Here is a 61,713-nt window from a genome sequence, read left to right as displayed (position 1 = left end):
ATGTCCTGGTGCAGGAAGGGCTGTCCCTCCTTGGTCCCTCCTGCTGGCTCTGTGGTGCTTACTGAGGGATGTGGCTGCTGCATCCAGGCCCCTCTGTTCCCAAGGACTCTGCTTTTTACCTGGCAGTTTCTCCAGACATCTTCATGTGTGCTAGACTTGGCTCTCTAGGGCAGAGAGGTCCAAAATCAGAGTGACTTCTGTGAGTAGAGGTTTTTAGGTTCCAATGACACATAGTGTGCCTCCAGATGTTTCCTCATCCCAGTGCACACGTGTGTACAGCATTCCCAGGACACAGTGTTTCACAGTGGCTTTTGCTCTCACTGACATACAGGGACACAGTGCACACGTGTGTACAGCATTCCCAGGACAGTGTTTCACAGTGGCTTCTGCTCTCACTGACATACAGGGACTGGCATGCTGGCCTGGCACTGTAGGTAGAAACCACAATAAATCTGTCCTGGCAAAGGTGTTTGCATAAAACTGGCACTTTTGCCCTCAGAGTCCAGACACATGTGGTCATACTGTGATCTATCAGGGCTCTCGTTGTGCCATTTCAGATCCCTTCCAGGGCTGGGTCTGCTCCCCATGGCTCATTTAGCTCTGAAGACTTTTGCTTCATTTCTAACAGGAAGATTATTCTCTTTTTCTCATGACTCTGTTTTGACTTCCTACCCTTTCCTCTCCTTGGATAACCTTGTAGCTTTTAAAATATGGAATTATTGCCTCTCTTCATGGCATGGAGCTCAGGGATCACAGCAGTGCCTGCTTTTTGTTTTCATGTGACACATCATTACGTGTTCTGCACTTTTTATGTTTATTTGGGGAGTTGTCCCCATGGATGTTACAGTGGCTCAATCCAGCTGCCTCTGGTGCAAATAACTCAGAGCATCCCTTTAGCATCAACACCCCTTTAAAGTATTTGTCACTGGAGAGTTAAGAGAACTCTCAGAACTGTGATACCTCTTGTCAGTCTCACATGAGAGGCCAGGACATTGAACTTCAGCACAAGGTGCTGGGACTTAAAATTAATTTTTGTAGCACATTGGTGCCTGCAGTGCCCCTGATAAAGCTGGAGCCAGCAGACACCATCAGCAATTTGCTGGGGTGCAGCTCATTGATCTCTCTCCAGATGGAGCCACAGTGGTCATTCCTCCTTTGGTACAAGGAGCAATTGCAAACTTCTAAAGACTGAGCACTGATCACTGCACACTGCTTCACCCTTTTGTATGCCTAGGCAATTTGCATGGATTCTGAAGGATAAATCCTGGAGTGGCTCCCTTGGGTATCGAGGTATGGATGGGACTAACCTGTATCAGTTGTGCTGCCTGGCACACAGCTGCAGTGGGTATTTCCATGCTCTTACCAGAGCCTCTGTGCTTTGGTCTGCAAATTCACAAGTGGCAGAAACCAGCCCTTAAGCTACAGAGTGCTTTACTTGTGCTCCTTCCTCAGCCAGTTCTGTAGTGTTGTTCTTCATTTGTCTAGGATGGAGTTTTTAATTTTAATCACTGGTCACACAGTGGAGCCTGAAGGGACTGTTGTGTAGGGTTAAATGGAAAAGCTTCTCCATAATTACAGTGAAATTGCTAATATGAGGGTCAGTTTTAACACAAGCTTTAATTTTAACCGCAATTGGTTTGAAGACTGACAGACACAAAAGGGATCCAAGCCCGTTTGAATTCAGATGTGAATTCTGCCCTGTGGTAGGACACACAAATGGCAGAGCTCCGCATCTCCAGGTCTAATGAAGTTTGATTTTCTTGATACCACAGCTGAAAATCTGACTCTGGTCTTTGCAGCACAGGTGTTGCTGACCCTGGGAATGTTTGCCTGGGTGTAGCTGTGTGGAATGGGTCTGGGTGAGGCTGTCAGCATAGTCTCAGTGTGGTTTGCAGCATTGCATAAGGTTTGCAACACAGGTTACAAGGCCAGGAGCAACTGACCTCATGTATGGCTCCCTTCTCAGCCAGTTCTGTAGTGTTGTTTTCTATTTGTCTAGATGGACTTCAATTTAATCACTACTGTATGGTTCCACGTGTCTCCTCTAAGCAGAGATGGGGGAGATTTATAACTCCATCAAAATAATTACACCAGAGTAAAGATCTCCAGACCCAAGCATACTTCTAGGGATGTATGGGATAGTTGTTTTCTTCCAACATCCTCTCTCCTTGCTGCTTCCACTTTTCCTCTCATGCCAGTAGAGTTAGTAGGTTTAAGCAGATGCACAACCTGAAAAACTAATCCCACAAGGAAAAGGAGAATATCTATTTGGTTCCTCCACATACCTGGAGAAACCCCAGTGCCTCATTGTAGGTGAGGGGAGGTGGGACCACAATTTTCAGCTCTGCAATCAGCTTAGTTGTATTGTCCTCGTGCTTTCCTTCACTTTTCATTGCTTTCCCCCCTCCCAGGGACAGTCCTGTCATTTTGTATGTGCCACCAAAATACAGAGAGGCAGTTTCCAGCAGGCAAAAGACAGGTAGCATCAAATGGCTTGAGAAAACAGACTAGGATTTTTAGAGCATGTGCTGTGATAGGAATCTTCTTCACCTGCTATTGGGAAGAAGATACTTCAGCAGCTGTGGATATAAATAGCGCTTATCAGGCAGTGAAAGGGAAACAAAGGCTTGGGTAATTACAAGAAGAAATGTCTAGGGGAAGATGGTTTTTTAAAGAGCAATTAAATCAGCTCCCTTGCAGCTGGTGAAGGTGGGAGATGTTTGGCAGCATGGTACAGAACAGCCAGGCCTAAGAAAGGTCTTTCAGTAAAGGTCAGATAAGAGCAGGGCCGGGAGCTGGTGCATATATTGGACAAAAAAATCAGAAGTAAAGAAAGATGATTGTGAGTTTAATAACTAGGCTGGGATTTCTCTGACTGAGGAACAGGAGCCTGAACTTCTTTCAGCTAAGGGCTATTTTTTTCCACAAACAGCATTTTTATTGTACCTTCTCCTTCTAAAGATGGGCAGCAGATAATAGAAAAGCATAATTTCTCTGATGATTTTATGTCCTCCTGATTTCTTAATTTAAAAGAAAGATCTTGGGAGTGACTTGAATGTCAGCAAGCCTCTGCAGTGTGCAAAGACCCTTGGCATCAGCAGACTTGTGCTCAGGATGAGGCTGGGAACAGGGCAGGGGCAGGTGCAGTGGTGGCAGAGATGTGCTGCTGCATGCTTTCAACAAAGGGGTCTTGAGTGGGCCAAAAAGAAAGTTCACATAAAAAGGCAAGTGAAACCAGTGGAGCTACAACCATGAAATCAGTGAAGGCCCAGGTTATTAATTAGCACAAACCACATGGCCAGGCATTTGTCTGACTGTGTTCAGATTGACTGCGCTTACCTCGGCTCTGCCGACTTACCGGTTTTGCCCCTGTTGAAAAAGGGGACAGGAAGTATTTTCCTAGAAAAAGGACAACCTGCAGACACACAGCTCTCACTCAGGCAGCTGTGGCTCAGTTTATCATACGTGGGATTACATTTGGCTCACACAGTGCTCAGATAAATGGTCTATGTTGCTTGAAATGTCAGCAAGGTCGCCCAAGGTGCTGGATGTGACGGGGAGCAGAGCTGATAGTGCAAAGCCAGGCTGTTACCTCTGCTGCTCCTGCTGCCTGCAGCGATGCTCTTTGGCTGTGCCAGTGATTTGTTGCAGTGCACATGCTGCTCTTCAGAGAACAAAATGGTAACGTGGCTGCACAGATTACTTATCTGCTAATAAACCTCTCGTGATGAAAATTCGGGGAGTGGAACACTGCTGATCATGTGAGAGTGAGCGAGCAAATGCAAATATCTCAGCCTGTATCAATCTCTGGAAAAAAAAATACACTCAGGGTCAACATAGTAGCAGAATTGTTGGCCACTTAGCTCTGCCCTAGAACAGTTTACTCCCAGCTCTTTTTGGTTTTAGTGACAATGAAGGACAGATTGCAGCTGCATCATGTGAGAAGGAATTACTTAATGTTGCTACAGTGTGTTTTGCATTAACTGTTGGGAGGCTGATGCTTGGTGGCCAAGACTCTGGTGCATTTTGAAGTCCCACAGTAGGAGCAACATAAGGGAAATAAAGTTTCCCTGAGATCCAGTGTGAAGGCTTAACTCCTTAACAAAACTTTACCCCTCCTCTCTGGCCCTGCCACACTTAATGTAACAGGGCCAAGACAAAAGCAGCAAATAAAAATGAAACTTTTCTCAGTTCCTAAAAGTGGATTTTTCAGAAGTGATGCTAGTACCTGGCTCGGGTCCTTGCTTGCTTCTTTGGAAAGCCAATCCAATAATCCTGTTCCTCCTAGACAAAGGACCCTGCCTGTTTTCTGTTGCCCATAGAGATGGACTTTTCTTGAGCTAGGGGCAATTCCATCTGCAATGCCAAGCCCTCAGCCTCAGCTCCCTGTGACTGGTCTGATGTGCACTGTGGAAAATTATGGGAATCTTAGGGTTAAAACAAGTTAGGATTGCTATTTTTTTTTAGTAAGGCAAACAATTCCAGGGCTGCAGTGCCTAGGAGAAGCTCTGCCTCTTTCCATTCTGAGTGCTAAGGCAGCACTCAGGCCTGCCAGGCATTTTTTCCCTTTCAGAACTAGACACCAGTCTGCAGAAGTAAACTTAAAGAGCAGAAGAAAACTCTGCATTTCTTGGTATAATATTCCGTGGTAAAAGTTCTTACTGGTCTCACTGCATCTTGGGGTCTGCTATGAACTGGGCTTTTGAAGCCTCAATTCTCCTTGCAGGAGGCTGGACCCTCAGTAGTGTAAAGGCTTCAAGCCAGAGAGCTTGGTCACTCACTCTTGCCCTCTGCTAACAGCCAGAGGCAGCTGATGTTGGAGACATCCTGGTTTCCTTCTTTGGTTCCTGACTCCCAGGCCTGTGGGGAGGGGTCAAGTGTTGCTATATTTAGTGATATTTTTATGTGTGTTTGATTTTGATCAGTACTGGTCCTTTTGGAGTACTAACAGCTTCCACAAGCCCAGTCTGTAGGCATGGTGTTTGTTGGTACCAGGCTGGTCCCAGCAGATACAAACCAGATGACAAGTTAACAATCCACCTCCATTCCCAGCTAATTTTTTCTGCAGCTGTGAGATACAACTCTTCTCTTCTCTTCTCTTCTCTCTCTTCTCTTCTCTTCTCTTCTCTTCTCTTCTCTTCTCTTCTCTTCTCTCTCTTCTCTTTTTCACTTTTTTGTGTGTGGTTTGCACATCTGAGATTCCAAGGGAAGGCTCGTCCAACCCAATCTAAGCACACAGCAATGGGCAATGTATTTCTGTTCCTGGGGAGAGCACTGGGATCCAATGGGATGTGCTGATGCCTTGAGCCCCCTGCAAGCTGACCTGCTCAGGCCTCATGCAAGGAGGATGCTTACCAAGAGCACCAGGAGAATTTCCTGCTCACAAGATAACATTATGGATCATACCCTGGATACTTTAAAGCCTTTAATTGCTCTTCTCACTGCTCATCAATGATATCAGGAAAGATTTTCTAAAGCTTCCAGCTTCCCCCATGCACATATCCACATACTTTCCTCAAAAATATGGGGCCAGCCAACACCCACCATTACTGAGAGCAAGGACCTCACACAGACCACTGACTTTGCATCCCATTGTTCAGCCTAACACCTGTTCTGAACACAAGTGGAAACTGGAAGGCAAAAAAGGAAAGTATATCAAGGATAATCAGAAATACCAGGAAAGCCTCAGGGGCTTTATCGAGGAGTTCAGTTCCAATTTAGTATAAAATTCACAGGGCTGGATCACAGTAACACCAGAGTGACGGACTGTGATTTTCCTGGGTCTGTTCATCTGCCACCTCCTCTGGGCACAACCAAGTGAGAGGAGCTAATGAGGTCCAGACGGATCCAAGCTGGAAGAACACACAGTCTGCTTCTCAGAAGGATTAGGAATTAAAGAGCCACTGTCAGGTCCCATAAGTGTAAGCACGAGGCACAAAACCCAGCAGCCCTGAGCTGCTGAAGCTGAAAAAGCTCCTTGCATTCTTCACGGCAGGACGCAAAGGGCATCAGTCCAACAGCGCCTGCAGAACAAGGGCTGGCACTGTGTCAGGAGGAGGGGCTCTGCCAGGCAGGTTCTTGCAACAGGTTGGAAATGCAGAGATTGCCAGAGGTGGATCAGCACCTGTTTACCCAGGGGACAACTTCAGCCTGAATGTCCTGGTGCCACACTTCTCTGAACGTACAGAGAAGTTGTACAGACCTGGTCCAAAGTGCATCTTGGAGCAGCTCAAGCCAGGTGCCCAGGTGGCAGCATGTCCCCCAGTAGGTAGCAGAGGAGCAGAGGTGTTTTTGGAGAAGTTGTCCCACCTGTGGTCCATGTGTGTCCTGGGTCACCCTGCTCTGAACCTGGAAATCTGAGTCATGGTCCCACTTCCCTGCTGGGCCAGGAGGGTTTGAATCAGATCACAGCAGCGTGAATCAGGACTGGAATGAGCCCTGAGTGTCAGGAGGCTCTGAATCAGGTCCTGAATGAGTCCTTTCCTTCCAGACATGGAGAACCTGAGTCAGGGTCTAGGCTGATGCTCCTGCTCCAGAGCAGAGGGCATTTACAGAGCATGATGGTGAGAGTCCCTGTCTGGCAGAACAAGAAGGAAAACCATTGCATGGTTTGATTAAAAACTGCCTGAATGCTCTCATTCTCTGCCAATTTGCTGCAATATCACAAGGCCCTCTGAAGTGGAGAAAAGAGAGTGGAATACAAAGACCAGTAATGAATACTGGACCAGTAATGATGATTGTGTTGGAGAAAGGGTACTAAATAGAACACTTGCAGTCTCCTCACAGGGTTGTCCTGATTCCAGAGGGACATCTAGCAGTCTTCAGCCCCCTACAGAGCCTCTTGCCCCACTGCCTCTCTGTGCAATGCAGCCAAGCACAGTTTGTGAGGATTTTACTTAGGTTTTTAGGATTCTTGTCTAAATGTGGGAGCTCCTGTGTGCTGGGCAGAGAATGGTCACCTACCAGGGGAACTTGGAAAAAGACCAAATCCAGATGAGTACCAGTGCAGCAAAGGAGGCACCATCCATATTTTGTAGAACGACCATAGACATTATCCAAAGTAACCCAAGGGCACAGGGTTGTCAGCACAGCTTCAGGCTCAACTTTCCATACTGCTTTTGAAACTTTGTTTTGCTGAAAAAGGCGTTCTCCCTCCCTGTCAGGGAATAAGGGATGCTTTCTTCAGCTCTACACATTTTTGCATGCATTCACTTTCATGCTTTGATTCATTGACTTGTTAGTGATGGGAGTAATGAAAGTGGGCTGCATGTGCTCTTCTGCACTCCTTATCTTCTTTATTACTGCCCTTGACACTGTGCTCTTGGGCTGGGATGGGGGTGATTCATGTGACACATTTTATCATCTGAGGATGGAGTTTACAAGGTGTTTTTTTTTCTTCTAAGCAGTCCTGTGGTAGCATCTCTCACACTTTTGTTGTTCATAAGACAAAAGTCTTATGCTCTTACGCTGCATAAGAGCTGCTGCAGTGGAGTATTGCTGTCGTGTGATCCATCAGGGAGATGGTTTGTTACAGAGAAGATGGAGGAAGAAGGAAAAAAAATTGTTAAAGGTGTGGGCCAGGTCCATTTGTGCATGCAGCTCTCTGGTTTCAGAGAATGCATGGGACAGGACCACATGGACAGCCAGTCACTGCTGACAGCTGGGCACTGGCAGGCATGGGGGCATCAGCCAGGATTTTGTCTCCATCTTGGCAGCTGCAAATGGGACAGCTGGTGCCTGCTCCCCACTTCCAGTGTCAAGGCAGGAGACATTGGATCACATTTGGAGAAGGAGGATAGAGAATGGTGTTTCTTTGGGAGAAGACATGTTATGGTTGGAGACAAAACTGACTAATACCTGGCAGGAATGAAAGGATATTTTGAGGTATCTGTGTAACCTTCTGTTTCCTTTACTCTTTTCCTACAATATTCTCCCCTTCTCTTACTTACAGCTGCTTTATGTTATATCTACTTCTGATCTACTTTAGCACCCCTGGGAATCCCTCTGCTGACTTGGAAGGAACTTTTCATCTAACTGACTCGAGTTTTGCAGGAGAATTGTCATGCTGTGTTTGGACCAACAGCAATGGTCACAGCCTAAGTGTTGAATTAAAAATAAAAAACTGACTCGAGTTTTGCAGGAGAATTGTCATGCTGTGTTTGGACCAACAGCGATGATCAGAGCCTGTGTTGAATTAAAAATAAATAATAACTAAGTGGCATCTGCCCCTAGATGGGTTTCCCAGGTCCCATCACTGAGCAGAGAAACCAGTTTGGTCTTGCAGTTAAGTGTGTACATAACTAAGTGGCATCTGCCCCTAGATGGGTTTCCCAGGTCCCATCACTGAGCACAGAAACAAGTTTGGTTTTGCAGTTAAGTCTGTACACCCAGGGACAAAGTGGCTGTGCTATGGCCCTTTTATGCCACATTTGGCATGTCCCAGAGCATGCAGCTCCTCCAGCCCTGGCTCTTCAGAAGCCCCAGAAGGGATAGCTTATGTCCCTTTTGCTCACCTAATGCCAGGTTTATGCCTTATGATGTTCATCATGGTGGCATTAAATGACATGGAAACATTTGCTCAGGAGCTGAGGCCAGGCTGGAGTGTGGTGACCCAGACACTGACTGATGGGAGCTTTGGCAGGGACTGAGCCATCTAAAAGGGTTCCATCATGGCAGAATAAAATAAAACTGATTTCTACCACATTTTTCACCCACCAACCCTTTTCCAAACAGTTACTGGTTGTGCCAGCAGTGGAATTAACAGCTCCTATTTAGGTTGCCCTTTAAAGACCCACTTGGTACAGCTACTTAACTGCCAAGTTACAACAGGAGGCAGCTTCGCAGTCTGGACCACAACTTTGAATTTAACTGCAGTAGCCAACACTCAGGATTGATTAAAAAATTGATTGACCATTAAAAGCTGACAGACTTGGATTCCAGGAAGACTGGGTAGAGAAAGGGATGCAAACTAATTTTTGGAAACAGCAACATAAAGGCTCATAGAAAACTTTGGTGTTTTTAAGAATCAAACTCATTCAGTTCTTAAATACTATACTGTAGGAACCATCCAACCTTTGAGCCTCAATGAAGACCTCTGTCACTGTTCTTGCTTTTTTTTCCTACTCTTGACCACTGTCTGGAAAGTATTATTTGGATTTAATTGCAAAGCCTGCTTTTGACTTTTGGCTCCGTTTTCCAACATTTTATGTGTGCAAGTTAAAGCATTATCAAAGCCTCAGAAAGGATGATCTTGTTAAATGATAGTGTGAAGGTCCTATGTCTTTTCCTAGGTAAACATAAAACAACCAAACAACCAAACACACAAAAAAACCCCAAAAAAAAACAAAACAAAAAAAAACAAATGACCCCAACCAAACAAAAAAAACAACAAAAACAAACAAACAAACAAACAAAAAAACCCCCCAAACCCAAAACCCCCAATGAAAGACCAAAAACACAAAACCCCCAATCTCCACCCCCTGCCAAGTGGTTCTTCATATCCCAGGCAGAACTGTCTCTTCACCACCTTTTTATATCTGACAAATGTCAGTATAAAGTTGACATTACCTTGGCATTTATTTTGAAACCCAGCCATTTCCTGATTTTCTACCTTGTATTTGCCTATAGCTTTCACTTTACAGGTACAAAAATCTGAAAATGGAAATTGAAAGGAAAAATACCAATTTCCTGGAAATATCTGTCTATGTAAGAAAAGCTTTACAGAGATAATAATCTTTTACCTATGCCTCTATTTCAATCTTACCTTCACAAGATGCAAAATATTAGAGAAACATTGTCCTGTTGTTCACTAGTTACTACATGATTAAGTCACCTATGCCCATGTAGCTTTGCTGTAGTCTTGTGGTATTGTCCAAGTGCAAAATGCTGGTAAGAGGAGTAAGAATCCCTCTAGTTTCCAAAGGGATGGCTGGCAGGAGCGACACAACGTTAGTTTGCATCCAAAGGATCCTGACACAGGAGGCTGGGAGGGCAGGAGAAAGGGGATGCTGCTTGCATCTGAGCAATGTTTGCAGCTCTGACAATAGCTGTGGGGCTGGAGGCTTTGGGGTGCTGCTCAAGGCCAGAAAGACATTCCTGGCTCCTGCTGATGAGCTGCACAGCAGGCAACAGGTGGGAAGGATGGAGCAACGTGGCACCAGCTGTCATGATGGAGAGGAGACCAGCTCCTCCCCCCTTCTGAAGGGGCAGCAGCTCCAACCTGCAGGTGCAAGGGCTACCAGCTGTGGCTGTGGTCACCTTGGGTTGGGTTCACTTTGGTGTCTTGGCTTGCAGAGCACCACGCCAGTGTGCTGCTCCGTGCCACGGCCCTTCCCTGGAGTGTGGCCTGCCCGTGGGATGCTGTGGGGCTGGGACGTGCCAGCCTGTGCCAGACCCTCCCAGGTGCTGGGAGTGGGGACAGGCACGCAGCCCTCCCCAGGGAGAGGTGTCCAGCCAGGGAGGAGATGGCTCAGCCACGGGAGCAGTGGCGGTTCTGTGTGGGGTTTGCTCTCTCTCCTCTCACAACCCCTTTGCTTTGGGAGGCAGAGCGTGTGTGCTGATGGCAAGCTGACAAGTGAATCAGTGCATATGTGCAATCAGCAGTGCCAGAGGAAGGAAACAGGGATTTATCCTCCCCCCATTGCTTTAGACAATGTTTCCGCTTGCAGCCTGAGCTCCGGTTAAGGACATTTATTGATTGCTTCTCTGGTTTACTACTGGCTGCCCAGGGAGCAAATAACAACATTTTAAATGAACAGGCTGAAATATGGCAAGGCAGGAGCTGACAGGCAGTGATTAAGCAGCTCTCTGATCTGGAGGAGGGTGAGAAACAAATGACAGTATATATAGATGTATGACGGCTAATATAGCAGGGGAGAGAATTAACTCATTGTAGGAAGGTGGAAAATCTTTCTGCTACTCTTATTCCTGTCTGATGATTAAGCTGCTAAACTCGAGGTTGCCAGAGGGAGAAATTATCCCAAATACATTTTTAAGAGGCTGCTGCCGGAGCACTGTGCATCCGTGTTCCCACAGCACCCACAGAAACGAGGGGCTGATTCAAAGGCTGCTGAAGTCAATGGAAGGGTTGCCAGTGATGTCTGTGGGTGTAGGTCTGACCTCCAAATTCTGAGAATGGCTTCATTGAGAAAAACACTTCATGCATGGCACCCTTAAAAACTGGTCCACAAATTATTGTCATGAGAAGAAAGGAAGCATTGCTGGTGACTTTCTGGGGGCCACAGCAGCAAGCACCTTGGATCACAGACATGTAATTTGGATCACACACATTTACATTATTTTGCTCATCTCAAGAGTTTAAGGGAGTAAAGCCACATTTTCCCCTCTCCCCACTTCTGAACTGGCACATTTAGGCTATGTTGGAGGGTCCACTGAGTGGTGGTCTGTAAAGCATTTTACTCACTGGGTCATTTGTGCTTAATGCTTCATTCCTTATAGTTAGAAGAAATAACTTTTTAGGTGGAAGGAGTCCAGCTGCTGTTCTGCATGGTACCATGAGCTACCACTGTGTCACCTCGAGCCCAGGTTCCCTAATCACATATGTCTGGTGCTGCAAGTGCATTATCTGCTGATAAGAAATATTTGCATAAGGCAGATTGAATTTTTTAAAAATATATCTATAACTTATATAAGAGGAAGTAAGTTCCTGGAAAATATTGGCAGAGAACTGGAGAGATAGCACAGTTCCTCTGAGACCTGCCATCAGCCTTTAATCTCCCTCTATCACCATTTTTATATTGCCATTTGCAATGGGGCTGAAAGGCATTTCAAAGGGCTCAGGTGGTAAAAGAGCTGACTACAAGCTCCAAATCCATGGCTGAAGGTTACAGGCAGAGGTGGGGCCAGCAGTGGCAGGTCTGATGAATGGGTTGAAAGTCAGGTGCTCACTGTGCCATTGCTTTGCTAGACATGAACTCAAAAGCCCTTGAAGGTCACTGGGTGAGTTTCATAGTGGGCTGATGGGAAAAGACTGTCTGCAAATCAGGTTTTCACCAAACGCAATGTTACTGTAGAATCAAAGTCCTCTTTGTTTGACAAGGACATCAGGTTTATAAAGATCTTATCATTGCCAGATATTACTGTTGCTCTGCAAAACAGCAGGGTGCCTGAGAACACAGGAGGGACATTATATCATCTTAACACCTGTAATTAAAAAATAATTATTGTTTGGGGAAAAAAATTAACAAGAGAATGTAAATCCTTCAATATTTTTGCAGGCAGGCAGAATTGAGAGATGTCATGCAAGATGTCCATGCTATGTTGTGTCAGGCTGGACTTTAAGAGAAAGCTCAAGAAAGGTGCATGTGTGACTCAGCTTCTCTGAGCATGTGTTCTGGGTGTCCCACAGAACTAAGAGGTTTCCACTTACAACACAACCTAGCTTTGACTTTTGTCTCTGGGCATTTTCTTTTCTTCTCATTAAAATTAACTTTCCCCACTGACACTTTCTCCTTGTTGCCATTTTGTGAGTTGTTGGACTTTCCTCAGGCAGAAGCAGCTGCAAGACCATATCATGCATACTCCATAACATGGACTTTGGAGGAAAGTGGGAGGAAAAAGAGTTGCAGATTTGGAGAGATGCAAAGACACATTTAAAGCTGTTAAGGAAATGGCAAGCTTTTAAAAACAAGGCATTTTTATGAATAAGAAAAGCTCATTAAGGCTTTTTAAACATTGCCAGCTCCAAGGAAGGGGCATTTTCATTTACCTTTGTGTGTGAGGGAGAACTTTTTGAGATTCTTGATATTTACATTGAGAACAGGCTATGTCTTGTGACGATCTGGAGAAAAATGACAGAACACTTTCTCTGCTAAAGGGAAGCGTTGCCCCTGTGTACCCAGGCCTGTGGGATGCAGGTGAGAGGAGACGCCCCAGGGCTGCATCACATGAATCCCTTCATGGTATGTGCTACCACAAGCTCATCTGGCTCCCTGATGGTGTGTGTTAAAGCTGAATTTGGCTACTGCAACTCTACTCCAGAGACCTCCGAACGCTTTGTTCTCTTATTAGATGAACAGCACAGACTCCTTATTTTGTGCAGAGATGGGGCTGAATTATATTGGAACTTCCCCTGGCTTTCAGATCTATAAACTGTAGACCTGAATGATGTAATTACTAGGCATCTTTGTTTCTGTGTACATAAGCATTCTAAAAGACATACATTTACTGAATAAACCCCTAATAAGCTGACTTTATAAAGCACCCTTCACTATGCTTTTAGCATATAATTGATCATCATGTCCATACGGCCTTCGCAGAGTAGAAAGTAATATTATAAACAAGCATGTTAGAAGGCTTTATATGAATAATAAAAGAACAGTAGAACACTAAGGGCAGAGCCAGCAGCAGTGCCTGGCCCTGTGCTGGCTGACTGCAGAGCCCTTGCCTGTGACAGGGCTGTGCAGGACCCAAGTGACCCATCCAAGGTCGGACACAGTCACAGGGACACTGGCCCCACTCCATCAGCTGAAGCTTTCCTGTAGGTAATCACTTTTTCCTTGATTTCTTTGTTTTGAATTTGCAATAAACTGCCCTGCTAATGCAGGGATTCATTCCCCAGAGAGAGGCAGGAGCAGTCTCCCTGCCTGTGCACCAAATCCGCACCGGCGTTCCTGGAGTTAGCATTTCCCCAGTGACAGGCCTGACTGGGAGGAGGAGGACTGGCAGAGAAGTGGAAAGACTAATTTCAGCAAGGAACATGGAAAAAGCCTTCCCAGTTCTGGGGTGTGAGTTTCTGAAATTGCCTCCTCCCTCCTCGTGAGCTCCTGGTGAGAGATGTGGAGGCAGCATGGTTCCTCCAGAGGGATAACATCCGTTCCCTGCAGTGTCCCACGAGGTGACAGGGACATATGGACACGGCGCACATGTGATCCTCCTGCTCTTGCAGCTCACAGCAGCTTTGCCCCTGGGGAACATCCACCTCAGGGGGGGAATTTCTGTTGCTTTGCCTGTGCAGACTGATGGCTGAGTGGGATTGTTTGTGGTGCAGGTACAACTGATTTGTTTTCCCCAAATAAAAGTTTTAATGCTAGAAAACCCCACCCATAACTGATGTCTGACTTTGCAGCACAGGACTTAGGCAGGTGAAGCTGTACAGGTGATTCTGGAGCTAAAGCAAAGGCTGCATGGCCTTGGCACATGCTGAAGTGCCAGTGTGCCTTTTGGGGCATAAACCAGACTTTCCTGTGCCTTCCAAGATGTGCAATGCCATGAAATGAGAAAGTGCTGCTGCTGTGAGAACACTTTGCACAGTTCCTGCTCTCAGGCATCAGCCCCAACGCCACCGCACAGCCTGAGAGCTGCCTGAGGAAGGGGAAGAGATTTAAACTGACACATTAAAGAGACCAAAATGAAAAGTTGTGGGTGCAATTGGGAATAAATGCTTCAGAGCTGCTAGAGCTTGTGCTCGAAAATAGCACAGAGGAGGGGGGTTTAAGCCCTGCACAGTATTTCCAAGTAGCCCTTTGGATAAATTGACACAAATTCCAGAGGGATTTTAACTACTAGGACAAGGATCCAGAGCCTCTGCTCTGCCTGTGCACAGGCTTTAACCTTGTAATGGAAAAAGCGTGATTTCAGTTCCATGGGGCAGGAACAGGAATTTGGGAAGGGTGCATGCTTAGAGAGTGTGCATGCTTGCACAAGCTTTATTAGGATTACTTTTAGGAGTATTTATTGTACCTGGCCAAAAGAGTATGAGCTACACAAGCTGCCTTCAAATACAAGACTACATAATTTTGTGAGAAAGGACAAAATAAATATGCACCTAATGAAAGGCTGAGGAACAGGGTTAAGTTTTATTTTGTCTTTGGCTTGTTAAATAAATAATACTGCAGTTAAAGCTCCATTTGCACAGAAATGTGGTTTTATTTTGAAACCAACTTTAAGCTGCATCATGGGGAAAGCATCTCTTGGACTTCCCAAATGCTTCTCTTTTTGTGAGGTGGTGGTGGGGGACGAGCTAGGAAAGTGAAGCAGATGTTATTAGGATTCAGTTTATTCCTGCTGACTTTGCCCAGCTCCTGTGCTGGAGCACAAAGCTGCTCTGAACTGTGGGAAGGCACAAAGCCTCGCTGAGCAGGTTTACTCCAAGGTCCCCAGGAGGTGAAAGAGGAATTTGTCCTTTTGGTGGCAAAACCCACTGCTTACTCTGTTGCCCCAACAGTTCCCTGTCTGTAGCTAAATTCCTTACAAGGCTGTCCCATCACCCACAGCCTGTGCCCCTCAGCCCAGCACTCCCTGGGTGCTCGTGCAGTCCTGGAATTCAGACTCCAGCACTGTCACATTTGTCATATGGTTTTGAGGCTGTCTTGCTTCTTTTATCTGTGTTTCAAAGATAATGAGCAAAACACATTTCTGATGTCATTGGTTTAAACTTCCTCATTAACTCTAATTGCACCGCATAGGGCAACAGGCTCTAATTGCATTGAGCACGGGAATGGGGGCTCTGGGCAGAGACATGGCAGCTTCCTGCTCTTGGAAGCCAGGCAAGGGAGGCTTTAGATGGTGATGACAAGGGGAAATCATCAGAGCCAACTTATGTACAGGTATCTCCCAAGTAAGCTCAGAAGGTGACACAGACTGGAGTGTTTATCAGATCAGAGCAAAGAGCAGAGCCTGCCCAGCCCATTCAACCCCCATGGGCAGTTTAATAAGCTCAGTGCCAAGAAATGCAGCTGAGAGACCTGCCATAAACCTGGTGGACATTCTGATTGTGTGTGACTAACCAAGCAGGAAAGAAAAACCACCTCCTTAAGGCACGTAGGAAATTAACAATGTCAATTTACACATGACAGGTTTAATCCCAGAGAGACCTTTCTGAGTTTGTCTGTGTTATCCCATCAAGCCTGGGAAGGGAGCATCCTTCCTCCAGACCAGCACTGAACCACTTTTCCAGTGCCTCTTTGTAGGCTCTTGCCTGTCAGTGGCAGTTTTTGGGCAGGGCTTGAATTATGGGGCCATTCCTGTCCCCTCATTGCGTGAACGCTGCTGCCACAGGCAGACAGCTGGTTTTACCTCTTCTGTGAAATTCTGTGAATTCTGGACCCTGTTCAAGACTGAACAAATCAACGGGGACTTTCCATTGTTTGCAGTGAGCTTTGGAGCAGCTGTTATTGTTCTTCATCATCTGCTGGAACATTTCTAATCGAGTTATTGTTGTCTCCTGAGGAAACTTTTAGAAGACTTTCAGAAACCTTCATATATTGGCAAAGCAAGTTTTTGGTTTCATTCCCAGGGCAATAGTCAGGCTTTTTCCTTTTTACTGACGTCATGGCTTTTGGATGTGCTCAGACTAACTCGTGGGTGAATTCAATATTCATCTTCGCAGCTTCTGCTACTTTTTCCTTTTTATCCCACGGTGGTTTATGGCCTCTAGTTCTTACAGAACCATGTTTCATTTCCACAAAAAAGTGAACTAAAGACAGAAAAAGCAGAGACGTGAATTTATTATTGAAATATTTCGGAAAAAACCCCCAAAATGCTGTTGCTTATTATCCCAATATCCTTTTGTTATTGTTTTTGGTTTTGTTTTTAAATCCTTTTCCTTTGCAAAGATTTCTGACACATATGTCCATCTGTAGCCATTTTTCTTGTACGTCTGGGTTTTGCCTCTCTCTTGTTGTGTGAAGACTGATGGGCATTGTCAGCTTTTTCCAAAACTGTGGATTTAGAAATCCAGAAATCTACTAATTAGTTCATGTTTAATCTGCATGATCTGCAAGAGCAGTTCTGGAGTCTTGTAGATTTGTTCCAGCACAGTCAAATTATGTTGATTAAATTGGTAAAAAGCCAAAAAAATAAAAAAAAAAGGGCATAAATAGCAATTATTTTAAATAAATTCCAAGCACATAAAGACTGATTTTAGCCTGGGTGTTGAAATTTTTTGTGCAAATTGTAATGTGTGTTTATTGCTTTTTTTTTTTTTCCAAAAGAAGTGGAAGAGTTGGACCTATAGTTGTCATAAATACACTGAAATATGATGGGCAGCTGTGGTCAGGATCAGTGGAGCAGATAAATCCCACAGCTGCGTGGTGCCTGGCAGGGCAGAGCACCGTCACCAGTGTTTGCTGTGTCACCTGTTCCCAGAGCTGCCTCTTAAAAGTCCTTGTAAAATCCCACTGCCTGCAAACAAGCTGCTGCTCTTGAGCCGTGCTGCCTCCCAAGGACACTGCAGCTGCCAGGTGGGAATGGGGCTGTTCCCTGCTGCAGCCATGGATCCCAGCCCCTGGAGCAGGCAATGGGCTGGGGGGCAGTGGCAGCACAGGGATGGGTGCCCAGCTCTCCACCAGCCACTGCAAACCAAGCTGCCACCTGGCAGTGCCCTTGGCAGTGCCTTCCTGGCACTCCAGTGGCTGCTGCCCTTGTTTTTGGCATGCAATGGTGCTCAAATAAGTAATTTAAAAGGCTTACTCTCTGGTCCATCCCAGATTCAAGCATGGAGCCAGGAGGTTTAGCTGCCCAGGCTGCAGTGCAGGTAGGAGGCTTCTTCTGTCATCAGTCTCTGAAGATTGCTGCATTGCTAAACAGCAACACGCACACACAGAGGATAAATACAGGGTAGAAAATAAGTCAAGTATAATTTGAATGTTTATGGACACAGCTGAGCAAGCCCTCTGCTTTTCAAAGGCCTTCAGATGTTTAGGAAACAAAGTCATAATGATCTTACAAGTGGGCAAATGTACTGTTAAGAGCCACTAAAGTTTTGCAAGATAAATCTTATGTGGTTGAAAACACAACTGGAACTTGACTCTGACTTGCAGCAAGCAGCCATTACATCTTAGGGAAGTGTCACGGAGCTTTAGCCCATCACTGGCAGGAAAGTACAATGGGACATTGGAGTAAATGGGAATGATCTCCTAGAGCTGCTCCCCTTAGTCACGCGCTGCAAGGAGGTTTCAGACAGCTCCTGTGAGAAGGAACAAGCCTGTACTTCCCTCAGAGCATGGCAGTGCTCCTCTCACAGTGCTGCTCCTCTGGGGCAGCCAGCTGAGCACAGAGCTCCTCTGCCCTGGTGCTGCAGCCCCAGCACCATCAGCTCCCAGTTCCCCACAGGCTGCCCCTGGTAACCCTTTGCATTTTTCTGGGTGAGTTCCACCTGCGCTTTATTGCCCAGCCTGTCACTAGGCAGGACTCACCAATAAAGTCCTTCCATAGTTCCTTATGACCTGTCCCCATCCTCAGTGCCATAAATAACTGTGCACCATCAGCAGACTCCCCTGACAAAGTGCTCAGCCCTTTTTCCAGGTCATTTATAACAACACTGAGCTGCACAAGTACCAGCACAGGCGCCAAGACGCCACTGGTGACCTCCAGACTCCTGTGAGACCCAGCTAGAACCTCAACCCTCCATCCCTTATCCCTCAACTCACTACTCAGCCTTATTTATCCTACAACTAATGGCTTCAGAAAGTGCCTTAATTCTATTAGATTCCCTAGCTTTTTGCATGGGTTGCTCTGCAGCCTTACTCATGATCTTTTAATATTATTTTGGGCTGTATAATTGAATTCAACCACTCTTAGGTTTTCTACAACAACGTGGGGCAGGCATGGAGGAAAACACTGACTGTGTTTTGAGCAATTAGCATCCTTTGTGGTGTTGCTGCTTTGTTGATTTTTACTTGAGAAAGTATTCTGTAAAAGTGCAACAAAATGTGACTGTTTTCTGCCAGTGCGATTACTTTGGATCCAGACTATACAAAACCAGTGCCATGTTTCAGCTGGTGGGGGAAGAGCATAGGATCTATCTATAGTCACTGATCCTTCTAATTCACAGGGAATTTGGGAGGTTTTTTTCAGCTCTGATAAAACTAATGCAGCACATAAGCCTCTTTGAGTCACCCTCTCTGCTATAAGAACTACCATAAACAGCTGATTTCTATGAGGCAGATGTATTTATAGGCTTGGGATAGAATGTAGATTTTAAAATGCCACTTTTCTACTTCAAAGAGATTGACTTACATTTTTAATCTGTATAAAATTAATGCAGCTAATTAATGAAAATGGCTACAGAGTAAAATGAATTAAAGTTTCAGAAGATCATTAAGCATTGATATGGCTGCATGCTCTGATTTGGTAATGAGTTGTGACATGAGTCAAGACATTATCTAACTGTATTTGCATCCAGGTACTGTAAGAACTTGTGGGCACTGGGATGCTGCCGTGTGAGAGTTTTGCTCTGGAGGAGATTCTTGCTGAGCATTGGGAGAGCACTGTTGTCTAAGAAAGAGCTGTGAGAAGATCTGGGGTGTCAGGTCCTGTTTTTCATTCTGCCACTGCACAATCCCCTCGTGCATCAGCCTTTGACAGGAGCACGGTGCTGTGCGATTCCCAAAGAAGCCTACACAACCAGGGCCCAGGTGATCGAGGCAGTTGTGCTGAAATCCCACTGAAATAAATAAGAAAAGTCAGTAGGAGCTGGGTCATGAAATCCTTTTACCTTCTTAGAGAAGGAAGAGCTGCTGCTCTTCCTTCAGGCAGCCAGCAGCTCCCTAACCTGGAGGTGCCACCACGCTCTCACAACAGCCGCGGGTATTTCCAATCTCCTGCCACAGCCCTTTTGCAAATCCCTTCCCCTCTCTTAGTAAATGTTTGCAGGATCAAAGTCAAATTGCATGATAAATGAGGAACTGTTTCCTTATGAAGCAGAAATCCCATCTCACACAGAGATTTACCATGAGGAAGAACTGCATTTTTTTTTCCTAGGCAAGCACGCTGCACCTTCACTCTTAGACTGCAGCTCTGTCAGAAGTGGCACAGAAGTGCCAGGAGCAAAGGCACTTAGTCTGAGGGGAATTGAGCCCTTGTGTTCCCTTGGGGGCAGAAGGTGCTCCAAGGGATAATGCTCAAGGCCCAGCACTGTCCCTGAGGTGGAGGAAGCCCTGGGCTTGCTGCGGTGCCACACGGTCATGCACAGGTCACGCTTTGCTGGTGGCTTTGACCAGGTCACGCTTTGCCAGTGGCTTTGACCAGGTCATGCTTTGCTGGTGGCTTTCTCAGCTGTGACAGGTTCATGTGTTCAGCCCACCTGGGCCTCTTGGTGCTGCTCTAATGCCAGCAGTGGACAGGGCTGGCTGTAATGCCTTCAGAGGGAATACAGTCAGTGCCATTTATAGTCCATGTGAAAACCTAAAGGAGCCCAGTGCTGCCATCCTTGCTCTGACATGTGTCAGAGGCTGGTGATCAGCTGCAAGCATGAGAACATCTGCACACCCTGCTGCAAAAGGGCACTTCCCTCTCTCTTTAAAGGGCTGTTAAGATGAGTGAGGAAATGTTAGCAATGAAGGATCCTCCTGGGAACACTGGGTGGTAAAAACTGGAAGTCAATCTGTCTGGGAAGATTGATGTGCTTGTGGGTTCTGTATTCCAGCCAAGTATCATCCATTTTCTTACATGCTTCCACCTTATCCGTCAGAAGACACAAAAACACATCAAGAGAACATGCAGAAACTGTAGTTAGTTTCTTAGTTAAATCTGATTTTTCAACACAGGCAATTAAATCTCGCTCTTACTCAATGCTCTTGCCCAGCAATGTCATGAAATGGGTGATTCTTTTTTGTATAAAACATAACTACATTGTGTATTTTTCTGACATAATTTGAACCACACTGAACTCCTCTAACAGTGTGACATGATGCACCTGTAATCCAACAGGCTGAGCTGACTGCAGACTTCTTTCCCTCTCCCTCTCTCCTTTCCTCTCCATCAGCTGTAGATCCCACCCTACATCCCTTGTTAAAACAGCCTGATTGAACTGACATCCTCACTAATGAGCATTTCTGAGCCACAGTTTTCAAGAGAAGAATCTGGACTTTCCTGGCAAATTAGCTCTTTATTGCAAAAGGCCAGGAAAGGAAGAGCTTTCTCCTAGAAATCATTCTCCACTTACTACTGCTCCTTCCCCTGCTTCCTCCAAGCAGATTTGGTTCTCAAATCCAGCTGATTCCTACAAACAGGTAACCCTTGATTCTTTAATTATTCTGAAATGGTACTTTATGGACAATTTCTAAGAGGACAGGGGACCAGTATAAAAAGTATCAGAGCATACAACTTCAACATCTTCCTCACCCTTCAAGTGGAATAAACTTCTGGCTCAGAATATTTTGACATCACAAACTTTCATTCCACATGCCCAGGGACAAGCCACGCTGAATTGCAGACACATGGTAGGCAAAAACTACTGCAAATGTATTTTTGACTCAAGTTAGGAGGGGGGACTACAGCTCTCCCAAAGCAACATGAGGGAGAGGAAAATCCCACTGCAGACTTCCCCTTCCTGCATGGTGCCTAATACAAAGGCAGGTTGCTAAAGCAACAGTTTCTCTGAGCTGACTAGACCTAGTCATGCACATGGGCTTCATGGTGAATCAGGATCAGCTTTCAGAAAGAGATGGAAAAGGCTCCTTCTTCTCCTTACGTAGCTTTGACTACTCAGCTTGCACCTCTGGGAGGAGAAGCTCTGAATTCATTCAGTCCTGGTCTCTGATATATCCTGCAGCTATCTGGACCCCTGGCGAGAGCTCCACAGCTCCACTGGAACCACTCATGCAGATTGCCCTCTTAACAACTATAGAGGAATTCGATATTTAGCATCAACCCACTCAGCCCCCACCAAAATAACTTCAGGCTGAGGTCTTCAGCAGCTCACACTGCTGCTCACTGCAGGGTGCCTGGTCAGGAGCTCTCAGCTGTACCTGCAGGTCCTGATGGGGTGGCAAAATGTAGCTCTTGTCCTGCACTCCAGTAAAGAGGAGAGGAAAATGCTCTCCCAAAGCCTGGCTGGGCAATCTCAGTGGGCTTGGAGCAGCAGGAAGAGCTGGTGCATGCTGTTGGAATGGCTTTTGGCTTTGGGTCTGAGGGCAGGAGCAGGGATGATGGGAAGGGACCACTCACAGCAAGGAAGAGCTCAGTTGTGGGCAGTTGACCTTAGCAGCCAGGGGGAAGCACAAGGTACAGTGAGATGCCCACAGGACTGTTCCCAGCTGGCCTTTGTGGTTGTTCCTATCAGCATATCAGCCAGTTTACCTCTGAGATCAAAGCTGCTGCCCTGCAGCAGAGGACAAGAGCCTGCAAAAGGACACAGATCTCCTGGTTGAGATATGCAGGTGAAGGGTTGGATACCAGTGAGGAGAATTATTTTTATTTCACTATTTAATTCAAGGTTTCTCTGTTCCCTGTGCTGATGCTGATGCAGATTCATTCCAGTTCAGAAGCTGTCACGTAGGGAGAAAGGAAATAACACAGTCTGGCTCCCCTCTTTTGGCACCTAAACAACATCATTCCTCAGGAGCACTCAAGAGGCCAAGCAGCATGTAAATGCTTTCCCTCATGGTGACACAGACAGAACTTTCTGGTACTCCAGCAACCCCTTTCCTCCCTTAGACTGGCCACAGCTGCACGTACCTTTGGTGTAACATCATGGTTATGCAATGCTGACTCTCCCACTCTGCTCTTATCGTGCCTCTCTCCTACTTGTGCAAGCAGAAGCTGAGATGGAGTCCAGCAATGGCCTACAAGAGCTCAGGCATTTCTCAACCTTCCTTTTCCGAGCCTGCACTGCTCCCACTGGCACAGAGGTGAGCTGGGACCACCACACACCCCTGAACTGCAGCCCAGGAGGGCACAGTTCTCCAGTATCTGACCAGAACGAACCTGGGAAGGCATGAACACACAGGCTGTCCAGTGCACCCCTGAACCCAAGAGATGCAGCCCCTGCAGGGATGAGCACTCATTCCCAAATACATCACTGCATCTCTGGGCCCTCCTCGTTTCTAGGTCACCATGACATCCTGTTCACCAGGACTAATGGAGCACAGATGTACTCTCAAGGGAGTGAGTGTGAACCAGAGCCCTCATCTCTGCAACGCTTCCCAGGAAGAGCCATCTCCTCACCATCACGTATACCAAAGTACCTAAGGAGAAGGCAGAGCAGGAAATGAAGCAGAAGAGTGAGTTCCTAGAATTTTTGCCACTTTATCCCTTTAAGGTTCTCAAGCAGGATTTACAATCATTTTCACAGAAGAGTGTTGTGCTAACAGGTAGGCAGGAAACAACCACAGTGAGATACAGATCTGTGATGCTTTAATTAAAGCACAGGTAAACTGTGAACAGCAGCAGAGCTCTGAGTGTTTCTTCTGTCACTCATCTTAGTCACTGCTGCATGCCTTGGAGGCTGCCAGCTGTCACAGGCTGCTCTCCATGCCAGCCTGCAGGGCACGGGGCACAACGGGACCTGGCTGTCATGCAGGGCTGTGTCCTAGTGCTTGTCCATGACTGAGGGGTCCTGGTCCACGGCAGCAGTGAAAAGGTGCACCTGAACGTGTGACTGAACTGCACCAGGGCACAAAGAAGTGTTTTGTTCCATACTGGAGACTAAAATGTATTCAGAAGAGAAATGAGTCTCTAAAAGTACGGCCCAGGCACATTCCCCCAGTGTGGAGGGAAAGACCCATCTTTCTGACCTACCACTTGTGGCAGGGAGTGCAGCCAGAATGCAGGACACAGGCGACCATGAGCAGCATTAAACAGTGGGAGGACTGGCAGCACACTACTGTCCACACTGGACATTGTGGGATCCTCCCTGTGACCCTGACAACAAAGCAACAGCAGGAAGTGGTGCAGTGCTGCTGGCCATGGCTGCCATCAGCAACAAAAACACAGAAAGCCTTTTAAATATTGCAAAGACAGAAATTAAATCCTTCTCTTATGCAATGCCTGCCCTTCCTCAGCAGAGATCAAATCAATATGGGACCAAGCAAAGTCAATGGTTTATTTCAAGGGGTTTTGAATTGGGCTTTGTAGGCAAAAAGGCATCAGCCTTGTTTCAAACTCCAGGAAGACACATTGGTATTTCCATTCCACATCTATGTGTAGCATAGAAACGTGACTTTGTTCTATTTTAGTCCTGCTTAAATGTTACATTACTTTAAAATAAGGTCTGTCTGGAAAAAAGCATTCATGTTTGGGTCTGGAATTATCCCTGGAGAAGCTTGGGGATCCCCCTTGTTAGTGAATGAGGACCACCTTGAAGGAAGTTCAGGAGAACCTTGTGGTTGGAATTCCCCATCCTTGCTTCTGGAGTCTGTCAGTAGCTGTGCTGTGCTGCGGGGTGGTGATCCCAGCACACACAAAGAAACATGTGCACACACAAATGTGCACACACAAACACACACACACATTCTAACACAGCCACCAAACCCCACACACAGCATCAGCAGCTTACTGCACAGCCTGGAGAACACGAACAGCAGCAGAAAGGGAACTTCCCCATAATTTCTAGGGATGTGCTGCAGCTGTAGGCCAACTTACATAACTGATTTAGCTGAACAGAATTGCTTTCTGCCTTTAATCTGCTCAACAGTTTATCTTTGCAGTCGTGATCGGTTGAGCTCTCTTTAAACCGTTCTGGATTAGCGTTCTGCTGAAACACGTTAAAGCTTAGCTTTGTTTATTTTTGTCAAGAATGGGGGAGGGATATCAGGTTAAATGTTCAGGCAGCAGTTTATGAATGGCTGTTTCTCTTGCACAGCAATCGATATGCTCAGGTACTGCATGCAAGGCACAGCTAAATGCTTTGAGTGGCAGCACCAGTTGCTGGAATAGGAATATTTGTGAATTTACTATTAAAAATAAAATGAGAAAAAAAGAAGGAACTTTAATAAATTTGCATCATTATTTTAATCTATAAATACAAAATGTAATCCAGCATTCAAACAGTTCATCACACCCACCAGCTTTGTATGGAAGACCAAAGAGTAAATGATCTGAAAACTTAATTAATAAGGTTGGTTGAGGATTTTAGTAAGTTTGCATTATTGATGTAATTTGGAGACAGAAATCCTGCCAAAAGCAATCTTTCTGTCATTCAGCTGCAGGAAAACAATACACCACAATGGAAATTAACCACCAAACAACTGGAACCTCATCCACACCACTTACAAAGAGGTGCTCAGATAATATTAGCCAGCTGTTCAGTTAATTTTCACAGTGGATTCATCAACTATGCAAGTGGTTGTTCTATTAGAATATGACTGTATGGATCCAGGTTCAAATTTCTACTACAAACTGATGAGCACAATATACCAATTTAAATTAAATCCAACAATTACCACACTTCTTTGACCTCTGTGTAGTCAAAATGATTTGCAGATGCCAGCCTGAAATGGAGTAAGAGGTTGTGCTCCTGAGTGCTGCCAATAATCCTCTGGAACACTATTCCACGGAAACACTGATTCTGTGAACAGTTGTGCTGGCAACCCTATAATCTTGGAACTTTCTTATCTAAAATGTAGGAAGTAGGCACTTGCACATTCTTGAGAATAACACAGACACTGGAGAAGTTAAAAGAAAAGTGTCCAGTGGTGCTAGGAAAAAATAAAAACATAAACCTGGGAAAGTAATTCAGAAAAAAAGGAGGAAAAAATCTAACTTATTTGTAATTTGTCTGTTGTTTGTTTTGCTTTCTTATGAGAGATCTTAATTCTGCACATTCCAGTGAATGGCCATTTGCTATTAATTTATCTTCTTTCTGACAGCAAGTGGAGCACCATTCCAGAGTTTCAGCATTCCCTTGATGCTGCTCTGCTTAATGCTTGTGTGCTATTTAAACAAAGCATATTCCAACCAAATCTGACTATATATGGAATTCCCTGACAAGTAAAACTTTGGATGCCATACAAAAAAAGAGCCACGAAAACAGAATACACACAAACTCCACTCCAGACTGCACAAACTGGGCGTGTACTACACCAGGCTCTTGGTGGCAAAGGTCAGGTACCCAGTGTGCCCCACCACCTCCCTCAGTGGCACGCCACTCTTGAACTGCACAGTCCCTTGCTGCAGATTAGCACACGGGCTGCCTTGATGTGATGGGCTGCTGCTGTCAAAGCCAGTGCTAGAATTATCCTCAGCTGCTTTTCCAAGGTCAGGGATTTGCAGGCTAACTGTCCTTACGTTGTACACCCGGAGAAGAATTTCCAAGGTGTTAATCTCTGTGAAACCATATTCTTCCATCGCTAGGCAGGTTCTTTGAACTTGTTCAATGCAGGGGGAGAAAGAGCAGATGCGGCCACCTGCAAAATAAGACGGGCAGTGGAAAAGAGGGCAAAAGCCAAAATGAAGCGCTTTTCATCTTTTTTCAAATTCTCCCAGATGCCCAGAGAATTACTATTATACAGACAAAGTGAAACATTCTTCAGGAAATTCTTCACATGGCAACTTTGTTGGTTTAAAGTGTCAGCACAAAATCAAACACGGACAACTCCACAGGACGCTTCAGACCCTTTAAAAACGACAACAGCAACTTCACTCATCTTCCACATCCAATGCTGCCCTCGACATTTGTCCACAGCAAAACTGTTAAAAGCTGATCCCTTTAGAGCAGCGACTCCTTTGGAATGGCTCTCCACCGTTGTGGACTGAGGCACCACACTGCAGCTGGCACGCACACAAAGCCAGAAGTCATCCTCCACCCGCTGCACAGCGCTGGAGCCCCTGACAAAGCGGCTGTGTTTAGCTGAGGATGCTGGTATGCGTGGACAGAATAAAGGCAGCTCTCCAGGCCATAGATGGAGCGCTGGTAAGGCTTCACCCTTTTAGTCAAGCTGACTAGCATGTCTCCTGAGCATTGAAGTTTACTGGATATCACATCGTGCAGGCTTACAGCAAATGTTGTAAAACTCTAGGACAGGACTTTTAAGTGATAAACTAACACTTGTCTCCTTGTCTATGCCCAGTTCTGATTTTTGATTCTTACTATGGACGATTAATAGGCCTCCTACACCTTTCTAAGTGCTACAATGTCACCTTAACAGCTGAGAATAGAATGATTCAGATTTACTCTGAAAAGCCACAGCCAAATCAGATCAAAGAATTATAAGGACACTGTCTGCCATAAGGCCAGGGCATGTGCTTTCACCCAGGACACAGTGTCCCCCAAGTCAACTGCCCTTCCTGAAAAGCTTTTGTGCAGGAGGAAGGAACGCTGGGCAATGCAGCTTCAGCTATTGTTTCATTTATTACAATTAGATGAAAATGCCTGGTGACCTGATTTGCATTCCTCCCCAGTCCTCTCCTGGGCTCCAGTCAAACCTTCCAATACCAGCCATCTAAGTAAAGAACCCGTGCAAGCCAGAGCAAAGCATCCTGCTAAAAATAGAGGCAATGCTGGGATTACATGAAGCCTGCTTTATCTCAAACTCCCTTTTTTTTTTTTTCCTTTTTAGTTTCTAAAGTCAGATCTCTAAAAAAAGAAAGCATCAGGTCTGAAAGCGTCACTGTAGCACTCCAGTTACTGTGCAGCAATGATGTGCTGGGTACTGCCTGGGGAAGAACACTTTCCACAATCATTAATCCACCATACGCTAAGCAGGATTTAATTTTAGTCCTCAAATAAAGTCTCCACACCAAGGGGTTCTTATCATGAATCTTCAGAACAAAGTACCTTGGACAAGTAATTCCCTGGAGTGACAATTAAAACCCAAATCTAATAATCACCTGCAAAACTAATGCTGGTATGTGTCTTTATGAACCAAGTCTGTTGATGCTGATTTAATTGCATGCCCAGGCCATTAACTGCCATGAAATTAGATTTGTATGTTCATCAGGATGGTCAGCAGTACCAAAATGTTCCTGAATCTGACAGCTAATCTTTTCTGCCCAAAGAACTTCCATACTCTACTATGGCTGCAGATGTAAAACACAAAAGCTCAAGAAAAAAATTCTGTTACATAATAAGAAAGCTACTATCATGCACACATGTTACAAAGAAAGAATTTATATTCTTATTGTGTAGGGAACTGAGCAAATGTCTGACTTAACTAAATGTCAGTTCACAATAACTCTTTGTCTGCAAAGCAAGAATCTGAGAGACCAGAGACTACTACTTCATTGAGGCTTTTTGGTTTTGAGGTTTTATATTGCAATGAAGAAAGCAAAATATATTTACATTTACAGTTAGTCTGTTCTTATTTATTCTGACTCTAAGGGTTTGAAGATACGTTTAGGCTTTTGAATTCACATGCTCTGGATTTACAGTCAAAAACTCAAAGCCTGCACACAGCTGTTGCCATGCAAGCTGCAAAGCCACCTACGGTTCTCGTCAAGCCTTCAATTAAAGGCAGAGCACCCTTCCTCTTGCCTGGGGCTGGTCAGCTGAGCACAGCACGTCAACACCAAACTTGGTGAAGATTTATCTGGCTGCCTCCTCACAACTGCTGGGGGAAGTAGGGTTACAGAAAACAGGCTTTCAAGCCATTTGGTAAGGAAGAAAGCTCTTGCTTGCAGTAGCAAAAATCCAGAAGGCAAGCACAAAAAATATTACTTTACTTCCTGCACTGCTGGAAGTTTCTCAGGTGTGAAAGATGAGAAAACAGTGAACTGCTGGTACTCCAGAGACCATCCAATGGGTTTTAATAGTTCTGTCAATTTTGTTTTCCCCTTTCACGCCTATAGTTCTCGTTATTTTTATATATCCCTCCCAAATAAATATACCTACAAAGGATTTAGAAGCAAACCCATCAAGCATCTGTCCCTACAGATCCTAACAAGTGGGAGAGGAGTCCCTCTGTTTTTTCCTGTACCATCAGGCAGGCCAGATCTGACTTGCAGTTACAGGCTGGAATTAGTGATTAAGCAGATATTAGGAGTGAAGATTGGAAAACTACAGTTAGCAGAAGGCTGGAAGGCAAAAATGAAATTGCAGTTCCAGACTGCAAGAGCCTGTCTAAAATAGAAACATTTGGAAGTTTCAATTCCTATGGTGTGTTTAGACCAGCAAAAAAAAGTAGAAATCCAGCCCTCAGAAGGACATGCTCATCTGTCCCAGGAGCAGAGACATTGTCATCTTTAACAGAGCAGATGCTTCTGAATTCTGCCCTCTGTACCCAGCTGGACTACCAGCTAGGCAACACCCTTTCTGTCACAATCACCAAACAAATATAAATCTAGATTTCAGCATTCACAGTTCTCAGACTCTTTGAGAGCCCTCTTGTCCTTCAGACACCAAGAGGCTTCTAGGGCTTAAAGGACTTGAATATGCACTGCTTTGTCTTGCCAAGGATTCCTTAGTGAATGAAGAAAAGACATGAACTCCCTCCCTCTCCTCCCTGGGGCACACTGCTCTGTCTGTGGATCACAAAGGGATGGACTAGACTAGAGAGCAGTGAAAACATCTGAATGGAAACTTTTTTGTACAAATTGGGTTTGTGTTCTTTCAGAGCTCTCCTTTAAGGAAAGCTACCGTTCCTAAATTTGGTTAATGAGATCTGTGTGTCATCATAAATTGATATAGTAATTATGAGAGATTAATCCTGTTCACATTGGGAAGCTGTGTGAGCTTTTTGATCTCAAGAGCTGTCTAAAAATGTGTTTATTCATGTATAATGCATCTGACAAGTGCTACAGTTGAGGAGAAGAGAATAATGAGACTGCATGAAAGACTTAAGTTTTTTTCTACCTTCAGTTTTACAGGGAGTGAGTTAGTTTGAAGCATTAATGGAGAGGTTAACTGTCCTGAATCCATAGCCTGGAACAAGCCCACACAGTCCTGGCAGACATTGTAACCAGCAACAGGGTCGAAAGGACATGAAAATGGAAGTACAATTCATGCTGGAATGGTTAGAAAAGTGAGCTTAAGAGAAGAGGGAAGTAGAAGATTTTCATCCACACAGTACTGTACATTTCAACAGACTTTATCTAATTGGTAATTGAGGGACCCACCACTGCATCTCTACAAGAAGCCAGCGCCTCAAAAGTTGCCAGAATGTTCCTGTGCAACTCTAACAAACAATTTCGTTTGTGGTTTGTCTGAGCAAGGACTAACATCTCTACTAGCTCTGTTTAGCTATTAAGTGCATTAGGTTTCAAGAGTGGAAAATCTCAGTGCTATCAATTGACAAGGACTCCAGTGTGTGCTTATGATACAGAAAACACGTCCAAGAAACGTGCTGTTGTTTTTGTAGGTTACTGTATGTGTTACAAGTGCTCTGACAGGTTCTTTCATCATCCCAGTATTATTTAGATGATGCACATCTACTACAGCACCATTAAGTTTTAGGGAAAAGGGCCAGTAATTTTAGAATGATTCTGTGACATAAAGAATACAGCACAACATTTTTACCTCTGGCAAAAGAACACAGCTTGGGACTAAAATGCATTGTCATAATTGGAAGATTACGTTACAAAGATCTCAAGGAAGGAAAAAAAAAAAGCTACACAGCCATTATCATTGTGTAGGGGTGAGGCAGGAGAGTCACTGAGCAGCATCGCTGTGGCATTTACTCTGTGACAAAAATATTGTCTCTGCAAAAGGGGACAGAATGTCCTTTAAGTGCGTGTGCTCGTGGGCGATTTGATGTAGCTTCCCTGACAAGTGAAATTAGAGGATTTGGCTGTTGGAAGAAATTAAAGGATGTTTCTTGATTCAGAAAAGAGAATTTTCTCCAAATCACTTGCCAGCTCATTAATAGGAGCTTGATGTGATTTTCTGCAAATGCGACCTTAACCTCTGCACTTGTAGGTGCATCATTCAAAAGGAATTTATTCCTGCTCATTATTATGGGCTGGTAAAAGCATGTAACAAGGAAATTAAAGAATCAATTTGCTCCATACTGGGGAAGAAAACCTAACAACTTTCTTTAGGGATCCTTTCATCCCAAACTACTTCCTTCAAACTGTGTAAAAGTTAGTAGCTTTGGCTGGCATTCCACAGTGAGGATTTTGATGCAGGAATCCTTCTGCTTGACTCTCTACATGTGAAAGAATCCCTTGTACTTCAGGCAGGCCCACCATGTGCACCTGACCTACCAAGCCCTGACAGACCCAAGCTAGGGATGAATTAGTAGCTGAAGTACTTCACATGGTGAGGGACAGAAGTTGTCCCTCAAAGCCACACTTGAGTGGTTTAAAACTGGGACCATGAATAACCTCTGGAGCTCAAGAAAAATAGCCAGTGAGGCTTCCTACATGGACATGGAAGTGCAGAGGCCCAGAGAGGCAGATGTTCAAAGTCAACTCTATCTGCAGAGTTTTGGGGGGAGAATTGACAGCACCATGTTCGGTTGTTTTCAAGGATCACAATTTGATAAACTCATAATTTAGGGGCTTTACTATGCTCCAGAGGGAATGGAAAATTTGAATTTAAGAGTAAAATCTTTAAAGAAAGAAAGGAAATAAAAGAGGTGGTTTTAATAATTTTGTGACTCAGACTGTTAAACACCACAAGAAGCAACTTAAAATACAAGAGTCGAATCCACCCTAATACATGGCTGTAATTTTCCATCCCTCTACCTGAAAATTTAAAATCTGTATGAAAATTATTGTACCAGTGGGTTTCCCCCTCATCTTCCACAGCTTTGGAAGAAATAGACAGTATTTATGAGAGTAGAGTAGGTGGGTGCAGAATTATATTCAAAGCACTACAGTATTCAGCTGAGAAATGACTGTGAGTCAAAAGTTTCAGGGCATTTAAGAACTGTAGAATATTGAGAATATTTTTGTTACCTCACAATTTTCTCATTTCCTAATTTTTAAAAGTTTAGTCTGAAGGGGTTAACATTAACTTTGCAAAAACCACCAAGGGCAGATATTTGGAACAGCAGCTATGACAACAGAAAAGCATTAATCAGCAGATGCTGCAGAAGAAAAACAGTGCAGGTCTGGAAATGAAAGGAAGTTCTGCAGTGCAGCAGTGCCTCAGAGATGCTACAAGCAGCTTTTCTACTGGAAGTGTGACTGGTGACATCAGCACAAAAGGATGCAGCTGAGATGCAAACCTGAACGTTGGCAGAGAGCATCACCAGAGAACAAGAACCTTCCAGTCACAACCATACTGTGCCATTTTATTTGTTCAGCTCTTCAGAGGCTGGCAGTGCTTTAAATGGGAGGCCAAGCTGCTCTAAGTAGTGTATTTACAGCATCCTGCAAGGCATAACGTGAGTGATAATTGTACTCTGTAAACAGGATCATTAACACTCAGCCTACTAGGAGCTGCAACTATTCAGGGCCTTGAGCTGAAGTGGAAGAGAAAACTGATCTGATAAGGTTTTGTTAAGGTTGAGAACTCTCCCATGTCATCTCAGCTGAACTCCATTGTGAGTCTTGAGGTTTTAAGGAAGAGAGTAGCTAATGCTATATATAGAAGTTGCTTAGTTTTCATTTAATTCAAAATACCTTAAGACTTCAGGGACTAAATTACCACTATCTGGCAGTACAGCTGTGATATTTGCATGACACATCACAACAAAACCCACAGTGTGAATGGTTCAAATGTGACCCTGTCCAGATTTGAGAGAGAGGGCGTGGACAGAAAAGAGTGGAACTCATTTCCTTTAGGGATGCTTTATCACTACACGAACCCTGGAACGGGGTTCAGTAACAGCAGAATGTGCACAGGCTGTACTGCACAAGAGGTTTAACTCTTTGAAAACAAAACAAAGGACCACTATTAAATTATCTGCCTGTGGTAGGGAAAGGGAAGCAGTTGCAGATAACCTTCTGCCATATTTTAGATTTAACAGCAGTAAACAAAACCACAACAAAACTACCCACCTGACTCAGGATAAAACAGGAAAGTGTGTACGTTTTCACATTTTACTACTACAATTAATTATATTTTCTATAAATATATATAAACAGTTTTTGTTTATATGCAAAACAGCAAAATTTAAAAAATGCACCCAGTCAGTCAGGTACCAGATTGCCAAAAGAGGAGCCTTAGACCAGTACCAGATCTCAGACATGGGAGGCTGGTTGCAGCAAAACCTGCAGCAAGGATCAGCAACTTCCCCTTTTGAGTGGCTCATAAAGTGAATGGTGCCACTTCACAAACACAAAAATGTGGGATTTTGAAGTATTATTTATATTGCCTAAGCAGATGTAACCTTGTAGCACAGCACAGAAAAGCATAGCCAGATGGTATGGCCGGTTTGGGACTATATTACATTTTCTAGGATTTCAAATGCTGGAGTGAGACAAGGATTCAAAACTTGGAACTGTTCAAGCAGCCCTGCTTAGTATTCTAAGCATGCACCACTTAAATAATTCAAATTGGACTGCGCAATGCAGCGCCTTCTAAGCTGGGAAGTCAGCTGAGTGCTGTGCTCACTAGATTAGATAATTTGAGCATGGGAAGGGCATTGTACAGTGCAGTGATTTTCTTCCCCCCCAGGACACACTGGAAAGCTGTTACAAATTGAGCTGTAACCATTGCAGGTACAGAGTGCTAACAAGGCTCACTCTATTTATTCACTTTTTAAAGAAAGTGTGTTACGTGGGTATCACAAAGCTTTCTAGAAAATTTTCAGTAGTAGCTGAGGTAGCCTAACAGCAGAGCTGGTCCTGACTCAGCAAGGCAGTGCACATTCAGTGACCTTTAACAACAAGCTTCAATCTTGTGATTTCAAGAAGACTTAGCAATTCACTTGAAATCCAGCCTGTGATTACATATTTTAACAAAGAACTGGGCCTTGGCACATAATCAAGGTTTTTTAAACTCATGTCCCAGCATGGACACTGTTCAGTACACCATGCTCTCTTGATGAGAGAAGTAATTTTTGTAGATGGAAGTAATTTGGCAAAAGTTAATTCAAAGCCACACAATTATGAAATTAATTAAAATTTATTCCATGATAAAATAATTATTTATTCACTGAAGTTTATTTTTCTATAGGGAAAAGAGGTATAATAAAGTGATGATATCTGTGCAAAACCTCAACATCAGTTCTCACTTGCTGTCACAATCCCAGAGTAACTGGCATAAGCTGGAACATTCTTTATGTTCCATTCCCACTGCATCCAATGGCAAACTTCTTACTAGCTCCAAGCACAAAGATTTAGGACATAAACTGGCAAGCATATTTAAGTGCAACCACTGTTTTTTTAACATTACCATTGGGGTGCTCTGTTAAATGGGTACAAATCTGCAATGATTGATGTGAACTGAGGCTGAACACCTTTTATTCAAACACCTTTTCACTGAATTGCCAAAGAAATTTGCTTTCAGCATTTATTGTTACTTCTGCTTCCCACACACCTCAGATCTAGCAAAATGCACTTGAGAATGGTTCAAAGGAGTTTTTATAAACTGCCCATGCTAATTGTAGCAGCTCTCACAGGTCTGCAGGAAAAAGTTGTTCTCCTTTCAAATCTTCCACTGTAAATTGAAGACACCTTTTGAAGGTTTTATAGCCTTAGAAATGCCTGGAGACTGACATTTGAGAGCAGTGATCACACAAGGGAAGGGAGCACATCTAGTGTATGGCTCAAAGGCAGAGATACGTGCACAGTGCCTCCTGAATAGAAAGAGAAAAATGCAGTTACCTTCAGCTTTTAGTGCTGACTTGGCATGTCCTATGGCTTCCCATGGAGATGGAATATCTAGGAACACGGCATCTGCAATGTTTGAGACCCCAAAGCCATTTTTGCAGACATCCTGGTTGGTCACAGTGACCAGGTGCTCCACCCCGTGCTCCCGAAACTCCTCCCGCGCCTTCTCAGCCCTTTGCTGGTGGAACTCCACAGTGTACAGGTGCCCGGTGGGAGCCACCGTCCGGATGAGAGCATGGGAGAGGGACCCACTGCCCGTACCTAGGAGAGACAAACAACTCATGAAATTGAGCTTGTCAGAGACAAACAGCAGAACTAAAATCTTCTGCATTCATCTCCCTGCTTGGAACACTTGTTCAAAACTCAAGTGAACACAAACCTCTGGCTCAGCTCCTGAAAGAGAACAGTCCTTCCTTCACAAGGAGGGAGGGACTAGGTGTCCTAGGAAACAGTCTTCTGGGTCCTCAAAGCATTCATTACAAAATCTGGCAAACCCAGATCTCCCTGGAGTAGGAAATGAATGCCAAGGGTCAGCTATAGCTCTAACAACTGCCACTAGAGAACACGAAGAAGTAAATGCAACAGGAAAAATTCAGGGAAATCTGTTGGAGAGGTTGTTTTCAAAGTGTCAGACTCTTCTAGGGTGAAAAGAGATTAAGGCAAATTTTAAGGGATTTTCAAAACATTATACTTTACTAAACAAAGAAAAGATGTTGGCATGGGTATGTGCTTGGAAATCCTATTAATATCCATGCAAACAAATGGCCTTCAGGATACAGTTTGCTTTGCACAGATCTCTTAAGAGACAACCTCAACTACCACTGGAATTACCCAAAACTAAGGCCTCTTGGCTCCTTGCAGTCACACTGATCAAACACCTGTTTTCACTTACACACACCTACACAAGCTTAACTTAGTCTAACAAAATCTGTAACACAATTGTAGGTAACTACAATTACCACGTACAAACAGGGACTGACAAGACAAAGATTTTTTTCCTTGTTTTAGTTTGATAATTTAGGAAACTTACTTTAAATGATCCATTGGCATATTAAATAGATGGATGACTAATAACAAAGAAAACACCCATATACCAATTCCCATTGCAAATTAGTCACTCAATGGCATTTAACGGAGTAATCCCCCAAATTCAAAACCCCACAGCAAGCCCGAATTCTCTGTGTTTATTGATTCATAATTCTGTGCTTAGAACACATTTCTCCCATAGAAATAAAATCTATTTCTAGCTATTTTCAACAACTGTTCAGCTCGAGGCAAGTTCTTTCAGCTAGCATAAATCTTAAAAAACATATAAAGGACAGAATCTGAAGTACAGCAGCTCAGAAACAAGTAGAAAGGAAATTAATTAGGGGGCACAGGGGCTGGTACAGCCGCTTAATTGGTGCAGTACTTTCCATAATCATGCAGGAAGTCTGGGTTCACTGGCAGATCCCAGGTTCTTGCCCTCTAGTCACATAAGGGGAGGAACACTGCTGTGGCACTGCATTTAATCCGACAGCTCTGAAAGGGGAGACATTCAGACTGTAAACAGAGCTCAGGGCCCGTGTTTGCCACCGGATCAAGCGGCTGCACCGCGGGATGGGCAGCGCTCCTCTGCTCCCCTCTGAGAGGGCTCTGACCCCAGCGGGCAGACTGGCACCCCGCTGCAGCTTCAGCAGGGCAGGTTAGAGAGGGAGGGAGGGAGGACCTCCAGATTTTAGCATTGGCTTCAGAGAGGTCCAAGAGAAGAGAGAAACATTTACACACATGTATTTAATACAGTGAAAATAAGGCGGTATTAAAATAAAACAAAGAAAAAGCAAAACACACCTAGATGTGCATACATCAAAAACCAGCCTGCCACAGCTTGAAGGATCTAAATGTCAAAGTGAACTTTTCCCTGGTCAAAGGAGTAACGGCAGCACAGCAGCCATGTGGTTGTGAAAACTCAATGATATATGTGCATAACAAAGAAATAATATTCCATTGATATGTTTTTAATGACAAAGGCAGGAACTATTGCTCACAGGATGCTAAAGACTGAAATTCTGCCATTACATTTCATGCCAAAAGGGAGGATTACACAATTAAGAACTATTGTAAAATGAGGAAATTTAATTATTGTACCTCTCAAATGTGTAGTGCTGAACACTTTCTGCATCTCTCTCTACTAATCTGAAGGAGTGAACAAGCCTGGGCTGTAAGCAGAAGAGCGAAGCAGCTTGTGCATGTATCCAGTTTCCTTGTTCATATTCTTTTACATTTTTAATCACTTTCCTTTTAAATCTGCTCTTAAAAACACCACAGAAGATACCATTTGTCTCCTCCACAGGAAAATCCATTAAGATGTTTTGGCTTCTTTCTAAAACTCTTCTTTTATTCACAAACACTCCAAGCCAAACCCTGAACTGAAACAAAGATGTTGGAAGTCACCATTTGCAGGCGGATTACAGACAGAGCTTTTGTTAAACAAGGTTGCCAGGAATTATTCATTGTTGACTGGCTACCACAAACATGAGAACAATACATATGTATCAGATTTTAACATATCAAATTCTATCACTTTAATATTATTAATGGAAGTATTTCTGAAGATGCTGCCTGCCTTCTCTGTAACAACACTCTCAAAACTGCAGGAAACAAAATGATTATGAATCACCCACTATTGTAAAAATCTCTCCCACAAAATATATTCTGAACCCAGACATGTGACATGATGATGAACCTTAACTCTCATGTGCCCAATAGATCAGCACATTTGATGTGATCCATTAATATGAGTCTGGCATGAGTCCATACCTGCCACAAGCCCTAAAGCCCAATTAGCACTGTCTGCACAAGGCAGGGGTTCAACCCAACGTTTTTGTGATGTTGTAGAAGGGGAAATTAATGCTTATATTCACCTTCTTCCCTGCAAATCTGCAACATTCAACATTTTTGTCCTCCTGCAACCATCTCAATTTCTCTTTGTCTTTATTTCAAAATTACTACTGATAAAAAGCAAAATGTGACTCAAAGAGTCTTAGGCACCAGTTTGGAGTAAGTTCTAGCTGGGTACAAGTTTCCTTGGGAAATGAAATGTATCCCAGCATGATACAGAATCAGTCAGGACAAAACCCAAGGAGTACTACTGCAGACATAGTAGGATGCTACCAAACCAGAAATAGCATACCTGAATTACCTGTATACAAATTATCTGAACCAAAAAACTGGATACTCAAAAATTAACATTTTGTATCAGAAGAGGCAAGATCAGAACTGGAAGAACTTCAGTGGATTTTCTTTCTCATAGAGGTGCAGTGAAATGTCTGTGTTCCTGATATGACCTAGAAAGCAGAAGGTAAGACAACTAGAACAACTAATTTATAATTTTTACACCAGAACGCTCCCTTTCTGACAGCCTGCACAATAAATGGCCTCAAAAACTGTTTGCTCTCTACCACAGGACAATGCCCACCTGACTACTATGTTTTAACCATGAATGGACTCTACAGAACAGGGGCAAAACAACAACAATTCAAACTGTACCGAAGACAACCTTAACAGCACAGCTGCTGCTTTAGAGCTCACTTAGGTGAGCACTTATGCCATTGCTAATTTTCACTTGGAAAATGTGATGCTCTTTTACACTGACTGTTCTGTGATCTCAAACATCTTAGTCAAAAAGCAGACATCTGCATTGCAGGCATTTAATGAGACACCGCAGGGGCCCCAATATGCCACACAGAGCTCAACATCTGAGGAGGCAGCACTGTGCAGGGGATCAGCACAGAGTGAACAAGGAATGGGCTCCACTTCAGTCCAAAGGCAGGAACTAAGCTCCTGTGTTACACCCACGATTTGGGTGGCTAATGGCCCTGCACACTGACACAGTATCCTTTCCTTCTTCTTGGGCTCAAACACACGGCATTCTCCTTCTCTGATACATATAAGCTCTTGGGGAGTGTTTTTGCCCCTCTCCCAAAACAAGCAGAACATTGCATTTTTAGGATTTCAGTCCTAGCAAGTGGACACCTGTACAAAACACTCTAGCTCAGCACCTACTGATAGCTCCTTCTGATTTGCAGACAAACAAGTATTGATCAGATGAACTTCTCAACTGCCCTGACCTCCAACAGATCTGTTCTTCTCACTCTGCTTATTCAAGCGACAGGTTTTCCACAGAGAAGCCTCCACACACCTCAGCCATCTTGAAACAATGACCACGTTAAAATCATTTCTCACCTTCTCAAAAGTTGCAGTGGACAATATCTGAGCTGTTCAAAAATAAAGCATGTTATTTCAGCACAGAACACTGCCAAGACTGAGTGTCACCATGGCATCGAGCACAGCACCTAACTGATATAGGATACAAAGTACATTTTACACTGTTTTCTGTTAGTCTGGTTTCCTTATTGCAACGGATATTTGTCTAATCTCCTGGAATCCTACCTGTGCCATAAATACAAGTGACCTGATTCTGTGTTCCACTACATTTTCTCTTTGCAGGCTATTGCTTGGCTTGTCTTCCCTGGAAGTTTCTCATCATGGTGCTTCTTTTTAAAAAAGGAGCTACATATTGTCATTTAGGATTTATAGATGTGTACAGCTGTGTGTAAGCAAAAGCATTTTGGAATAAAGCTGAATAAGCTCTTAAGTGCATAAAAAGGTTCATATTGCTTGGAAACAGGAAAAAAGTATGCAAAGTGCTATTTAATACTGGGTCTCTGAAATATCAAGTAACATTTTAGGAGAACTTAAGCTTCTGATGCAAAATTTGGCTACCTAAGATATTCTGAAATGCGTAAATACAACAAAACAATGACAGTGTTGCTCTATTTGTCTCCTAGCTACACCACTTAGTCCTAGCAAATAGTAAAATAGGTCATGAATCAGCCATGAGAACGGAAAGAGCCTCAAAACCAAGGGAAAATTAATCTTGAGACAGAGCAAACTCCACAGCTAAAATCTGTCAAGAAGCACTGAACAGACAGACTGCTCACTCTAAATGACAAGTCTGTGTAATGACTTATAATGAATACATTGAAAGATATTAAGCATTTGATGGAAATTAACCCAAATATCTTCCTGGGAAGATAGTCAAGGGTCCAAATCATGGTAACAGACGTAAGACACAGGAGGAGCAGGGACAGAGAGAAGGAAGAGAGGGAGGGAGAAAATTTCACGGAGTTGAACTGATGGATGAAAGAGAAAACACCTAATCAAAAAAGTTCACTTTGCAGTCAAGAAGTTCCCATGACAGAAAATTAGCTTATCTGCCTATCTGTAATGGACACCATGCTGAAGCAGGCATTTTAATTTTAGGCAACAGGCTGGAGGTCAGAGAGGGCCACTGCTCACTGACCAGACTGAGGAGCTGAGGGAAGGATAGCAGGGAGGTTTTCAAGGCTGGCACTGCCTACAAAAGAATATGAAGAACCAATTTTTCCTTAGATAGTCAAGTGAAGAAATTGATTTTCCTTATATATTCAAAAGTCTCAATTTTTTAGGAAGCAATCTTCTACAGAATGGTCATAATATGGTTAACAACAGGGTTAGGTTCAGAGCTGCACGAGAAGTGTACGTGGTGGTCAGGTGAAATTACAAGATCAAAGAGAGTCCAGAAAGTCTGGAAACAAACACTTCAGGGTATGAACAGCATTCCTCATCAGCTACACGACAGCCACAAGTCTGAATACATTACAGTGATGCCTCATGTGGTCAGAGATTTGGTTCATGGAATCATCATAAACTCACAGAATGGTTTGGGCTTAAAGATGTTTAAAGATTCTTTAGTTCCAACCCACCTATCTGGGGCAGGGACACCTTTCCACTAGACCAGGTTGCTCAAAACCCATCCAGTCTGGGCTTCAGCACCTCCAGGGATGGGGCATCCACAGCTTTTCTGGGCAATCTGTGCCAGGGCTTCAGCACCTTCACAGTAATGGGTTTCCTCCTAATACATCTTTCAGTTTAAACCTATTACCCCTCGTCCTATCACCCAATGCCCTTGTAAAATTCCCTTTCCCCAGCTCTCTTTCAGCTCCTTTAGGTACTGGAAGGTGCTATAAGATCTCCCTGAAGCATTCTCTTCTCCAGGCTGAACAAGTGCAGCTCTCTCAACCACTCTCCATAGGGAAAGTGTCCAGCTCCCTGTTCATATTCATGGCTTCCTCTGGACTTGCTCCAATAGATCCACATATTTTCTACTGCCCTTCTCTTGGGGGCCCCAGCACCTGTTCAGTGCCTTGGTGTGGCAAGAGGATGTTGTGGTTTATGACATTTGTACTGATCAGGCCTTCCTAATACTCCAAGAGGTGCTACACAAGGATCAGGTTTTCTAATTCTTCTCTCACTCTAACCTGAACAGCTGCTAAGAGGGAGATAAGGGAGACATTATAAAACACAGACATAATTAGTTTGGGCACATTCCAGAATCAAATTAACTTTGATCTGTACTTTACACTAAAAACAGAGCTGCAAACAATTTATATGTACTCGTGACACAAAAATAATGAAGACATGAGCAGTATTTGTCAAAAAGTCTATAAGCACTTCAGAAGAGTCAGAAGCATACAGCTAACTTGCTGGGACTCCACAATAAACTCTTAATCATTTATTAAGTATCCATTAATCATTAAGTCCTCATTAATTTTTTATGAGTGTACTCTTTAACAAAATCTATACCCAGGCTGTGAGTTTGAAAATTTCATAATTGTTTTTGAGAGGCTCTAGGGTAAGGCTGGGTGGCAGCTCCTATTACTCCTCTGAGAAACCATGAGAACCCAGAACACTGCTCTCAGCCTACAGAAATCCGGTCCCTCAGCTCAGAAACCCATTGCTGTGTAGCAATGAATAGGGTTTAGCAATTTTTAATTTGGGATTTAGCTGAAGGGAAACAAAAAATCCAATTAACGTGTTTGCTCACGTGAGTCTGATTTTGTGAATGCTGAAGGATCACTGGGATGGTGTTTAAAGTACTTTTGACTAAATTACGTTTTGTCTAAATACTACACTCCATTGAAGCCAAAATATTTCGGAGATTTATCAGATTAAATGAGATTTCACATGCTGTACTATTAAGACAGGCACTCTTTTACATCTCACCACGGAGAGAGAACAGTAAAAAAGCCTTGATGTGTGGGGACTGGAAAGAAGAGGACTTTGCTTGGAAAAAATATTTGAAAGGTTTCATATTGGTTCCAGTATAGTATTAAAAATAAACGTGAACCCCTCAAAATCAGTTGTCAATTTTCTACAGAGAGCCTAGCCTGGGAAGTTGATGATTTGGAGAGTGGGGTGAGACAGAAGAGAAAGATTGAGCCTTTTCCTTTATCTAGGCATTGCTGCACATGCAATAAATACAAATGGGATTATTAGAGTTACCTGACAAGAATGAAACTTTCATACTATTGGGCCACTCACAGCAGATATTTAAGCAGCTATTTTGAGTATCACAATTTTGGAAAGATAGGGCTGTTAAAAACTGTATCCAAGTGCAGAATTTCTTAGAGCAGGGACCAATATTTTAAAAAGATCTTAGCTCTAGTAACAGTGCTAAGAGTTTTAAAACTCAACATACCTTTATAAATTAGAAATTAGCAGAAGACAGAAAAAGGATCATATTCCTACACCTCTGTCATGAAACATCAGGTAGATGCAGAGTCTCCTTATAGCCTCCTCAACAGAGTATGCCTGGGTCATTTTAATTATGCATGTGCTGCTGACAAGCTTGCTCTTTATGTGTTTATTAAAGATGATTAAACGTAGTAAAAACTATATTAATACGTTTGTATCTTTTAGGACAAATCATGATTAATCAATTTAAACTATATCATTAAATTATCAATTTAAATTATATCATTAAAGTGACATAAAATTAATCCTTCTGGTTATTCTACTCCATTTTTATAATCACATGCAGAAGATCATTTATATTCACAGCATTTCAACATGACACAGAAGGTATTTCCTCTTACTTTTGCAACCATTTATTCTCACAGTTGGGGAGACCAATTAAAAATTCTGCTAGCTTTCAATGGCTAAATACAGGACACACCTCTACAGTTGAGTTAGTAAGACAAGAGGAAAAGAGCCCAGCATGTTTTACAGAGCCTGCTTTGCCAGTTCATACAGCAACTGTATATCTAAGTTCAAATAATAAAAAAGACAGACTTCTGTGCTAATTAATGCTTAAAACACACCTAAACTTGGCACCAGCAGGAAGCAGACTCAAGTTTTACTCTACCAGATTTCCTCTCTTGTTTCTACTCATTACCATTGGGCTGGTTCTGTCTAGCCCACACAAAGCTAATCTAGAGCTAATGATTTTGGATCACCAAACACTATAGAATTTAGGATGGCACCAAAGCAGGCTACATCACCAAAAAGCAGGCACTACATCAGGCTACATCACCACACTGCAGGCTCCAGGTGTCAATACCTGTCAAGTTTTTAATTCAAAGTAAATCTGTAGTAAGGTCTCTTGCTTCAAGGTTAGCCAGATGGATTTATTATTCTTTCTTCTTTCCTTTCTTTGTGCATAGTGAACCTTGCAAGCAATACAAGCATAACTATAGCTGTAAAACTTTGCCTGGAAAGCTGAAGTTGCAATACATTGTCAGTACAAGCATTAAAATGAACCTGGGGACAGTTTGCCCTTAGCAAAAAGGATTGATTTGTGGCTATGACTTTCGACTCACAACATTTTAGGAAATCATCAAGTGTTTCCATTTCTTAGCTGTTTAGATAAGCAAGAGATTAAACATTTTCATCCTCCCTAGGCACCTTTGACATTATTGAAAATATTTTATATACAACTCTGTACATTTGACTAGTCTTGAGTGAGACAGGACATGGAACAATTCCAATCTCTTCTTCCCCTTGCCCCCAAATGATTTGTTTATTTTTCCCATCCTGTCTAAACATAGCAGGGAGGGGAAGAGCTGATGAATACAGAAACTTCCCATGACAAAACTAAAAACGTCTGATCGTCCTGCAAACCATTTTACAAACTCACAAGACCCAGCTATTTTCACAGTACCAGAGGCTTCTGCACAGGGCTTTGCCTGCTTCAAGTGCTGCTGTACAGCAACCAGCTAAACACACTGCCTGGTTCTCAACTGGGTGCAGAGGTAAGTGCTGTCTCAGTTGTGTTGGAAAGTGGTCATTATGCCTGGAAAGCTGCCCAAAATTATGCATGTGTGGGAACAGGAAATGGTAAATGTAAGAAAGCACAGTGCATCACAGTCCTATCACGCTGATCCTTTGCCATGTCTACGCTTGAGAGGGAGGTGCATGAAACTGCTTCAAAAATGCTCAAACAGCCAGAAAAAACAAGGACAAACTACTTCAGCTGCTATTTCTCCAAACTACAGAGATTCATTCAAATCAAGCAAGCCTCATATTGCCTGTAGTAATAAAGTTATGATGACATTAATATAAACTCCATGTAACGAAGAAAACATTTATGTCAATTTTCACTCCTTACTGCCAAATTAAGCAAAAGCATGAAAGCTGTTAATAAATTAAACCAAGTTTAGAAATAAAACACAGCTCTGTGATGAACACATCATCCATTGTATTTAATCAGTGATTTTGCATGAGGTTGTGGTGTTACAAGTATATTACACTTGGGAAAAGAAGAATTAAATTTATGTACTTACACAGTGCCATATATAAATACGGCCAATTTATTTCTCTTATTAGTTTCACACCCTATCACCAGAGTCTCTTTCACCAGGTTATCTCAACCACATCCTCTGAGGTTGCTAATTCAAAGCCTGAATCTTGATTTAAATCATGTATTTACAAATACTTTTAAAGTATTAACAACAGTTTTAGAAAAGGGATATTAAAATGTTTACATATTTTTTCTAAGAAGATGAATTAACCAAACACATGCTCAGAGGTATACCCATATAAATGAGGCTGCACACCTTAGTAGCATCAATTTTTCAAGAAACAGCAGCTGATAACATGTGCACATGATACAGAATTCTTCAACACGTGGGCAGGGAAAATTGTATCACAGTGGAAAGAAAGCATAACTTTTTGCAAAACACAAAGAAAACCCTGTTTTTTAATGAAAGTGTTGGTGTTAGTTCCTAATAAAGGATTTCAACATAGTAATTATTACCTGATTCACATACTATGGAGCCTGGCTTCAGTTCCAACATCATGGTGATTATGGAGATGTCAGTGGAATACAGAATCTGCGTCCTGTGCGGGAGATTCATGGTCCACAGCTCCGGAGTTGGGTGAAGAATGAACACCCATCCTCCTTTACTGCAGGTCACTTTGGAGCCATACTTCTTGCCTATGAGGTCTGTGGAATGCCTGATGACCCCGTACTTAGTCTGTGTCACAGAGCCATGCTGCACTTTCACAGGAAACATGGACTCGTGGCCCAGGAACACAATAGCCGTGTCACCATCCTGTATCGTATCTCCGTATGCAACAAAACTCATGGTGACAATCTTGTAGTTGGCTGATGATTGTCACCTAGAGAAGAATAAATATGTCAGGAGAGTTTCACAGGACCACGGCGGAGCTGAACCTACAGACATAAAACCAAGTAATTTTATTTTCTCCAATACAGAACAAAACCACACTGTGCAAATAAGATGCTAGCAGGAGAGCTACAGCAAGTTCAGGGAGCTGCTCTCCACTGCACTCTTGATCCAATTACAATCAATGGAAGGATCCCACAGATTTGAAAATAACACCTATTTTTCTTGGTTTATGGTACATCTTAAAGAAAATCAGGAAATACATTGTGATTTACTCAGCCTGCTCCAAAATGCTACTGTAGGTTAGTACCAATTTCAGCACCCTATTCAATTACAGTTCCTGAGCACTCAGAGCATGTTATTAAGTTTAACTTCTATTCCCATCTTCTTGCTTATTTTTTGATTATTTACAACATAAAGACATTCTGCTACTTGCCTGGACCTCAATCACCAGCTATTAGGACCACTAAAAAAAGTATACTTGAAAGTTTTCCAAATGAACGTTTAGAGATAGGATAAGGACATTAATTTATGCATAAACTGGACTAACTACATGGAAAAAGAAAATAATATTGTGGCCTTTAATTTGCCATTGGGGGTGCAAAGTAATTGTCTGGGAAGTGATCTCTGCTCCAGCTAAATGTAAACAACCACTTGCAAGCTAATGCCAACAGTTGAATCACTTCAGCCCCATGGTCTCAGAGCTGTTTTAGAGAATTACAATTAAATTTTGATGGCTTTGAGAAGACAATCTAGAAATCAGAAGGCAGCCTACAATGAAACCTGACATTGCCTTTCAGATAAAGCAGCTAACTGTCTAAGCTGCAGGTTGATCAGTTCATGCAAGAATTGCTTAATGAAGTAACAAGGATCCCAAAATTAGAAATTAAAGCCTATGACAGAAGGCTTTGAAAGTCAGATTTCTGGTACACCATCCCTGGCAGAATCAAAAGCAGTGTTACTTTTAGTTTCAGAATAATTACTGAATTCCAGCACTTCTGTGTTGAATGTTTAAAAGTTTGGTCCTGCTTCATCATTTCAATTAAAAACCTTCAGTTCTCAAAGTCTGGTGTCTGTAGTCTGGTTCATGCCTGAACCTCCATGTAGCTCAATTTGCTGTTAAGCAGCTAGATTTATAATTTTTCCACTGCAGTCACTGAGCTTGATAAACAGATGTGCTTGTGGCTGAAACTTCCAAAGCTTATGACATGGTTATTGCATAAGGTGTTCAGATGCCAAAGCAGAAGAGGCTTGTCTGGACATCTGATGAAATAGTAAGAAGGGCATCCCATGAATTCAGAAATGTAGATAAAGGACTTTGTGAGATAGAACAAATGCTGTCTTTTATAGCTTGCACCCTATGATTATGTTCATTTCTTAATCTTTCATAAATGACATTTAAGAGTTCTCATTCCAGATACTTTTAATGCAGTGCAGTTTTCAGCTCTCACAAGTATCATCTGAAAGGACCTCGAATGGAATCCATTTCTTTCACATTATTTACTGTGTTACACCCATGTGCAAAAGAATGCTGTAGCAAGCCTGCAGGAACACTGAACGAATTCCTCTCCCTTTGATGACACCAACTGGCTCCCAGCTTCCTTGCTTCCCTTAGAGCCACTACACTTACCACAGCTAACAGCCACAGCAGTGAATCACAGAATCTTTAAGGCTGGAAGGGCCCTTTAAGATCATCAAGTGCATCCCTATCAGTGCATGCTGACACCCCAAGTGACACATCCCTTAGGCTCAGACCTCACCTGCTACATTATAATCATACATTTGGGGTGTAACTGGTGAGGAACTTTGGAATTTGTGAGGAATTTTGGAAGTTTCTTTGCCTCGCCCCCTTGTCAAGGAGCACAGTGAGTGACTTGACTTCCAGTATTGTCCACTGCCGGGCAGTGCAGAGGCTCCCGCACTGTTTGGTTTTCCCCGGGCAGCACGCAGGGGATTGCTGCGGCACCGCTGTCGCCACACGCTGTGGGGGGAATGGCGCTGGGGGGATGGCAGTGGCGGGAAACTGAGGCGGTGCCCCCTGACACGGGGTCAGGACTGCTCTCTGCGTTTGCCATGGCTGCAGCGACCTAAACCCAACGCCCCAGGGGATCCCTCGCGGCCTCACAAATAAAAGCACTAACATAATTCTGTGCTCCCATCAACCACAACCCAGGCACACATCTCTCTTCCCTGACCAGCTCCCAGAGGGACCTGGCAGGCTGCCCCTGCCCCCTCCTGAAGCCTGGCTGCTTGGCACGGGGGCTGGGGAACCTCCGGCAGACGGGGCAGGCACAGCCCCCTCCCCGCCCAGGCGCACTCAGGCTGGGGAGTCGCTCCGTGCCCCCGCTCAGAGGTGACCCCGGTGCCAGGCTCCCCTCAGCCCCGTTCCGTATCCCGAGGGCGGTAATGCGGCTCCTGCACCCAGCAGCGCATCGGCCCGTGCCAGCGGACCCGGGAACCTCAGCTGCGGGCAGGTGAGAAGCACGGACTGGGCAGGGAAGGGGTGGGAGGCGGCATTCGCCTGCGGGAGAGCAGCGTTAACCCGTAACGGCCCCGGGCGGCCGCTCCGCGGGGCAGGAACGCCCTGGCCCCAGCGCCCCGCGTCCCCGCGGGGACGGTTCTCCCCTGCCCCGAGCCCTTTGGTTCCCCAAGCCCGGCCCGGCCCGGCCCGGCTCTCCTCACACGCGGAGCCGCCCAGCGCCTTCTTCCGCCTCGGTCGCAGGCTGCTGACGCTCCCGCCGCCTCCGCCCCCGCCAGCCCTGCCAGGAGCCGGGGAGTCGCCGCCGCTTCTGCCGGGCGCGATCACACCTAGTTCCCGCAGCCCTGCTGAGGCGCCCGTTCCCCTGAGCCGTCATGCCCACAGTCCCATCGAAGCATCCATCCCCCTGAGCACACTTCAGCCCCTTCGAGGCGCCTGTTTCCCGCAGTCCCCTGCTGACCGCCCCCGCCCCGGCCTCTCAGCGCTCCTTGCTGGGTCCTGAGGAGTGGGGACGGTCAGTGACCACCCACAGCAGCCCCCCGGCACCCCGGCGGAGTGCTCCTGCCTCGGGCAGCTGCCCTGTCACTGGAACTTGACGGGTCGCAGTGGGTCACTGCGAACAGCTGCAATGGGGTCTGATAGCCCCAGTGGGAACTTGGCGTTCATCACCTGTTGAACGTGTAGGGTGTTCCGAGGGCCACCGCCAGCAGGGCTGAAGCCCCTTCCCCAGGGAATGACTTTGCCATTGGCAGACCTGGGCTTTGCCTCCATGGCCCCCAGGCAGACAGCTTCCAGAAAGTTCTGCATGCCCTTCCCCCAGGGCAGCCTCAGGGAAAGGCAGCTCGAGGCCAACCAAGCTCTTCACAGGGGTTTCATAAGGCTGCAGGAGAAACCACACTGTGGGCTCAGAAGCAGCAGAATTGTTATCTAACCCTCTAACAGCATGCTACTAACTCCTACTTCTGTCTCGTGTTTAGGATCGAAGTGATGCGGAGAGCCCTGCCTGCCCTGGTGGTACGGGGGCTGTAGTCAGGAGGCAAGGAGGAGCAAAGGAGGAGAATATTGCCTCATCTTCTGCTCACAACAAGCCCAGGCCACCTGGCATGGGAGCGGGATGGGCATAGCAGGGAGCATGTGAATCACCCTGGATGTGCAGGTAGTGTTCCCAGCTAAATCAGATAACGCTCTGTACTGTGCTGCATTCACCAGTAACCTGTAATACACAATAATGGAGAAAAAGTCATCCTTTCACAATCACAAACCCAGTAACGGAGAGCTGTTTAGATGATGATCTGTGATTCTTTAAATTAATGTGGTTACACCAAGAATAAGGGATTTTTTTTCCCATTACCTTCAGTGAGAACATATTTTTTGTTATGGTGTTGACCTGCCCATAGCATAATTGCAGTAGTCTTTGTTAGTTATGAAACTCTTCTCCATCTAATCTAAACATAATGTATGCAGTTTCAGAGGTTTCTTAAACTGCAAACTCCTACTCAGCTGTTTTTCTGACTAGCAATCATGGCTCTACTGTGTCTTTATATTTGCACCCACTTTGTTTAATTTTCTGTCATTTTTAGTGTCACTGGTTATATTTGTCATTGTTTATGTTCTCATGTCCTTTCTTTCCCATGATGGGCTGCTGTTCAGATCACTGTGGGCCTGACTGTGTGCAGGATTGAGACACTCAGCAACTCCTCATTTCCATAGGCACTCAGCTCACTGGAAACAATCAGTAATTTTCAATAGCCTGCCTAAGCAGTGAGAAAAAATACACCAAGGATAATAACTAAGCAAATACATTTTAAGTGATAAATGGGAAGAGAAGTTTCATTTGACAAGTTAAGCAGATGGAGCTATGGCCAATTTCTTTAATCTACTGGTACATGAGTGTTACGTTTAATTTTCAAGTGGTGTTTAGTTGTAGATTAGGAATTGGAAACAATTCAGTTGCTCACAGCAAACCACTTTCTCCTGTTGTTTCCTAATTTGGAATATTGTTCTGTGTTTCCAAGATGATGTTTATCCCCTAATTCTTCAGGTTCATATTATGTTCACGCAAGTAATTTCAGAAGACACATTCACTAGCTAACACCCATCTCCTCTTGCACTTGCACACCACACAACATTTATAATTAAGCCTCTTAGGAAGTTAGCTGCATGGCCTTTGATTAATTTCCCTTAATTCTTCATTGTTAAAGCTCAGTGCAAAGATCTCTGGAGTAATCAGCCCACCTTTCCAACTGGAAATGTAGCATATAAATCAGTATTCACTAAGATACCATCCCAGCATGGAAAGTGAGTATTGGTGCCTTTATCGCAGTCTAACAGGCCATACAGGCTTATCCAAAGAGTGTTTCCCAGCAGATGAGGCAGATAAAGCGGGTGATCAGAGGCTGTTGACACAGGGCACAGCATCTGTAATTAAGTCACTAGGGAAGCTGGCACGGAATGCTGTGACAAAGATAGGATCCAATTTACACACAGCTTTCAGCAAATCTTTAAATGCTGTCTGAGTAAAACCCAGCCACTTCTGACTTACTGCATGCTAGAAATTTGTCAAATAGTGGTGAGAAGAGGGGGGTAGAGGATGCATTGTTTGTCAAACGTGTAAATTGGATATATTTTAGTGATTTTGTGTTCCTGACTCTCTCTCCATGTCACCCAAGTTCTGTGAAGAAGAGGTGTGTGTTTGTGTTGGAAGTGCTGTAATGTTTGGCACACTGAGACTTGTACCTGCTCACTACGACTGGTATTCCCTGTTCTGCAAGACTGGGAGAAAAAGAGCATATGCAATGAAATGGATCCTTGGATTTTGGATCTTGAGGTGACCTTGACTCCACAAATCTCCTGAACAATTAAACTACAGAACAGTTGATTGCTTCTTTGTTTGTGTGGCAATAGATTAAGGAATAAGATAAAAGGAGCCTTCAGAACCTACACTGACTGGCTTTTTTTTTTCTTTTTGTGGAGAACCACCACAAAAATATGCCATAATGTAAGAAAGTGGCTTAAGTATATTTCTGTTTCAAATTAAGAATAAAATAAAATATTCGTGTTTTACATTAAACAAAATCCACAATCAGAATTATGTTTGCAGCTGAGGTAATCCAGTAATATTACATTTATATTGTAATTTATTGAGGACTCTAGGTACAATTTTACACTTACAATAATTTAATACTTGTATAGCCACGCATTATTTGCAATTTACACTATTCTGAAGCATGAGCATTGTGTGAAACTACTAGTGTAGGGGAAGACTTTGTGAGGTTAAAAGTGCAGAGGAGACCAAGAGAGAGGATTTGTTCTTTGATCCGGAAGCTGAGACCGGACTTGCACAGATGCTGAGCCCTTGGCTTCTCCTGGAGACCTGTATACTCAGCATCTCAGTCTACCAGACCTGGAATAACTCAGAATTCTGGATGGCAGCCAAACACAGCACATTTTTATTTGAAGCAGTCTAGGCTTTTTATTTTGCAATGGTTTCCTCTATATGTATGTTATTATTTTTAAGTCCTAAGCAGCTCTGTAAAGCGCACACGCTTCTTGTTGTTAGGGGTGAGGGTACTGGTCATGGTGCTGAAAGGATTGTGATGGGGAAAATTTCAGGTGATGTCTCCTGACATTCACAGCTCATGTCAAGGAAAGCAACTCTGGAACTCAGATCTGCACTCTCATGGATAAATACACTCTGTTTGGACAGGAGGATAAACACGGGTTCTGCTGTGAGAAACACGTCAGAGAAAGATAAAGATACTCTTATGTAAAGGTGAAAGTCAAATCAAGATACTAATTCACATTGTTAACATATTACTATTTCTGCAAACAGCAGGATTCTCATCTGCATCTTAGCTTTGGGACAAACTTGCTCATTCCTACAGAAAGAACAGTGGTAGTCCCTATTTTTGTGAATTTCAGGTGAGCTTTAGAATGGGTCAGATCCCAGAATTCCTGTGCCTATCTTTAGCAGGAAATCACCCTCTCTCCAATAAAAGCTGAAGATTTTTTTTTTTTTTTTCCGGGCACATGACAAGAGCAGAGGATTCACTGCGATTTACACAATCACCCTACTTCCTTTCAAACTAAACTGTAAAAGAGCCCACGGTTTCGCAGGTGCTGGAGGCGAGGTGCAGGCCCCCCCTCTGGGGAAGCAGGCTGCCGGGGGCTGGGCGCCACATCCGCAGCCGCCTCGGGGCTTTGTGCCAGCTCGGGACACTTGCCGCTCTCGAGGCTGACGGCACGGCCGCTCCGCACGCTACACAACCCTTATTTTGGAGTGATGCATTGGCACACCCGCGTTTGAGCCCTCGACCAAGGTGTTGGCAAAGGTGTGAAGCCTGCAACCAGCCGCGTTGGTGTGCGGTGGCACGCCTTGGCCGGTGGCACACGAGATGGATTCCGGCCCTCGCGCCGGCAGTCACGGACAGCGCCGGGGCCGCCTCAGCGCCGCGGGAGCGGCCCCGGGGTCCCGCCACCCACAACCGACCTCCCCGACGCCGAGCAAAATGGCGGCGAGCGCGGGCCCGGCCAGCGGCGCAACGCCCGCCCCGCCCGCCGCGGCGCGGCCCAATGGAATGAATGGGCTATAAATAACGGCCAATGGGCCGCGGGCTTACGCTCTATATAAAAGACGCGCGGCGGGGCCGCTGGAGCTTCACTCGGACTCGGGCAGTGCGGTAGGCAGAGCGCCGCGGACGTTCTTGCTGTAGCTGCGAAGCCCGCGGTAAGTCCCGGGGCAGCCGAGGTATTCTGCAGCCTTAAAAACAAAGGATTCTAATTTTTCCTTTTTTTTTTTCCCCGTTTTTCTTTTTTTCTTTTTTTTTTTTTTCCTCCCCCCGCTGTGTGGGGTGGAGCCGGTCCGGCTGAGGAGGGGCGCGAGGGGCGGCGCGGGGCAGGGGCGCAGCCGGGGCGGCGGGCGCGGGGAGCGGCGCAGGTGCTCGCCGGGCTGGTTGGGATCTAAAACCAGATTAACCCGGTATTTAGCAGGGTAGTTACATACGCTCGCCCCGTCCAGGTCCCCTGAGGGAGCCGTCTGTTGTGTAAGGGCTTGTTGGATGCTGCCCTCCCCTCCCCGGTCGGGAGCGGCCGGGTGTCCGCGGACGCGGAGGGCGCCGTCGCTCCTCCGGCTCCCCTCGCCCTTCAGCGGCGAGAGGAGGCGCGGCCGCGCACCGAGGGTGCGGCGGTGCCGCCCCGCTCACCTGCCGGCCGGCCCGGGGTCCCGGCGGGCCGAGCGCCCCCGGCTCGCGGCCGCCCCCGGTGCCCCGGAGCCGCGCGCGGGGTCTGCCCGCTGCTGCAGCGGCTGCTCCGCGCGACCTTGGGCGCGTCCCCTCACCCGGGCGGCGCCCCGGGAGGCGGGAGAGCCTGTGCCCCTGCGGCCGGGATGGTGGGGACGGGGCAAGGCTGGTGGAGGCGAAGAACTTATTTCTTTGCTCTGCCTCGGCGCCTGCGGAAGGTGGTGTAGCAGCAAAGGTGTGAAGGGCGCGGGTGGAACGTGAGCCAAGGTGACCTTTTGGGTGCCTGGCGTTCCCCCGGGCGGTCCGGAGGCTGCCAAACCCCCCGTGATAGGCTTCCCGTCTTTCTCCCCTAGTGACTGCGGTAGGGTTAGCCATGCCCTTCTCAAACAGCCACAACCTCCTGAAGATGAAGTACAAGCCTGAGGAGGAGTACCCTGACCTGAAAGCTCACAACAATCACATGGCTAAAGTGCTGACCCCGGACCTGTACAAGAAATTGAGGGATAAACAGACTCCCAGTGGATTTACCCTGGATGATTGTATCCAGACTGGGGTTGACAACCCAGGTAATGGGATTGTTAGGTCTGCATAATGATCTGTTCTCCCTCCTGACTGGAAGTGCTTCTTGACAATGCTTGAGAACCCAAAGTTCTCAAGATACTGAGGGACAAATCTAAAGCAATGAGAGACTGCTCTAAAGGCATGCCTCTGTTGAGAGGCCATGTTTCCATCAAGCTGTGTTTCATGCTGTGATCTGACATATCAATTCCCAGACACTTCAATTATGTAACTGCTCTGCTAAATACTTTAAATCTGAAGAGAAAAAAAAAAAAGTCAAACCAAATGCATTCTAATTATAACTCATCTGAGGAGGGGGGGGAAAAAATGTCAGTTTACCTGGCTGTCTTGGTCTCTTCCTATTCCAGACTGGTTACGTGATGTTTTCTAGCACTTCTATGAAAAAGGGGGAGCAGATGTGTTTACATGTTAACATTACAGTATTTATTTTTACTCTAGCAATATCAAAATGGCCCAACTAAATAATCAGAGACTGCCTCCTGATGAGGAGTATCCGGACCTGAGCACCCACAACAACCACATGGCCAAAGTTCTAACCCTGGATTTATACAAGAAACTGAGAGACAGAGTCACGCCCAGTGGCTTCTCCCTGGATGATGTCATTCAGACTGGGGTTGATAATCCTGGTAAAATGCATTGGGAATGTTCCGTGTGAACCAGCTGAAGTAACTGGTGCTTTTGAATATGGTGACTTAAAACTAATCTTGTGGAGGTGGCATTTATGAGCAGACTACAGAATTGTAGCTCTGTAGCAGAAGGAGCAAAAAGTAAAGCATGCTTGCTTGCAGCAAAGCATGATTGTTTAGACATAAAGTTCTATGCAGTGATCTAAATTAGCTAGTCAAATTAGATGTGCTGTGCAAATTTGTCCTAAACCAAGCTTTACAAATGAGCATGGTTTAATGACAATAGCTATGGGTTTCCATAGCACTGCATTTGACAAACTGGATGAAGTGTAAAATGTAGGGTCTCTCCAAATGTTTCTATGTAAGAATGAACATCTAAGTGACTAGGCTTGCTACTAAAGAACTTGCCTGGTTAGTGCTGCACTGGAGTACAGCCAAATGTCACCCAAACTTAGCTCTTCTGACTTTATTACCACTCCAGGCCATCCCTTCATAATGACAGTAGGATGCGTGGCTGGTGATGAAGAATCCTATGAAGTGTTCAAGGAGCTCTTTGATCCAGTTATTGAAGACAGGCATGGTGGCTACAAGCCAAGTGATCAGCACAAGACTGACCTGAATGCTGATAACCTGCAGGTATAGAGTTTTGATCAATTACAGATTGTTGGTCTGAGGACTGTAAAGTTGTTGGCAGTTGCCTAAGCTGGTTGCTTAGGCACTGTCCCCTTGCTTCCACTGAGCATGGACACTTGGGCTGTGAGCCTGGTGCAGTCAGCCCGAAGAGCTTGCTGCTGTGGGATGTCAGAGGCTGGGCAGCTTGTGTGCAGCAGGAGCTTTTTTCAGGTGCTGCTGCAGCATGGGTTGTGCCAAACACCTTTGGTGTGTGTTTCTGTGAGCTGTGGGCTCTAACAGTCAAACTAAACAGTGCTGTCCTGGAAGTCAAGGACTATCATAAAACTTAAAAACTTTCTTCTGCCTGATCTTGGATCTTAATTACCAGCTGATGGTGTCATGCTATCAAATAAATGTTTTTACAGCTAGGACTAGGGATTCTTAATCATTTTATGGGTTTTAAATGTTACTGTAAACTAAACTCCGGGAGTTTGTAACTCCATATTGATTTGCTAGCCATAAAGCATATTGAAAATAAGAGACTTGGGAGAACAGTAATGAATAATTCTCATTTGCAAGAATAAATACCTAAAGAAGGTTTTGCCTCATGTCGATATCTCTAGATTGCAAATCTGTAAGGGGTAACAGAAGCCTGGACCACAGTCTGAAATGGACATGGAACTGATGTTCTGGTCATATCCCTGTCTTCCAGGGCTACTTAGTAGCTGTAGCCTTGACCTCAGAGCAGGAGTTGTGCTACACAGATACTTGATGTGATGCTGAAGAAAATAGCACTGAACTGAGGCACTGGCTCACAGTCCAGGGAGTCAGTGCCTCAGGTGTAAAGTGCATTCTTAAATGCATGGGGGCTGCATGTGTTTAGGTATCTTGGTAACAGGGTTGTCCTTGCTGGTTTCCTGATCTTGTAGGGAGGTGATGACCTGGATCCCAATTACGTGCTGAGTTCCCGTGTCAGAACTGGCAGAAGCATCCGTGGGTTCTGCCTTCCCCCGCACTGCAGTCGAGGAGAGAGGCGGGCTATCGAGAAGCTCTCTGTTGAAGGTAAAGTGAGAGCTGGGTGCGTCGGGGACACCGGTCTGCCCTTTGTGCAAGAGGCGTTCTCTGCAGTTTGAAAATGGAGGCACTTGGCAAAAACCACCTCCCTGGAGGCTTAGTCTGAACATGGAGCTTTCCCTGGAAAAGGCTCATTGCATTAGAGAGCTGCCTCAGCATTGCAGCTTGTAGCTGAGAGCCAGAGCACATGGCAGAGGGAAGTTGGGCTGCATTAAAGTTGTGCTCTGCTGATCTCAAAAGCTTCTGTCTGTGTGTGTGGGGAAAGAGGTTGGTTCAGCAGGGCTCAAACCTGAAATGTAACAGGTATGTAGCAACTACAGAGCTTGAGTCATGGGGTGCAGTGTTTTGTGGCTGCATTTAATTGACTTTCATTAAAGTTCAGCTTGCTTAGAGATGTAGTCTGGTTCCAAATCTGCAGCTGACTAGAATAAGCCCTGGTTTTCAGTAAAACTCTTCAGCTGTTTTTTTTTTTCTATTGCCTCCCAGTGCTCAAGGTGCAGTTCTGGAGGCTGAGAGTGTAGTTGTTTCAAAACCTCTGAAGGGCAGGGTAACAGTCCTTGACTAGAATAATACTGCTTGTTATATTCATAACCTTGGTTCTCCTTGGAAGAAAAGCAGTCTCCATTTGTGCAGTTCAGCAGCAGTAATGATTCTATACTGCATGTAAGGGAACAAAGGTTACTTGTATAAGCCTGGAAGGTGCAGACAAATCATCTGATACTGCCTCAGGTTCTGCCACAAGGGCATTGCCATTGCAGATGAAAGCAAGGGAGGAACCAGACCCAGCAGATCAAACATTGCCATACTTTGTGTGTGGTCTCCAAAGTGCTGGGAAAGTGTGGAATCTTTAGTCCCATTCTAAAAATTTCTGTTTCAGCTTTGGGTAGTCTGGATGGTGATCTCAAGGGGAAGTACTATGCTCTGAGGAACATGACTGATGCAGAGCAGCAGCAGCTGATTGATGACCACTTCTTGTTTGACAAGCCGGTTTCTCCTCTTCTGTTGGCATCTGGGATGGCACGAGACTGGCCTGATGCCAGGGGTATCTGGTGAGTATGTCTGTGAGGAAGGTGTCATAGGAGCTAGTCTTGCTGTTTTGGTGGTGACTTGCACTGTTGGGCAAAATAGTAGCTTCTCACCTTTTTTCTTACTGTATTTGATGAGAAACTTCTGTGGAGAACTTGCAGTTAACCAGCAAAATTTGGACAAGTGTTCTTATGCTGGTAAGAACAAGCCAGCTTGGTTAGCCCAGAACCAGAGCTTGCATGGCTTAGTGAACCATGCAAAAACTCAATCAGTGGAAGTAGATCACTTGTAAAGGAGCAGATGTGCCACTACAGTTGGCTCTTCCCACAAGAGTTGAGAGTAACTTGTGGTACAAACCATAGCATTGTCTTAGCTTGTCAATGTCACGGTTGATCCTGGATGCATAGTTACTCCCTTGTAGTCTCTTCACTTCTGCTTGCAGAAACTCACTGGTGCTGGACTGTTATGGCTTTATCTGTGCTAGTGATGACATCTCCCCCGTGTCCCCAGAGACTTGGTGACAGGAATTGACTGATGCAGAGGTGTGGAATAGAAGGATTCTTCTTGTTTTAAATGTAGGTCACCTACATAAAACTGCATCTCAGGAGCTTCTGCAGCATAATTAACTTGCTCCTTGTAAGCTAAGGGCTAGGTTTTTATCAACAGTCTTATTACTGCAGCTGTTTCAGTGCAACCCAGAGGAAGCATGCTTTGTTTCTGTAGGTCACCTTTAAGATTGCATCATCTACCTGCAGATTGCCAGCACCAGATAGTGCTGTCATCTGAGCATGACTAATCTACAGACTTGAAGTGTGTAATGTCTTAGTGTTGTCTGCATAAATAACTTTCCTCGGGTACTAGCTAATTTTTGATCCTAATCAAGTTCAGAAATTACCAGCAAGATAAACATGGATGATAGTACTTGTTGTCAGCTGCAAGCTGGGGCAGGAGGAGCCCATTGTTCAGAGGATTTTTACAGAGCATCTCTGAAGAGCCCTGATCTAAAATTCTGGTGAAAGTAAGGTACAAAGTGCAGTTTGACATAAGTGGACAAAATACTGCTAAAAAGGCTTGTTACACATGGTGTCATTATGACCATTATTGTACAGGATTCCCTCAAAGTCTACTGATCACCTTTCTGCATATTTGCTGAGCAGTAATACCTTAGTTTGTAAACTGGAGCCACAATTGAGCTAGGGAGATGAGGGTGTTACAGGTTTTGATACTGTAAGACTAGGTAATGTCATGTTATTACTCACTCTGTAAAGGCCAATTTAAATTACCTCTTGAAAAGAGCAGGGTAGCAACTACCAGCTTCACTCAGGTCCTGTGTGGGGAAAAGGAAGACCAGTCTTGTTGAAGGAGCTACGTGAGCCTCTTGTACTAAAAACTGTAGTGATGAGCAATTTGGGGCCATCTTCAAAATGTGAGGTGGGCAAGACAGCAAACTGATTGCTTTGTCTCCTAGGCACAATGATAACAAGACTTTCCTGGTTTGGATCAATGAGGAGGATCACCTTAGAGTTATTTCCATGCAGAAAGGTGGCAACATGAAGGAAGTATTCAGCCGCTTCTGTACTGGGCTAACAAAGGTAAATCACTGTTGTCTGGGCTGTGTGTTCAAATGGCACATGGCTCTCTGGTTAGAGCTGAGAACGCAGTTTTCAAGCCCCCTCTGGAGTCTTCCATGGTTGTGTTTCATAGCCTGGATCTCTAAGAACACCCTGATGAGATCTAGAGCTGTGAGGGCTCCAAAACAGGTGTTTTGGGAAAAAGCCTTGTAGCTGTGTAATTGTAGAATGTTTGCTTGATGTGGTGGCACCCTTATCCAAATGTCTCAACTGTATTTTACAGAAATTCTACATAGTTCTCTAAAGCTTTGAGACACCTTGGGGAGGAGGAGAAATGGCTTGAATGTGCATGGGCAAAGCTGGGCTCAAGTTCTCTACTTCTAGTCTTGATATGAGCTTGAGCTTTACCAGCCCCTTTCCTGATCCTAAGAGATGTGCCAGCTTGACCTGTGTTAAATCCAGCTTCCCAACAGGTAGTGATATAAGGAGCGTAGCTTTTAAACTTAGCCTGTCTCACTGCTAGGAGCAAGATGAAGGCCTTAAAAGCCCCTTGTTGGTGGCCATTTTTTCCATAGGGAGGGGCTTATGTTGCTGAAATAGCTGTTCTGAGTGTTCTGGTTGTTGCTGCGTGACTGAAGCTGCAAGTGAGCACTAATGAATGTTCTACAGTCTTAAGGTATAGAACAATATCTAAACATTCATCTTTTCTATTTATAGATAGAAAGTCTCTTCAAGGCCAAAAACTATGAGTTCATGTGGAATCCACACTTGGGCTATATCCTGACCTGCCCATCCAACCTTGGAACAGGGCTCCGTGCTGGTGTGCACATCAAGCTCCCACACCTTGGGAAACATGAGAAATTTGGAGAAGTCCTCAAGAGGCTTCGGCTGCAGAAACGAGGCACAGGTGAGAGTTGGTAACGCTGATGGGCTGAGTCAGTCTGCCCTAAGATACCAGCAGAAGCCTGGTTATGGCCAAAGCCATCTCTTGGTTCATACAGTCAGTGCCTGTCACACCCTGCAAAGGAAACCCTTGTAAAGCACATGGAGAGAAAGTTTTCAAATTGTATATTGGAGGAGTTGAGGATGCCAGTGCTCTACTTAGTATGTACTTTGTTTGGCTATCTAGTTGATGTCTTGTGTGTCATTTTGAGCACCAGGTATAAGGTGGACCTGGGGGCAGCTGTTACTGTTCATAAGCAATGCTGGGAATCCTGGTTTAACCTATGGCTAGGAGATGGCTCCAGTGGGTACTTGTGACCTCAGGTTAGATTGCTCATGGGTCAGAAGAATAACGAGCTGGCCTAATTGCATGTTCTGTGGTTCATGTTGGCAGTCACACATGGCTTTATCTTCCTGCATGTAGGATGAAGCACCAGTGGCAGCTTGTAGAGAATGGTCCTGCTGTGTCCTGCCTCAAGCTAGGGAGGGAAGAAAGGCAGGCTCAGCTGCTCTGGCTGGGGTCAATGTTGTAACTGAATCTCTTGCTGCAGGTGGTGTGGACACAGCTGCTGTTGGAGGAGTGTTTGATGTCTCCAATGCCGATCGTCTTGGCTTCTCTGAGGTGGAGCTGGTGCAGATGGTGGTGGATGGAGTGAAGCTTCTCATTGAAATGGAAAAACGCCTTGAAAAAGGCCAGTCCATTGATGACCTCATGCCAGCTCAGAAATAAAGCACTTTATTCTCCTGCTTCCTAACTTATTGGATGAATAATAAAATGTCACTCCAATTCAAACCCTTGGGGTCAGAGCCCACTTAGTTACACTGTAGAGAAGTCTTCCATCCATCTGTGTTAGAGTTTATTTTTTTGATGGTTGAGATGTTGCTGAAAATGAAATGAAATAAACTATTGTTTGGCCTGAGATGTCTTAGATATGTTAACTGAATGTCTTTGAGATTTAAGTGACTTGGTTTTCATAGTTATGCTAGGTGGTCTGGTTCTGTGTGCAAGCACATCTTCCTCGGTGTGCTGCTGCAGACCAGCCGAGTTGAAATGTTGGTAAAGCAGTTTCAGAAGTTGAACCTCCTAACTTGATTGTAGTTGCTGTAAATTAGAGAACTAATGTTAAACATGAGTCACTGCAAACATGCCCTACCTCCAAGGCTTTGACTTGTGCATCTGCTCATGCCAACTGTAAACTCTCATTATCCTGAGTACTGCAAGCCAGGCTGGTTCCTGTAAGGGAGGGGAGACAGGGCTGGGTACAGAGGGCTGCTGCTCTTCTCAGGTGGGCCCTCGGGGCTGCAGGGCCAGGCTCTGAGGTCAGACTCCAGCCCATGGTATTAGTGACCCTGAGCTGCTTTGTGGGGAGAAGCATGTCTGCAACCTAGCTAGTGTAATCAACCAGTTGCTCTTTTCAGTGTAAGGGGTGAGGTGAAACCTAGATTAATTCAGCCCATGCTTCTCAAGTGATTTTAGCTCAGCCAGGGCAGAGATGGGAGCTGGAAGCTGCCACTTACAGGAAAATACCAGCTAATGAGCTTTAGTCAGCTGACTCTAGTTGGCCCTGCACCAGTTGCCCCATGAACCTAAAACTGAGCAGTACAGTCAACTAAAACATGCTAAGTAGCTTTTTCCAAACTGGGCCTGGCTTGCAAACTCAGGTAGTTCTCTGGGTATGAGCTCAAGACTGCATCTAGTAGATCTGTTCTTCAGAATGGCTGTACATGTGTGGAAGCATCACATTATTAACATACAGGAGCTGCATTTTCCACAAGTGTTGCTAACTGGGAGCATCGACCCTCGGGAAGAGCAACCTTTGCAGCTCATGCAGATGCACCTGTTCAACAGCTCTACCCGCTGCTAAAACACAGCTTTGATGGAAGGGAGCATGACGAGAGGTTGATGCAGAGCTCCTTGGCGTGCAGCTTTATATAGGTTTGTGTAGATAACTGAAGCTTTCTTTTGTAAAGGCTGTGATATTTCTAAGGCTGTGATTGCAGGCTGTCACTTAGCTGAAGAGATGATTCCAGCTGGAGTAAGCTAATTTAATTTTGGTGAGAAAAGGCTGAGTGAACATTTCAGATAAGATTTTTTTTTTCCTTTTAATACAGCTTTGTATGTGTTTCAAAGTTAATTGGGTGGGGGAGAGGAGATCATATATAAGAGTTCTGTTCTGTACTGGGTGTTCCTGTATTTGAGTTAATCAGCACAGGAGTTTTCTGTACGAAGCTTGTGAGAGCAGGGAAGAGAAAATGGTGCAAGAGACAACCGGTTGGTTCTGTATATTCTTTAGATCCCCCATGCTGTGCTTCATGTCACTGTTCACAGATGCTTGGCAAATAGCTGGTTTTGCTTCTTGTAATCAGAGAGTGTTCATTTAGTGGTGCCTCTCCTCAACACAGCGTCGTTACTGCGCTCACAGCAATTACCTAATGAAAGGAGTTGCCTGAAAACTTGTCTATATTTTTTCTAGCTATATCAGCTGGACTAATAAAAACATTTCTCTCTCTATGCATCTTGTTTCTCCTATGTTCTTAACCCATCAGAGCTGCTACATTTGTCTGCTTTCAGCTCCTGAGTCCCTGCAGTGAGACAGCACCTGTAGCTGGCTAAACAATTGTGCTCAAAGCAGCAAGCCAGTCTTTAATGCCTGCATCCAACTAGAAAATACTTCTTTTTGATTGGTTTTCTTTCCCACGCACTACCTTTGCTGTGTTCCCTCGTGTTGCTGCCATGCG

General features: G+C 44.7%; 2 protein-coding genes across 3 annotated transcripts; one reads left to right on the top strand and one right to left on the bottom strand.

Annotated features, from left to right (window-relative positions):
• Positions 1-24,674: 24,674 nt before the first annotated feature.
• On the bottom strand, positions 24,675-47,559 carry TRMT61A (tRNA methyltransferase 61A). Its single transcript, XM_041402529.1, has 4 exons — positions 47,474-47,559; positions 44,456-44,822; positions 34,333-34,599; positions 24,675-26,087 (listed from the first exon to the last, which is right to left on the bottom strand). Exons 2-4 carry the CDS (start codon positions 44,784-44,786, stop codon positions 25,759-25,761), a joined length of 927 nt encoding a protein of 308 aa, XP_041258463.1. The 5' UTR covers positions 44,787-44,822; positions 47,474-47,559; the 3' UTR covers positions 24,675-25,758.
• Positions 47,560-51,956: 4,397 nt separating this feature from the next.
• On the top strand, positions 51,957-61,486 carry CKB (creatine kinase B). Of its 2 annotated transcripts, none has more exons than XM_041395674.1 (8): positions 51,957-52,033; positions 53,562-53,749; positions 54,231-54,385; positions 55,291-55,423; positions 56,313-56,484; positions 57,930-58,053; positions 58,750-58,939; positions 59,526-61,486. In XM_041395674.1, the coding sequence occupies exons 2-8, from the start codon at positions 53,572-53,574 to the stop codon at positions 59,702-59,704; spliced, it is 1,131 nt and encodes a 376-aa protein (XP_041251608.1). In that variant the 5' UTR covers positions 51,957-52,033; positions 53,562-53,571; the 3' UTR covers positions 59,705-61,486. The 2 variants fall into 2 exon arrangements, with proteins under 2 accessions (XP_041251608.1, XP_041281036.1); XM_041425102.1 differs by lacking the exon at positions 53,562-53,749 and adding an exon at positions 52,898-53,110 and having other exon boundaries at positions 51,959-52,033.
• The last annotated feature ends 227 nt before the right edge of the window (positions 61,487-61,713 follow it).

The sequence above is a fragment of the Onychostruthus taczanowskii genome, unplaced genomic scaffold, assembly GCF_017590055.1.
Source record: "Onychostruthus taczanowskii isolate IOZ18803 unplaced genomic scaffold, ASM1759005v1 scaffold1, whole genome shotgun sequence".
Lineage (NCBI taxonomy): Eukaryota > Metazoa > Chordata > Aves > Passeriformes > Passeridae > Onychostruthus > Onychostruthus taczanowskii.
This window is presented reverse-complemented; position numbering and strand designations above follow the sequence as displayed.

What these genes read in the sequence shown, in the direction of transcription:
- TRMT61A (XM_041402529.1), bottom strand. Translation starts at nt 44,786, where the DNA reads ATGAGTTTTGTTGCATACGGAGATACGATACAGGATGGTGACACGGCT. An exon ending in CTCCATAGTATGTGAATCAG is followed by an intron (nt 34,600 to 44,455) that starts GTAATAATTACT and finishes TGTCTCTCCTAG; the next exon opens with GTACGGGCAGTGGGTCCCTC. An exon ending in GTCAGCACTAAAAGCTGAAG is followed by an intron (nt 26,088 to 34,332) that starts GTAACTGCATTT and finishes CTTATTTTGCAG; the next exon opens with GTGGCCGCATCTGCTCTTTC.
- CKB (XM_041425102.1), top strand. Translation starts at nt 52,918, where the DNA reads ATGCCCTTCTCAAACAGCCACAACCTCCTGAAGATGAAGTACAAGCCT. An exon ending in GACTGGGGTTGACAACCCAG is followed by an intron (nt 53,111 to 54,230) that starts GTAATGGGATTG and finishes TTACCACTCCAG; the next exon opens with GCCATCCCTTCATAATGACA. An exon ending in TGAATGCTGATAACCTGCAG is followed by an intron (nt 54,386 to 55,290) that starts GTATAGAGTTTT and finishes CTGATCTTGTAG; the next exon opens with GGAGGTGATGACCTGGATCC.